The sequence below is a fragment of the Canis lupus genome, chromosome 26 (assembly GCF_048164855.1).
Source record: "Canis lupus baileyi chromosome 26, mCanLup2.hap1, whole genome shotgun sequence".
Classification (NCBI taxonomy): Eukaryota; Metazoa; Chordata; class Mammalia; order Carnivora; family Canidae; genus Canis; species Canis lupus.
In genome coordinates, this window is record NC_132863.1 from 12,602,030 (window position 1) to 12,674,118 (window position 72,089).

Below are 72,089 nucleotides of genomic sequence, written 5' to 3' on the forward strand. Positions count from 1 at the left end.
GGTAGACAAGGTGCCAGTTCTAAGCCTGGGCCTGGAAAGAATAACACATTTTCACTCTCATTTGGAATCCTGCCTCCATTATAAGAACAAAACTTGGCACAAGTTTTGAACAAAACCCCGATGGACAATGAAAAACCACATGGAGCAGAAACAAGCTATCTCAGTTGAGCCCATCCTAGACTAATCTCCAGCCAACCTAACTCCGTACACATGAGAGAGCCCAACCTGGATCACCAGAGCCATGTGCTGACCTGAAGGTGACTACAGACACATAGGTAAGCCCAGCTAAGATCAGAAAAACCACACAGCTGGCTTGTAGAGCTATGACAAATGCTTATTGTTTAAAGCAACTCTGAGTTTTGGAGGCAGGAGGGTGGTTGTTGCATAGCAATAGCTAAATGGTACCCAGATTTTCTAAAGTTGCATTGATTGCATTGTTTTAAGCTACATAGTCACTCCAATGACAATGCTTGGATCTAATTCAATCAAGGCCCACATTGAGCTGTAATGGGGAAGCAGAAGAGGGGACCTAAAAGATATACGAATTATTAGGAAGTGGAGAGAAGAAAGGTGGGGATGAATGCATTACGAGCCAACAAAATATCTGCTACCATCTCTGCAAAAGAATTCTCAGGTAGGTGATGATGGAATGAAATGAGGATGATGTGGTGGCCTCTGGGTTGAGCCTCTTACCTCCACAGCACATTCAGATTAAACGTCCTGCTTCAGCAAAATTGCAAATTACTAACTTCCCTGAAATGTCTTGAAAAATTCTTAAAATCACAATGTCAAATCCACCAAGTCAGTGTTTTAAGTACTAATGGTCTCTCACACTCTATATTAATAGATCAAATCCCATGCTTTTAGCTCAGCAAGCCTTTAAAGAAGAGAGCTGACAGCACTAAGTAGGGCACATTTTCCCAGGAGCATCTACTGTAGGCCCAAAACTCATACATCTCTTTCTCCAGGTGCTTTCTGCAGCAAAGGATTCCTCCTGCAACACATACAGTGCAATGGAACCATTTTGTAACTCTATTTGGAGGTAAGTTAGTACATCAAGTTTTGCTTAAACATGATTTTAAAATGTTATGTTCTAAAGTCTTTTTTGAAATGGAACTGGAAAGGGATGAAAATCATTGTAAAATTTAAAAAAAAAAGGAAAAAGAAAAACCATATGCAATAGAAGTGTACTAACCAACAGGTAGAAATGTTGCAAAAGAACCATCAAATATAAAGTTAGTAATGGCAGTGGGACTTCAAAGAGCAAAGAGCTATTATTAAGGGAAAGGGAATAGTGTTTCCTTTCAATCAGGGGTAAAGATAATCATGGGTTTCTGCTAACACACAACTCATGCTCTGCATTTTCTTTCTTTCTCTTTTTCTTTTAGATTTTATTTATTTATTTGAGAGGAGTGAAAACACAAGGGGGGTGAAGAGGAGCAGAGGGAGAGGGAGAAGCATGCTCCCCACTGAGCAGAGAGCCAGACTCCTGGCTCTATCCTAGGAGCCTGAGACCTTGACCTGAGCTGAAGGCAGATGCTTAACTGACTGAGCCACCCAGGTGTCCTCCATGCTCTGCATTTTCATTTTTGAACCTCCCTTCTGCTTTTGTAAGAAAAAGAGACAAGGAATGTATGTGCTAAGAGAAGTGATCTATAGTTCTTTAAAAAAGACTTTTTTAATGACATTTTAAAAATAGTATATGTGGGGCATCTGGGTGGATTCAGTTGGTTAAGTGTCTGTCTTCAGCTCAGGTCATAATTCGAAGGTCCTGAGATAGAGCCCCATGTCAGGCTCGCTGCTCAGCAGAGAGCCTGCTTTTCCCTCTCCCACCTGTCCTCCGCTTCTATTCTTTCTCTCTCTTTTTCAAACAAATAAATAATCTTTTTTTTTTTTTTTAACAAATAGTATTTGTAACCAGTGTGGTTTTTATTACTAGATAGCACATCAAAGCTTAGGGGAGGCCTCTGGCAACCAATGAAAGAAGGTAACTCCAAGAAATTTTGGTGTGAAAACTGAACAAATATATTGGAGAGGGTTTAACATTAAAACTTTCATGTACACTTAAGAAGCCATTTAGTAAAATTTAAGGAAAATTGAGTTTGATTAAAGAGCTGTGGAAAACAGGGACATGAGAATAAGGGGGTTGTAATCTTCAAAACATTCCTATAACTTGACATATTTAAAGCAATCTTAGCAGATTGTTGTGGTACATTAACTGTATTAATAGCCCCAGTTTATCACAACTGCCTCATCCATGCCCTCTATGCTTAGACATGTGATTCTCTTTGGCCAACGGGACAGTAGCAAATTTGACTCAAGTCCAGGCTTGAAAAATGCTTGTGTGTTTTCTCTTTCTGTCTTGGATTCCTGTCCCCCTTATATTTACAAGCCCAGGCCAGCCTGTCGCAGCCACGTGAAACTGGCTGAGTCAATGCAGTCTAGAGGGGTTTGCACCCATGAGAATACTATATCCATAGAATCTATGAGAAGACACATTCTTAAAAATCTTTAAAGTATCTGTCATCTGACTTCATTTCTGGTGCTAAATCTGTATTAGCTATCTTTGGGGGCAAAACAAATTACCCTAAAATGTAAAGGCTTAAAAAAATAAGCCTTTACTATCCTGTGCAGTTTTTGTGGGTCAGAAATCTCAGTGCAGCTAAACAGGGTAGTTCAGGTTTGGGGTCTCTAAAGAAGTTAAAGTGAAGATGTGGACTGAGGCCGATATCAGCTAAAAGCTTGACTTAGGCTGGAGGATCTGCTTCCAAGATGGCATACTCACAAGGCTATTGTCAAGATACTTCAATTCCATACTACTTGGAACTCTTCATAGAATGGCTTGAGCGTCCTTACCACACGACCACTGGCTGTGCATAGCCAGAATGATCCAAAAAGGTAGCTCAGAAGCTATGTTGTATTTTATGACCTAGCAGCTAAGATCACACACCATTATCTTTGTGACAGCCTGTTGGTTTTACAGGGCAGCCTATTCAATGTGCGCGGACCCCCCACAGTGGTGTGACTACCAGGACATGGGGAGCAGTGGAGGCCATCTTGGAAGCTGACTGCCACAAATAGTTTTGCAGACTTAGATCTACAAGTCAGTGCTCCAAGAACTGTATATATATTTTACAGATCAATCTCCTACATTACCTGAATTTCCTCTTGTCCCCAGCTCGCTGCTCCCAGGAAATGCTACTTCAGTGGTTTCTCCTAATGTCCGCAGCTTCATTGGCTACCACCGCTAAATGACAGAATCTCAGCCCACTCCTTTCCCTGTATTTCTCTAGCAGTCATCAGAGTTGGAAGAGGATGGCTTTATTTGTCTCATATTTAATTTGTTGTAACTTCTACTTCTGTTACCTACAGTTGCCTCTCCTACTTCACTAGTTCATGCAGCTGTTTCTGCAGGAGCCTCTCCTGGGCACCTTTTCGCTCTGATGCTACTGCTGTTGCTCTCACTGCACCTGAAACTCCACCCCCACATGCTTGCAGATGCCGTGGTGTTGAGGAGTCTTCCGGTGGGTCATCGTCTCAGAAGTACCAGCCACTCCATGAACTTGGGTGTTCACCCCTCCAGCTGGTTAGAAGGAACTCTCCTTCTCTTCACATGTATGCATGGCATGTGTCCATGCTTGCATGTGGAAGAAGATGCACAGTCCCTTAGTCAAATGTCTTTCCCCATTGTAGGCTACATCTCCCTCCTTACCATGGTACAGAGGAGTCCTCATCAGTTGGAGCTTTCATACTAACCTAACACTTCTGGTCCCCTCACCCAGCCCACTGCCATTACTGAGAACGAACAGTACCCTTCCTTATTCATGGTGATTTTGTTTTCCCTTTTGACCCCAATGCCACTCCTGCAATCTGACTTCAAGTGTTCCACCCTTTAGGTCTATATGTTTGAAACTTGATTGTGGTTCATAAATTCTTTTTTTTTTTTAAAGATTTTATTTATTTATTCATGAGAGACACACAGAGAGAGGCAGAGACATAGGCAGAGGCAGAGGGAACCTGATGCAGGACTCCATCCTAGAACCCTGGGATCATGACCTGAGCCAAAGACAGACTCAACTACTGAGCCACTCAGGTGTACCTTGGTTCATAAATTCTTATTCTCTTTCTAGTGCAAATAGATCTATTTGCTTGATAGATAGAACTTAATACTGAAAGTTTTTGTTGGAATATTTTATAAAATTGTTTAAAGCAACTGAACATTGGGGTGATTTTTTACATAAAAATAATTAAACTGACACGCAAACCTTTTAAGAATGAATTTATATTCCAATGTCTTACTTTACTGTCCTTCTTAGCATTGGATTATTTTGTGTGTATGGGACTTTTAGTTTACAGGCTTATTTCAAATGGGAGATCCTCCCCCAAAATACACTTTATTCTATCCTTTTGGGTATATCTCTCACTGTCTAGTGTTATTACAGTTGCCTCCACTTGAACCTCCACTCCCACAAGTCAGAACTAGACCTCAGATGGTAGTGCAGAGCCAGTGGTGGCTTGATCTCAAGGGTGTTTCTGTGTCATCCACTTCCCTATGCCTTTACTTGCCAGGAGCTATGGTCAGAGGCAGTAGTGAGGAGGCCCTTTTCCACCTCATTTTATGACTTTGGAAGGCCACTCCCAGCCTATGCTTCATGCAGGGGTCTCCTCAGAAGAAATATCTTGTGGAGCACCTTGCCTTTCCAGAACTCACTGCCTGCTTTCAGATCTGAGGACTGTAAGCCTAGACCTGTAGTCCCATTCACTGTAAGTAAGCATGTGTGTGAGTGTGTGTGTCATTCTGTTTCCTTTTCCTGGACTTTATTCTGTATTCAACCTCAGTTTTGTTACTTCAGTTTTTCAGTTGTAATATATAATATTCTCAATGTTATTTGTTTAGAGAATTGGGTGGTGGGGGGTGAGAGGCAGTGGTGAGGAAGCACGGAAGTCTTCACTCAGTGTACCATCTTGGCCTGGATATCATGATTTATGTTTTTGACAGATCTCCCTGGCTGCTGTTTGGAAAACAGACTAGAGTGGCTAGGTTTGGATGCCATGAATATGGTAGGAGGCTGTTTCAGGTGAGAGGGCTGGTGATTAGGGCTAGCAGATGACAATGAAGTTGAGGAGAATTAGATGAGAGATATATTTTCCTCTTTTAAAAAAAAGATTTTATTTATTTATTTGAGAGAGTAAGCAAACAAGAGAGACAGAGTGGGAGGAGGAGCAGAGGGAGAGGAGGAAGCAGACTCTCCACTTAGCAGGGAGCCTGACTCAGGGCTTGATCTGGGGAATCCAGGATTATGATCTGAGCTGAAAGCAGACACTTAATGGACTGAGCCACCCAGGTATCCCAAGAGATTTCTTTTCAATGTCAAAGCAGCAGTATTTGCTAACAGATTAGATGTGGGAAATGATGGAGAAAGAATCCAGGATGACCATATCTTAAGCATTTAGATCGGGGGTCATAACTTTACTAAGATTGGGAAGATGAACAAGTTGTTTTTGTTTGAGTGTTGTTGGGAGTCAGTGGCTATAATCAAGACTTTCATTTTGGAAATGGACATTTTCAGATGTCCACTTAGAAATCCAGTGGAGTTGTGAGATGGCAGCTGAACATACAAACCTGGAAGTCATGTCTGGGCTGGAGGCATACATTTAGAAGTCACTGTAAATCTTGACCCACATCTTAGTTCTCATCTCATCTTGACTCCCACTTAGTGGAGTGAACAATAACCACTTTATTCTGTTCATAGATATTGTGGCTCCATATTGGAAAATGAACAATGAGGACAGAACTTCTTGTTCTCTAATGTCCGGGGCCTTAGTTGGGAGTGACGTAAATGGCTAAGACTGGAACAGCTGGGCCTGGAAGATCCACTTCCAAGGTAGCTTCTCATTCTTATCTAATGCCTGGTCTCAAGGACTAACTCAACTGGGAATGTCGACCAGAATACTAACATGTGACCTCTCCAGCATGGTGGTGGTCTATTCTTTCTGTAACCATGCAGAGTTCTAGGAGTGAGCATTTCCAGTGACTGAGGTCATGGCCTTGAAAGTCACACAGCAACATTTTCACTAGTCTCTATGGACTACCCAAGTTCAAGAGCGTAGACTTTGACTCTACCTTGCATTAGATGGAGTATCAAAGAATTTAGGATCATGATCATCCTTATCTTCAGTGATATCACTTATCATCACTGATTAGAAAGTAGGCTCTGTGACACAGATTTTTGTCTTCTGTTTTTGTATACTACTTTATCCCTCATACCTAGAAATATGAGTATTTATTGGATAATTGAGGGATATAAAGCCATGAAACCAGATGAAATCACTCAGGAAGAAAGTATGAGAGGAAAGATTACTGAGCCCTGGCTGTGAGAGGAAAGATTGCCAAGCCAACATTTAGGGAGCCTGATGGAGGAAAAGGCAAAGTACTCTCCCATGAATTTCATTAACTCCTTGCAAATCAGTCAAGGGACATGCTGACCTAGAACCCATGACTCAATCTGCATCAGGCAGTATCTGGGATCTGAGACCCTGGAATTCTGTTATTATGGCCTCAAGGCCACTTTCTTCATGAGGACAGACACACCACCCAATGTGTACTCAGAGGCCCCAGGTGTGGCCAAGGGGTAGCTCTTTGTTGTTGGATTAGGATGAACAAAGTTGAGTGTATGGACTGAGGACACATAAAGCCAAGGAAAGGGTGTATAGGGACCCACAAGCTAGAGTCCTCTCAATCATCAACATTCCCCAGTACAGAACTCTGAGGAGCCAAGAGTCTGAAATCTGAACCTGGCCTTCCAGATTCCTATAGAGTCATATCTGTCAAGATAGAATGCTAAAGGGGCACCTGGGTGGCTCAGTTGTTTAAGTGTCCAACTCTTGATTTTGGTTCAGATCATGATCTCAGGATTGTAAGACTGAGCCCCATGGCAGGCTCCGCACTGGGCATTGAACCTGCTTAAGATTCTCTTTCTCTTTCTCCCTCTGTCCCTTCCCTCTACTTTCTCTCTCTCTCTCTCAAAAAAAAAAAAAAAAAAAAAAAAGGAAAAAAGAAAGAAAGAAAGAAAGAAAGAGCTAGAACACATTTAGTGTTTGTTAGCTTGATACATAACTTTTAATATTTAGACATACAAATATATAGTTCACCATTTGTACCTTTGCCCTGGGCCCTATAACTATTAGGGTCAGGCATGGCTAAATGGAAGGTCTAAGGTGTAGGGGATGGTACTGCTACTTCCAGAAGCTAGAGTATCTCAGACTCAACTCCTATCCACATAAACCCTTTCTGCAATTGCAATTAAAATTTGCTAAAATTAGATTATGTTGCCACCAGGGGAACTGTAAGAATGCCCTAATTAAATCATGATCTAAACTTCCAGGCTTCTCCCAGATATGATTAACAAAGATCAAGAATTTAGAATGCCTTTCCCATTTAATTAGGAATCTTATGAAGTAGGAGTCTTCATTTAAGCAACTAAGCGTAACTGTCAATCCCTGCACTTAAAAAGATGCATAATTTGAGTTCTAAAATTCAGACGTCCAGCATTTGTGAAAACCTAAGTCTATGTTTATACGCATCCAGAGGTGGGTCAATCACAGAGAACCCTTTGTCCACATGTATGTCTAAAACACAGTTTACTTTCAAGCAGGCTTTCAGCTCTAAGTTATTGGAATGGGTCCCTCTAGAATTGCAAATTTAAATATAGGGGGAAAAGCTTTTGCCTAGTACCTGCCTGACATGTATGAGCTCATTAATTCAATTCCTACCAAAATTAAAATAATTCTGGATTGTGGGACTTTTCAAACATACACAAACATAGACTGTGCAACAAAAGCCATGTATTCCTCACCCAGTTCAATGATTATCAACATTCTCTTCAATTTTTTGTTTGGTGGTAATCTACAATAGCTTCAAATCGGATCCTTTTCTTGACTGAAGGCAATGGGTTTCTTATTGGTTTGGACTCGTTTTTATTTTACTTCTTTATTTTTCTTACTTATTTTACTACCTGCATGAGATTCATCCTTCTTTGTATCATCCAGAACGATGGGATGCGCAGATAAATAAATGCATTCGTCCCATTTAGGGGTTTTCACGGCATACATGTTTGGCCACTTTTCTCCCTTGATTATTGCACAAATGTTTCCATTGTTAACCAGAAAGGAAAATGGATCTGAGAAGAAATTGGAAAGATGACATCAATTTAACACTGCCTTTTGGGGTTAGCACAAAATGACAGGACAGCAGGAAGCAGTTAAAAAGCTTCCCCTGACAAGAGAAACAAAATGATTCTGAGAGCTGCTCCCAATCAGGCATGGTATTGACAAGAGACCCGCTCTGATAATGACCTATGAAAGACTGCATTCTGGATGCATGCTGTAATTTGTTTTTCTAACCAGGACATCTTAGTGGGAGTTTGGGAAGACCACACAGCCCTTGTGTAAATGGCAGTCACATGGCAAAGCCCGACCACTGGCATATTTTATTTATTCAGACTGTGAGAAGCCACTTGTCTTTTCTTGTCCATGGGTCGGGGATCAGGTGTCTGGTGACATTCACCTCTTTGTTCCCACCCATCTTCATTACCGTGACAACATGGCCCCTCTGGGCTCTTCCACCTGCTTTGTCCCTACCTATTCTCCCACATCTTAAGGAGTGGTCCTTTAGCTGTGAGAGGTGAATGCAGTTCTGGGAAAGAAAAGCTCCCTTGTCTCTTAAAAGCTTCACTGATGAATATAGGGATGGTGGGCAGGAAATGGGATGGATTGTTCAAATTTCAAAGCTATAGCTGGAGTCAGTGAGCAGCAGAGGAATGAGACCATTGAGGCGAGAAAGGTTGGAAAGGAAGGAGGAATGCACGCAGGCCAAGAGGACCTCTGCCTCCTTGTGTGGGGCATACTTCACCCAGCCTGAGAACTGGGCATAGAAGAGCAAGCAGTAAGGAAACTTCAACACCATCCTCTGGACTCCAGATATGTCTGAAGCTGCCATGAGCCAGACTTAGACTTGGTTCTTCCTGGTTAAGGACAGAGCTTGTGTATCTTTTCATCTGTGGCAAGGCCCAAGGGCAATATTTGATGGAAAGGAGTCAGGGTTGGCCTGGTTTCTGGTCTCCTCAACTCTGAATGGCTGGTGGGTGTGGCCTGCGCTCTGGGCTCTATCTGGAGGTCCAGAAGCTGAGAAGCCTCTAAGAAAGTCATTCATGGGGTTCTCACAGAAGGCTTGGCAAACCTACAAAGGCCTCTAGGGAGATCTAACAGAGCCACATCCCCTTCCTCTGGCCACCAGTCACTCCTGGACATCACTCCCTCACTCCACCCAAAGGACTCCTTTCACTCTTCATCCAAAGACTTTGCATCTCAGAGGAAATGGGGAGGCACCAGTTGTACCTTCTCATACCTTCACCCCCCACTCTGGATCCTGCACTATCCTGTTTCTAGTCACATTTATGCTCATTTCTGAAGCTTTCTTGGAGGCCAAGATGACTTGCATATATGGAGGATCTGGTGTTATCAATCCAATAACTGTTCACCTAAAAAGGTAGGTAAGTATTTCTTTGCAGTTAACAGGGAAGAGCTTAATTCATTTCCCACTTGCCTTCTGAACTCTGAATAAATAAAACATTAAATAATTGCAATAATACCCATGGTTAACATCCACAAAACACCCCCAGAGTGTTCTTATACATCAAGTCAGTCTGTGCACTGGAATCTCACTAGAAATGGATTTAGTGGGCAGCCCTGGTGGCTTAGCGGTTTAGCGCCGCCTTCAGCCCAGGGTGTAATCCTGGAGATCCAGGATCGAGTCCTTCGTCAGGCTCCCTGCATGGAGCCTGCTTCTCCCTCTGCCTGTGTCTCTGCCTCTCTCTCTCTTTGTGTCTCTCATAAATAAACAAAATCTTAAAAAACAAAGAAACAAATGGATGTAGTTCACTCTGCTTGATTGTACTCTCTTGGGAGGTATACTTGCCCTAAATGCAGTCGAGGAGGCAGGAAAGGGAGATGAGAAGACTTTACATGAAGGGGTTTGTCCCAAGAGGCATTCAAATTCAGCCACAGTTCTGTGACTGGGGTGGATGACAGAGTCAATCTCTGGGAAGCCACCAGGTGACATGACTCCCATTCACACTGAATGTTGCCTCTAGCCCCATTTATGCCTTATAGGCATGGAATTTTTATAGGGGGTAACAACACTCTTAATGGGTGAATATGAAAATATTTAAAGTCTATTACAGTTGTTCTATTTTGGCAATTCTTCATTTAAGGTAAAAATATTGGGAGTCTAAACAAATGGAATAGCATGAGCTGCTTCTCTCTTGCTTTCTGATAAACCTATTGGCAAGTAAATCTGAAATTTGGGGAAGGAGTGGACCAATTTAGTAAATCTTTCAGCAATGAAGATTCGGACTGGTTACTAGTGGTAACCAAGTATGCTGTCTCAGTATGGAATGCGGGATCTGGGACACTCCAATCATTAAAGTTTTCTGTACTGTGAAACAAAAATAGACAAAAGTGGCCAAGGCTTTCCTTCAGGAGCACTAGTGAGGGAACCGTTCTTTAGAGAAGAAAGGAATGGAAGCAGGTTCAGGGGCATTGGTCATATTACCCCAAAGATCAGTAACAGTAAACAGCTGACTTACAAATGTGCATGTGAGGTGACAAAGCATTGTTGGAAAGGTCATATGAACCACCTGTTCCATTGATGATATGGTCACAATGTGCAGAACAAATTAAGCAAGCCCTCGGTAAACAGACCTTAGTACATAAGTGATATGCCCAACCGTCCAGCTGGTGGACTCGCCCTAAACTGTGCTACTTGCTGAACTTCCACAGATCAAACACTGTGGGTAAGTCTCAGGTCAGGAATTCTCAGAGATGAGAAATGGGATAGATGCTCCAGGTAGAAAAGCTGTTTGAGTCTTCCTGCTTACCTGAGACCTCATCCTTCGCCCTGCTCCAGCCAAACATCTCTCTCCAGTCCCTCCTGGCCACAAGCGATGGCTGAGCTCTTATATCAACCTACAACTTCTTCTTTCCTTTCTGACCCTCTGAGGGCTAACACAGACTCGCCTCATTTTCCTCTACCTGGAAGAAGCCCATGGACCATCTAAAATTTCCTGTTGCTGTTAATGATAATGAAACACACAAGGGGAATACTCCTTCCTATCCACCTCCACCATCTTTTCTTGCTTTGCTAGGGCCTGGCTTTCTGAGCTAAACTATATAGCAACGCTAGCGGGGAAGTATATGAGAATACAAGTGATTTAAGTGACAATATTACAACGAATGAAGTGTTTACTACTCCAAATGAAGGCTCCAATTTGAGGAGTTAAACTTAGGGGGTGAGATATGATCTGATGAGAAGATGTAGTTGTGTTTGGAGGATTGGGGCCAAGAAACAACTGGTTAGCAGAACCAACCAACTACGACATGGTGAGGACATTTGCCAAGTGGATATTTGGGAAGTTTATGCTATGAGTATGAGAAAGTGTCCTCTTCGTCTCCCCTATAAAACCTTCATGTACACTAATGCTTTTGAGGCTTATAGATTCTCTGTGGGTAACTTCAAGTGGCATTGACTCTGGGTCCAGGTTAGAAAGGGCCACAAGGTCTACATATAGGCACTTCCTACACTGATGGCATCAATGGCCTAATACGATACTCTTCTTTTTATCCATAGCCTTTGCTATGTGACTTTGCAGCTCTTCTCAGTAAAGATGTTGAATCTAATTCACCACTCCTTGCTTCTGGGTGGCCTTAGGACTGCTTCTGGCCAATAGAATACAGAAGTGATGGTGCAGAAATTCTGAGCCCAAGCCTCAAGAGACCAGGCATGGTTCTTCCTGTTTGCAGTGATTTTCTTGTGCTTGGCCACTGCCATGAAATCATGGCCAGACTAGCATGCTGGTGGATGAGAGACAATCAGAGTAAAGTCAAAGGCAGCCAACACCCATATGTGAGAGAACCCAATCAAGTACGCAGAGCTGCCAAGACAACCCACAGCTGTTCTTAGGCGCCAGAGTATAAATGTATTGCTGTGTGTTCCTGAGGTTTTGTGTTTGTTATGGATTACTTGAGCAATGGAAAGCTGCCACAAATGTATGTTAAGTATGCCGTTGTGGGGATTGGGTCAAAGGTAAGAAGAACAGAACAGAGAGTGGGGGCTATAGAAGAGGCTGGGCAGGGGGCTCAGTCAGGACCAGTGGCCAAGAGTATTAGGCTGGGAGAGGAGACCCTGCTGGCTGAATGCACAGGCCAGCACATATCTGGAGGTGGAATGGTTACAGAGATGGGGCTCAGAACTGGGATCCCAAACATGGGCAGGCACCAAGATCAGTTAATAATGATGTTCAGAACTTTGGCAGGTGACATGGTCAACTGGATTAGAGTTGAGACCGGGACACTGCTGAAAAAACTGAATCTCTGGGCTCTTGAGGTACAGATGGAGGGTTGGGGGGGTATAGGAAGACTGACCAGAGCAAGGATAACGAGCAGAGGTCAAGGTCAAGAAATTAGGGAGTCAGAAGGTATGTCTTCCAATTCCCCTGGTTTATTTCATCCACTAACGCTGACCTGTGGTTTTGCTTGGGGCCATTCCAAGCTTCATGGGTTCAGGGCATAAGCACAAGGCTGATTTTTGAGAGTTTAGATTCCAGGATCCCTGGCAATGAGCAAGGTGCTGAACAAGATGTCCATGTGGGTGAGTGGAAAGGTTCCAGGAGGCTTGTCTATACCAGGAATTCCCCACCTTTCATGTGCATCAGGGTCCCCACACTCCTGTCCTGAGCTTCAGACAAAAGTGACTGGCCTCTGAATAAGAAACTCTGTGGATAGTGAGGCTCCTAAAGGCTTATTTTGCAAAACAGAGCATCCAGCCCTAAGCAAGGGATCCGGGAATTAGCTGAGGTCAGGGCCCTGGTCAAATGAGGCCCTAGCACTGGCTCAGGAGGTGAGTCTGCGGATGGGAGGACATCTGCAAGGAAGGCAATGGAAGGGAGATAAAATGCTAGCTAAGAGCAGAGCTCACAAGCTCATAGTTGTCAGTACTTCTGGCACACCTGTGTTACTTGAATAAAGACAATTAGCCATTCGATTGCCCCCCTGTGATGTTCACATCGCTCATAATAAAGGTCAAACCTGCTTTCGACATACAACAGATAATTTCAATGCTAAAACTGATTTTAATCCCTCCCAAATCTGGAGAAGGGGTGATATCCAAAATTGTCTAAGATTCTAAGCCAAGAATAAAGAGTTTATTTTTGACTCTAGAAGAACCTGCAAATGGACTCCTCTTGGAAAGTGTCTTCAAAGGGTCTCACACGTTTGTTGCTTACAGTCAGAGTAGTTTAATGAGGAATCCTACCAGAGGTGGCTAGAATCCATCCACATCATTTGTCTCTCACATGACAAAATTGAAATACTTCTAAGAAAAATTGGTTAAAATAGAAGTCCTCAATACAGCTCTTCATGGCTCTATAAACTCCTTAGCTATTGACCAGTGACTGAGAACAGCCACAAAATGATGCTTTTTAACTGTCTGCATGGACAACTGGTTAAGCATGTGTAAACTATAAGCAAGCTCGTTCTCATAAGGGCATAGAGGAGGAAAACGTGTATGTCTAATTTGTGGCCTTTGCCATGTTGTCTTACTTACATGGCATTTCCTGTTTGCCAGGTACTGTTGTATTTTAGAAACCTTCAGTTCTTTCATCATCATCATAACCCTCGGAGAAAGACACTGTTATTATTGCCATCTTTCTTGAGCAAACTGAGGTTCAGAGAGGTTAAGTGACTTACCTGGAGTCACATGTAGCTAGAGCCCTGTTATTAACCAGTACACCATGTTGACTGTTTATTCCCTTCTTCCTAAAAGAATTCTAGAATCAAGGATGGGTATCTATAAACCAATTATCTACAGAGGATGGTAGAGTGAAAAAAAAAAAACAACAAAGCAAATTTTTCTTACCTTTAGGATAAGTGTAATAAAGCAAGGCATTCATTCCTTCTCCACCAAGTCCTCTTTTAACTGGATGTTACAACCACTGCATGCTGAGGAATCACCCTTCCATGTTTCTAGAATCTTCATCATTCTTTCCCTTCCATACCCCCCTACCCCCCTTTGGTCTTCATTTGCATTACTCACAGCCCGGCCCTAAGTACTTCTGTTTTCTGTCTGACCCAGTTTATAACTTCTCAGAGCTCAAGAAAGATGTTTCTAAAACACAAAACTGTTTTCTGGTCTATTTCAAATCTCTTTAATGTCACTGCTTTGTTCTGTGATAAAAGCCAGATAATTTAGCCTAGCAGATGATGGGATGTGCTTCATGTTCAGGTCCAGTTCATTAGCTGGCTCCATACTTGGCACACAGTAGGTGGCCCCATTCCTCCACATGTCCCATTGCTTGAGCCACGTTCAGCTGTTTGCCTGCCTGCTGTTTCTCATCTAGAATTCCCTTCACTCTTCCCTGCTCCCTCCAACCTTCACTAGATAATTCTAATGCATCCTTCAAAACCCAGCTCAATCATCACTTCTTCCACTGATCTGGTTGCCCTTTGCAGTGCTCCTGGAGTAGCTACACATTTCTCTCCTATTCTGTACAGGCCCCTGAAAATGTGAACTGTAGACAGCAGCAGCAGCAGCAGCAGCATATAGAAGCCCGTGGGATGTGCGTTTCTCCTGCCCCACTTAAGACTACTAAATCAGAATTTCTGGGCATGGACCCTGGCATTTCATTATTCTTCTGCATGCTGAGGGCAGAGGAGCACTGCCCTGGACATTTTGAAAGCACATACCATGTCGTATTGGATCCCTGACTTCCCACAGTTTCTCATACTGACTGGGATAAAGCAAAGGATCAATGAATGATCAGTGAGTGAATGAACACTGGGTTAATCCTTGAATTCATTAAACCTTTTTTTTTTTAAGATTTTATTTATTCATTCATGAGAATACACAGAGAGGGGAGAGAGAGAGAGAGAGGCAGAGACACAGGCAGAGGGAGAAGCAGGCTCCATGCAGGGAGCCCCACATGGGACTCGATCCCGGGTCTCCAGGATCACGCCCCGGGCTGTAGGCGGCGCGCTAAACCGCTAAGCCACCGGGGCTGCTCCATTAAACCTTTTTTATCTAGGAAACAGGGAGTAGTCCATCAATGCCTCCAAACATTCTTAGAATTGGAATACGTCTTTAATTTTGAATTGGTTAAGGCTCAGGTGTACTGTTTGTTCTGGCACTATTATAAGGGGCACTGAAATAATTTCAAGTTTAGAGCTGATTAAGCACAGAAATCGAGTATCCCTCAAAAGTACATTTTTTTTTAAAAGTACATTTTTATGCTTCTACTGTACAGCAGAAGGTGCTACCCTCTGCTTCAAGCCCTGAAAGACTATTTGCAGCTTTCCTTAAATTGTCTTCTTTCTTTTGACTATTTTTTGAATATAGTAGTTTAGGAAGGAAAATGCAAATTGTACAGCTATGGTAAAGACTGCTACATATCAAAATATCTCATGGCTTCTTTGGTTTCTCACAACAGTCTCTGTGCTAGCTATCTGCTGCTTGTAAAGCTTTCTTGCAGCACTTCATGCTAAAATTAAGGCTACTAGTAGGACTTTTTTGACTTTTTTTCAGGTATAATTGCACTCCTCTAAAACAAACTGATGTAAGACATAGTCTGTTAAATACGAACTGCTCACCAACGCCATAAACAAAAATGTGCCTTAATTTTTTTGTGTGTGCCTTAATTTTTAAATAATTTTCTGTACTGTTGTTCCATGAAGGGAAAAGGGACACCATTCTTGAGGTCTAACACACAGCTTTCATAGCAGTTAGACTGGTTACTACCAAAACCAGCTTAAAGAGAAATCAAAAAAAAAAATAAAAAAAAATAAAATAAAAATATTAAAAAAAAAGAGAAATCAGCTGTGGTAAACTTGTATTAAGTGCTGGTAGTTGAATAGTTAACTTTAATCACATCCAGTACACAGAACTGTTTAAAGTACAGATTTGACAAAGAAAAGAGCAGGTGTTTTAACTCTTTATCTTGAGGTTAAGGACTTTATAGATGGTAGAGTACAAAATAGCATCTGCTAGCAAAACTGCTCTCCAATGGACATTTAAGTGAACAGGCAAACAGAAAACAAGGGTCATAAGGGTAGTTAGGGTTGGCACAGTCAACTCCCCTGCCACTCTTTTTCAAAAAAGGCTTAAAAGAGGCAGCAGAGGGGAGATGCCCAAGCTAGAAATGTACCCAAAGGTTCTTCAGCGACTCATCTATGCTGCTAGTGTCTTATGCTTGGTGTGTGACAGGGTCAACCACCACCTCCAACTCTTCCTCACAAATACTTCCATCCCGCCAACAGGACAGTATCTTAACTGAGAAGCTCTTTTCACCAACACTTACAGTGGTTATAGAAACAAGTAAGGAAATTCTATTTTTGAAAAATTTCCCGTTTTAGTTTTGTTAGATGATATATTTTAAGAAGTGGAGAATAACATGAGTTGAGCAAAGGGAGCAGTTGGTCACTAAACATAAAAAGCTCATTAAAAAAGATGTTGAAATGTATTAATTAGAAATCAAAAGTGTATTCAACTTCCACGGACACATCTCAAAGGCACCCAGAGTCCGACTCTAACGAACACTTAGGGGAACCACAGATTTTTCAGGGCCACTTACTTCTTTTGGCCTCTACGTTTTATGACTTAGTTCCTCAGGAATACTTTCCTCCTTTCAATTTTTTGCCAAGTTTAAGTTCATTGCTTTTGTAGACAAGCCACAGAGTCCACAAGGAAGAAAGTATAATTTCAGTGACATGTTGCTCCTGGATGCCAACAAAGGGGGAGGATCATTTCCAATTGTTTTGGGATACTGAAAACAACCATATGTGGATTAAGTTTAAACAGCAATAGAGAAAACTGCTGACCTTCCTGGATTAAAGACCTTTGCAATTCAGGTTGTATCTGTAATTAAGCTGAGTAGAATGAATATTTTCAGTTTCTTTATTCTCTGGAATAATTCCAAAAATCCTTTGAGTAGGTATGCTGCTGTAGAAGCTGAACCCTGAGTAGATGAAGGATTAAACAAATATAAAGGGTTTCACGATAAACTCTAGTATAAAAGCAACAGAAAGCTGCAGAGAAAAAATATATGTATGTGTATTATATAATTATGTATAAATGTGTACACATGTGTATATATTACTTATATGGGCAAATAAAATGGAAAACTAGTTGAGCACATAAAAATTATATTCAAAATTCTATGACATTTATTTTTTTTCATTCAGACACTCCAGCTATTATAACACAGCAGGAACAAGCAGCACTGGTTACATCTAAAGCTAGATGTGATTCAGTATCCACACCCCTTTATACAGTCAGATCCACAGACATGTGAGCAACTATAGCATCAGACTGCCAGCAAAGCACGAGTTTCATATAGGGAATATAAATGCATCCATTCATTTCCTCTCATTAACTTCACAGTCAGGCTTTGAACAATGCGATTGATTAACATATTCATTGTTCTCTTATGCTTTTACCTCAAATTTTTACATCTTTAGGGATCAAAGATATCTGAATACTTAGCAAACAAATGTTCCTGCAAAACCATCTCTGCAAAACGTAGTGGCACCAAAAGTGCCAGAATGGATTTTTTACTGTTTCAAGGGACCTACAAAAATGCTAAGGAAAACAAATCTATGAACCAATTTTATTTTTATTTGCATTTAACATGATTATACACATTCATGTGTCTAACAAGATCTGCACTGTTACATTAAAAATACAGTACAATAACATTCAACATGAGGTACTTCATATTTATATATTTTTCCTTCATAAATAATGCTGTAAGCTACTAAATTCAAGCACTCTGCACAAATGGCTAGTGTCTTGAATTAGCCGAGCTTATTTAAACACCTTAAAAACAAAAAAGACAGTTCAGTGCAATAATTATGTAGAAATTAGACCATTTACTTAAATACTATATTAAGATATGCTTAAAGAATGTTACATTAGAACTGCTAGCCTAGTTCCCCTTTATCCCCAGTATGAACAACGACAAAGACTGCCAGATACATTGGGAAAAGCATCTACAGAGTATTCTGTTTAATAAAGATGTGTTTTTACACTAGAGTTGCCTGTCTTGTCAGAACAATGGTTTTCTAGTTTTAAAAGCTACAAAATTCGAGATTACCAAAGAAAATGAAGCAAGCACATTAGCTTTCATTCCATGTTGAAAATGCAACAGGGAGAATAGGATTCAAAATACAAAATTTCTTATTCTAAATACAATTTTCAAATTTAACTCATGGCTCTCAACACCAGCCAATTAGGTGATGAATCTGTCTTTTGTTTTTTAGGTAATAATAATTAACATAAAATCAAGCTCTTATACCCCCAGTGTACAAGATCTCCCTCGGCTTTCACCCAGCAGTTCCCTAGCCACATGGAGGGCATCTTGCTAACAGGAGTGCTGACAGTGAACGTTACTAAATGAACAATCTTTAATCTAAGGTTATCACACCCACCTCAACAATCTGATCTGATGACATTAGTGTTAAATCAGGTTTCTTCTTCTCTGGCTTAAAAATGAGTGCCTTCTAATCAGGTATATAGTCTACCAATTTGCATGGTAGCTATGAGTTACCGAAATGTTTAATCATAATTTAAAAGCAAAATCCTTTACAGAACTATTTTTAAATTGAAAACACACCTTTATTTCATAAATACTTTGCCAAAACTACTATCTGTCATCTTCCTAATAAGAAATAGTTGTTAGATAATTTTGGAAAGTTGTCCTGGGAGTACTCATCTAAAATCACCAGTAACAGCTTTTGATCACCTATGCTAACAGGCATAGGTAATGGCAAACATGATTAAAACATTTCCCATAATCCAGTGTTCTCCTCCACCAGGGAAGCTGGCCAAAAGCAAAAACCCCACGACTGGGGGGGAAAAGTGGCCCAGAAGCACAGTGAATAAGATAAGGGTAGTCACTTACTGGGGCCTTGCTAGGGCCAGCATGGGGACCATTTCTGTCTGACCTCTTATACTGGCCAGGCAGGGAGGAGACAATGCCTGAGTCGGCAAACACACTTGCATGCACATGGACGTGCATGGACGCCCACGACGTGCACACACCCACCCACCCACCCCAGGACTAACCCCTGGCTCCAGACAAGCCAGCTTGGGACTCGCAGAGCAGGAGAAGGAGGCGGCCAGGGACCACACTCTGGGTGGTGGGGGAAGCCATCTCAGGATCACACTGAGCAGAAAAGCTGCCCAGAAAGACATGGATACTTCAACTGGCAGTGAACACATTGGACACTACCAGGGTCACAGGCACTAAACCATCACAAGCCATCACTGAAGGAGAATTTTTGGATGAGCTTTTCCCTCCTTTGTTTACATTAGCCGTGTAAAAATAAGAGGGCTGGATGTGATGCTGATGCAGTGAATATCAGTTACAATCAAATGTATCGCTCCAGACTTTTTTTAAAAAACCCTGCAGGCATATATTGGCACTTTAAGATAGCCAAAGACCAAATTCTAGCAGTCTAGGAACAGGACATAATTATAACTAAGAAGATAGTATGTGGTCAAAGTAGATCAGGTAAAGTGTATTTTGGATTAAAAAGAAAAAAGAAAAATCAAAGAATAAAAGTATCTTATTACATTAACATGTAGTGCTACAAAACTAATTATTACTCCACACATCTGAAGAATTGTTTGGTCCTCTTTTCATGGGAAAAAGGGCATAAGAATTCTATACAGTATGACTTATAAAAACAAGCAAATAGTGGGGATCAGAAGCAAAGTGGGGAGAAGACTGGCTTTTTCAAATGGTGTGTTCTATCACGCCATCAAATAGACTATTTGTAGAATGGGACTTCTTTAGGTTTCCTTTCTAAGCTGTTTTAGTTTAAATTAATAGGCTTGTGATTTTCCCCAATGACAATAAAAATGTGTAATTTAGTTCCAAAAGAAGTGTCTGTACTGCAATAGTTTGTCTTCTAAACTAAAAGGATAAAAACCTGCTTGTAGTAGAAGTCCTGGCCTAAGCAAACATCCAATTTCCTATTTTACATTGATACTTTGCAGTGTTTAACATTTAACAATCTTATGAATTTTGGATTTAAGAAAAAATAATGCCCAGAGTAAAATACTTAAAATGAAACAAGAGCTAAACAAAACTATCGTCTACTTTCTAAATTATTATTTATTACGAAGCAAAGCTTCTTTCAAAATTGTACACTGAGGTTTACATGTAATTTGGGGAAGGGGGGGAGTTCTCTTTAAAAATAACTCATTATTATTTTAGAATATTTATTTCTATTGTCAAAATAAAGCCCTAAAGGAAATTCAAGGTGACCCAGAAATTCTGAGAGAGACAAAACTGGGAGGTCAATGGAGCAGTTGGAAAAGAGCACAAATTCTCCTCGGGTGTATAGATGCAACTCTAAAAACCACAAAGCCTTAAATAAGAACTTGGCTCTTTTAAGCATATAGTTAAAAGCTGAATGCTGCATTTTTGCCTATACATAATTAAAAGTTTGAAAGAAATTAAGAAACTGCCTACAGCTTCATTCATTACGAATTACCTGCGCTGATCTGCAGATGAGCTAAGTATAAGCAAGTAGGAACCAGATGCGCACCTCAGAGCTCACACTGCTTTGGGAGGTGTTTTCAAGCATAGAATATGAGTTCAGGGATCTGCCCTCCTTGCACCCCAGTGCCATTGGTACTATCTGAGGAGCACTGAAACTGGACAGTCACCTTGCCACACTGAACTTCCGTCATGCCTTCTTGTCCAAAGTAGCTGAGTTCATTTCCATCCAGTATCACGCTGGCTGTGTAGAAGGTGTCTGGTTCAATCTGCACTGGGTACTCAAACCACACGGGGAAAGTATTGCTGGAGCCATCTGAGAAGTACTTGCTCAAGTTCTGCCCCAGAACAACGCCCTGCCGCTTGAGTTCAATCTTGGCGCTATACTCTGCAGAACCACAGCTGGAGCCATACAGCCCAAAGCCAGCAATGAACACTCTCTTATCAACTGCGAACTGGATGCTGTCACAGCGGCCCCGGTAACGCCACTGGTTGCTACGATAGGCACATGATTGGAAACGGTGACAGCGCTGGGGGACGAGGCCCTTGCGGGCTTTACTTACAAACTGCAACTCGGGCTTTTTGGCTGCAGTGTACCAGAGGAAAATGTCATTGGTCTCATTGAGAGTTAAAACTCCTGACTGGGCAGCACCATTTGCAAAATCATCCAGGGCCATTGTGGGTATGCGGATTAAGTAAAGTGCCTTTCCAAGGACCTTGCGTTTATTTTCAATGCTCAAAGCTAGATCTTGTCGCTGGCATTCCACTTCAGCCCAGTTGAGAGCTGCCTCAAAAACCACAATTTCTTTGGCATTCAGAGTTTCCCTGCGGAGGATACTTTCTAGAGTCTGGAAGTCGATATCGCAGAATCCCTCAGACTTGAGAGCTAACTCAGCCTGGGCATCGATCACCTCCCAGCAACGCTGGGTCAGGTCTGGCTCCTCAAACAGGCAGCTCTGGGAGAGGAGTACACAGGCGTTCTTGGCGCTCAGGCTGGTCTCCAGGAAATTAACGCAGGCTCGGGCGAGGTGAGGGACAATGTACTTTTTGGCAGCATAAAGAGTGGCCAGCACTGTGTCAGCAGCCAAGTCAATTTCATCACAATAGATATATCTGAAAGAGAGCACACAGCATGTAAATGGAATTTTCACAAAATGAATGTGTCCAACAAGATGCAACTACTTTCAAGTTAGTTCCAAGAAAGTCATCTTATGTGACAGTTATTATAAAAATGATTGGGATTAAGGGAACATCTGAAATATGTTCATTAATTATTAATATTCCAACTCAGCAGTAAATTTGTATAACTAAAGATATTAACTTTCTGTTACCATTCTAGCCTCTATTTTATAACCTGCATTCAATGTCTTCTCAAAAAAAAAAAAAAAAAAAAAAAGATACTAGAGCTGTTTGAAAAAAAAACTATATACCAAAGTTAGTATTAGCAAAAAATAGCAAAATTTCTGTTAAATACACCATCTTATATTTAATCAAAAAATAATCTCCAGAGTACTTGGTGGCTCAGTTGGTTAAGTGTCTGCCTTTGGCTTAGGTCATGATCCAGAGGTCCTGCCTGGGATTGAGCCCTGTGTCCTGGAGCCTATGTCCTGTTGGGCTCCCTGCTCTGTGGAGAGTCTGCTTCTTCCCACTGCCACCCCCCTCCTTCCTCATGCTCTCTCTTTCAAACAAATACGTAAAATCCTTTTTTTTAAAGAATAATCTTATGTTTTAGAAGAGTGCGCTCTCTCTCTCGATATATATACACAGATATACATAGTTTTATTTTTAAATTTTCTCTGTACATTCAGAAAGAAACAAATGCCTTTAATACTATAATGTTGGCAATGATTACATCTTAATTCTTTTAACTAGGCAGGACTTGAATTTTTCCTTAACACAAAATAAAACCTGAAATTAAGCAAGATATTTTTCAAGTAGCTTTAAAGTTCAACAGATTATCAAATATGAATTTCAACAATCCGACATAGGCTTTGTATCTGGCTTTTTTTTTTCCTTCAAACTCTAAACTCTTTCTTCTCCACACATTTCTTCTACCTTCAGAATTAAAGACTATTATTTCTGGATATATTTAATTAAAAGACAAAAAAGCAAGAAAGCCTAAATATGCACTTATTTTTATGATTCTGTAAGGTATCCCTATGTCAGGATGAGAGAACATTTCTTGTGATTTGGGGGAATGGTGGCAGCCTCCCAAAATGGTATGTAAAGACAAAAATCATCTGCTTCTTTTAGACTGGTATGGTTGAGTACGAGAGTCAGTGAGAACTACATACGGGTGAAAAATACATGCTGTTAATACTTAATTTTTATATTTTTCTAGCTAATGCTAAGATGTTTAGCTACTTGCTGTGAAGTTTTCCTTTAATTTCTACATTTTAAAACAGTAAAACATATATGACAAAAAATTAGCAATGGCTTCTGCACAAGTAAAAAATCCCACAGTGATGACAATAAGAAAAACATCCACAATCACAAATGAAACTTCCATTTTTGCTCCCTAGAAGCTCTTCTCTTCTGATATGCTAAGCCATAATATACCTGGCAAGACTAACTCACAACATACCGGCAGCTCAGTGATGTTCTGACCTGAGAACCAGGATGCTGGGGAAGAATCTGAACAAGGTCAGCACGTTGTGCCTCTTACCCCGGATTGTCAAGTGAGCAGTCTTCCCCCTTTTCTTGACAACTCCCTTTCTAGGAATACTGGCTACTCAGCCATACAATGCATGGTCTGGAAAACCTGGCCCCCACTGTCCATGGCAACAGTGCAGTACTAACTATGGCCCAACAGCAAACGGCACCTTACTTCATTTCTGATTCTTACCACTGTATGTATCATTTTAAAAAGCTGTATTGAGATATATTCTAGGTAATGTATTTGTAAGAAAAAATGCCTACAGAATGACTTGAGTGAAATGTAACTTTATAATTCTTACTTGTGTTTCTTAATTATGTATCTATTCTGGCTGAAACAACAGGACACTCTACTGGACTGCAGTGCAGTCAAAATGCTGAACTAGTGTTAGCGTTCTCCTCAGCAAGAGACAATGTCAAATATACAAAGCTGATTTGACTGGAAAAAAAAAAACAAAACCCTCAGGTAAAACTGGTTTCTGTACATGTACCTCTAGAAGATTATAAAGGTCACTAAGTGTTGGTTGTTTAAAAGTGGTGGATTAGTTTACCTTTTGGTACTTCACATGCTCACTTATCTTTCATTTCCCTATTTCCCATTGTGAAGTTTCAGTCAGAAGCAATCTGATTTCAAAACTACAACATAAATAAAGAATTGAATACTTTTAAGTTCTACAATTGACTAGAGTACTTATTTCTCAGTAGAAGTAGACAATAAATATCTTGCAACATTTTAAGCATTTGTGGGATTATCGTCCAATTTGTTGACACAGAAAAATTTAACAAACACATTTATTCCAGGGAACCAAAATGCCCACAGCAGCAGATAACCTTGAACTCTTGATATACTTGGTGTGCTAGAATAAGGATTTAACAAAAATCATAAAACCTTACTTATCACACTAACACCACCAGTGCACATCAAAGAAGCTGATTATATTTTTTAAGTATATATCTTACATGTTTATATTTTTATATTACCAATTAAAATTTTCTTGTAAAAATACATATAAAACTATAGAAAACTATTCATATCTCTCAAAAATGTTTCTTCTACTATCAAATATTTCTTTATCTTTGAGAAATGGTATCTGGTTTTATGTAAGAGTACCTGTATGTATGGTATGTATGTACATACAAAGATCAGATATTTTAACACAGTAAGTTTTAAATAATTTTTTTTTAAGATTTTTTATTTATCTATTCATGAGAGACAGAGAGAGAGAGAGAGGCAGAGGGAGAAGCAGGCTCCATGCAGGGAGCCCAATGTGGGACTCGATCCTAGGACTCCAGGATCATGCCCTGGGCCAAAGGCAGACTCTCAACCTCTGAGCCGCCCAGGCATTCCTAACACAGTAAGTTTTATATCTGCTGACAAGAAACAATAATTCCTAGAAAATTCAGCAATCTCTTAACTAATGGTACTTAAATGGAGTGCAGAATTTCTGGAATTGTGAAACAAAATATAATTTATATCTTTAAAGACTTCATACACAATGCTGTCAGAGAGATTGTAATAGACAATCCTCCATGACAAAGTGATTTTTAATTTTAAGTCGTTAAAAATCAAATCACTATACGTGCCACTTGGTCTCAAATCCCATGCCAAGGTGTCATTGCAAATGCCTGCACCATTCCACATGCTTTTGTCCCAAAAGATGCACAGTAGTTTTCTCCAAAAACATTTACAAGGTAAGCAGCACCCTCTTTCTTCATCAGTCTCCCTTTCAGTTACACAGAACTTATATTTAACTGTGAAGCCAGCAGAGTACAAACACAGCATAAACAAACTCTTTCTAAGCAAATGAACGATGCTTACTTCAGCATAGCGAGAAAAGCAGCAGGTTCGACATCTGGTATACGGATTTCATCTTTGTCCTCAGCAAGTTCTCCGTAAAACATTGCATGGAACACAGAGCTCCCAACAGCTAAAACATACTGTGGAGAAAAGGAAATCTTATTTCATGCACTAAACTGAAAGCATTTTCAGTAAATCAGTCCAGAAAAACAACTCCAAGCAATCAGGTTTAGTGGACATGAAGCAACTACACCTGCTCTTTCTTCAAAGCCAAGGTCTAATGTGTATCCTGCTGTGAAAGCAGAAGATAGATGTTCATGCAAGCCAGCCTTTATGCTGCTAATTACCTCAAAGCTTTAAGGAATTAATGTGTAAGTTCCCTCATTACAAAATAAATAAAATAAAAGCTTATCTAACCAAATTTCTAGGGGAAGAGTAAACATGACTTTCCTAACCTGTCACAACAACTTCCCATGACTGGAGAGTTAAGAGGGCATATTTTTGTGTGGGATGTAAAGCAGGGTAGAAAGACACAAAGAAAAAAAATTAAGCGTGGCTAAAGACCCTTTGGAGAGGCTATGCCTTCTCTGTGATGGGCGAAACACGCACTGCCTGCCATCAGCAAGCTGCCCACCCCAACCAAGTTTCAGGCTTATGAAGAGGAGAGGGTCCCTCTTTGTAAATCTCAGGACTAAACCGGTAATGCAGCTGTTGCTTACTTTGTGTCCTGGCAACCGCTGAGTCCCACCTGGTGGCCCAACCACAAAATGTACATCTGCCATCAAATCATTATTGAACATCACTGCATTTCTATAAACAGAGGCAATTTATTAATTCACAGCAGCCAGCATTTTTAATACCCCCTCCCAACATGCAAATCCCACAAGACTCACAAGCTTAGCAAAGTTTAGTAACTTCAGGGCAGAACTACAAATACAGATTCCACTAAACAACTGTTTGTAATCATTGCAAACACATGGGAAGTAACTAAAGTTAAAAAAAAAAAGGCAAAAAGTTATCCAAACTTTTCATAAGACTAAGGACAAATAATAGGTTTCTATCTTCAAACCTTCCATGGTCCGTAGACACAAGCCTGTCACTTAAATGTTACAGCTTGCAGAAACATTTTTATCTAAGAGGAAAACAGCTGTACTGTTTTGGAAAAGATACAAGGCAGTTTTCCATTACCAATAAAGCTTCTGGGAAAAGAGGAAACACAGATTTATGTTAAAATACATTACAGGTTGTGCAAAAGCAGAAACTTCCAACACAGGAAAACTTTTAAAGTAAATATGCTGGTCTGGCACTTACCTTTCTCGAATGGTAGGATAAAGACCCTGCCAGTTTGGGGCCGGAATAAGGTTGTTATTACTGAGATTCTGCTGGTGGTACTGCTGGACAGTGGTGCTGCTGGAGTTGGCTGGTTTTTTACGAGGGAATATATCAGCAGCCATCTTCTTCTTCTTTTTAGTCTTCAAGGTAATTATTTCATAACAAACTGGGGGCAACTTGCTGCTGCTGCCGCTGTTGCTGCTGCTGGTATTTGTCTTCGAGCTTTTCTTGGACCTATTCTTTACCGTCTCTGGAAGCATCAAGAAGAAGGTGAGACATTTCATGTTCTTTTCCTTGTCATCTACCATGAGTACAGTATGTCTTTCTTTATAGCTAGATATCCCAAATTGGTGCAAACATCAAAGAAAAGAGGCTAGCATGAGCCAAGATGTTAACAGAAACCAACAAGCTGCTATTTTGCTTCTTCTCTCAGCCGGACAAGGTGACCTTTTCACTATGTTCAATAGAAACTGGCTTTAAGTTTTATCCAGTACTGGGTCTGCTAAATACATCTCCATCATGATTCCTATTGCTCTTATGTGCTCATAAAAATAACCCAGTTTCCTAGATCACCTGAAAATGCTACGCTGAGCACAGATGACAGGCAGAGAGAGACGTAGCACTTGTTTTCTGAATTAGGTTAGCAAGATGTGCTGGAGCCGTGCGAGTCTGTTCAGCCGGCTGAAGTTGTATGGTGAATGGATCGGAGGAGAGTAGGTATTACAGCCCTGCAGATGGAGTCAGACAGCCAGTGCTGGGAGCCAATAGCTGAAGTCACCAATCATGATTGGACCAAGCAAAACAGTGACACCTATTGTAACGTGCATAGCTCTGATATTAAAGGAACAGTAGTTGCATTCTGTTGTCTCCTGTATTATTGTATATTTAGGTAAGAAAAACAACCTATGAAATACATCTGCAAACAGGAGAGGAATAGTTTGTGCCCACAGATTTCTCTGCAGTAGATGTACATTTTTATTTCCCCAGTTAAACAGGCAGGATCAATTAACAAAGGGTAGGGACTGGTAACTACTCTGTATTTCTAGTAAAATCTTTATCCCAGCAGCATTTAGTTTCAGATACTTCAAACAAAATCCTCCATTCTTCCAGCTAAAAGGGATTATTAATAGCAAAACCATACTCAACAACACATTTATGACAGCTTAATGGAAAGGAATGTTGTTTTTCTTTTTCCAGTCTCTTTGAATGCAAGTTATAGTCTAGTATAAAATAAGAGAGATGAGGTCATGTGTTCATTTTACCTCCTAACATTTTCTAGTTCCTATGTTGATCTTTGACAGGAGTCCCAGATCAGAAAATACTTTTAAATTTGACTAAGATTATACCACTAGGTTTAGCTGCACGTTGAAACAGACAAATTTTAGATATGAAAATAAGATTCAAATGAAACAAATCTGTAACCTTTAATCAGTATTTAAAGGTTATAATTCACTAAAAATACATCAGATGGGCCCTGCGCAGGATCTCAAAATCCAGCCTCAACGTTATGGCTTTATTTAACTTGTAATAAATTGAAAGAATATAATCCACAACTTCTAACACAAACCCAGTAAAAAGGCTATTCAAAATGATAAATGTTCTGATGCTGCCTAATTAAAATGCAAACAGGTTCTCTCTGCTTTGAATCAGAAGAATATAAACTACTACATATGTGGTTTTCATGGATGTGAATCCCACAACAATCTCTGGCTTTGTTGAGCAAGAAAAAACAAACCCTGCTACAGGTTCCACATATATTTATTTCTAAAGAGGGACTAATGAGGAAATTTAATCCCACCCCATCTATCTGGATTACTCTCATCTGTTCCAGGTGCAGCAGCCATTTGCTAACCCCCACTCCTGGCTCAATCTTCTCGGCCACGGCCCTGCTTGTTGCACAGTATTCATCTGAATAATGAGTCCCTGACAGAGTAAGGGCTGAACGAATGCACTATGATGGTCACTGTAACTAATAATCTACTCAAGAGAACAAACCGAAACCAAACTTTTAATCCCTGAGGCCCTAAATCATGAGACTGAACCAAGGAATATCCTCTTTATTGTCATCATTATTACTCTTAAAACTGCAAAGCCAGTACAAGATAGACTGTGTATAGAAGAGAACCAATGGTCTTTACCACAAGGCTATTCATCCCCATTTTAGATGGACCCTGAGTGCTCTTATTATAATTACTGTGTTCCCAATCACAGGGCTACCCACCCCCCTACACACACACACCCTTTCAAGTCACACATCACAGAGAGAGATCTAGAGACTAGTTTTTAAAAGCATGTGGTGAAAGGTATGAAGAAACAAATCTGTTCCCATTTGACCTAACTACCCAGGATATGGTTAAAACCAAAAGATTTTTCTTCTGTTTAACTGCTACTGAGCTTCCTGACACCAACTCCTTGGAAAGCCCCCACCATAGGCAGGTCCTTCTAACCAGGATTAGACCTGGCTTTCAGGTGAGATAGTGACCAATTAAATTTATTTTTTTTTTATGATAGTCACAGAGAGAGAGAGAGAGAGAGAGAGAGAGGCAGAGACACAGGCAGAGGGAGAAGCAGGCTCCATGCAGGGAGCCCGACGTGGGATTCGATCCCGGGTCTCCAGGATCGCGCCCTGGGCCAAAGGCAGGCGCCCAACCGCTGCGCCACCCAGGGATCCCCGATAGTGACCAATTAGAATGGAAAGGGAAATAAGCTGCTTTGAGACAGACATACTAATAATTGTCAACTGGAAAGACAAAATATAACAAGCATAAAAAGCAGATACAAGATAAAAGTAGATATAAGCTCCTTAGAAGGCTTTGTGGTTTTTATTCATTTCATATGCAGTTCAACACCTTTTACCAAGAAAGGCTTGAACACTGCTCTTACACCACTAAAATAAAAAGTGTGCGCAATAGCTTAAGAAAATTATATAATATTTTAGAAAATGTTCTTTCTGACATTAAAGGTTTTAGGTATTTGGAAAATTAAGTTTTGTGGAAAAGCTTGAATATACTAATTACATGAAGCACTGCTCAATCTGAATCCCCTAGAATAATACTGCAAAGAGGGTCATTGTCACTCAAGAAATGTGGGACTGAGGAGTATGGCTGTTTTAAAGAAATGTTAATACAGAAAAATGTTCTTAAATACAAAAATTAAATGGCATTTTAACTTTTATAATCAAATTGAAAAGCATGAAAATGTTAGTAAAATCATGACATAGAAAGCTTCTTAAGAGCTTCGTTTTCCTACCACAGTTTAAAAAGTAACACCAAGTCCTTGCTCCTCAAAGTGTGGTTCATGGAGCAGCCTCAACAGCAGCAGCAGAACCTCCTGGGAGCCTGTCGGAAATCCAGAATCTCATCCAGATTCTGGATCAGAAATGCATTTTAACAGGACCCTCTAGTTAATCTGTAGGACATTCAAGTTTGAGAAAACCTCATATGAGATTAAAATAAGGAAGATTACAGGGTCTCCCAATGATCCAGTATCAACATCTGGAGCCATGTTTCGCATTCAATTATCAAGTGAATGGTGAAAAAATTTAAAATGATTTAACTTGGTTTGATCATAAAACTTAATCTTCATATCTTATTATAAAATTAGGGCCTTCTGATTAGGCCCTAAATGTCAAAATTCTAGGATTCACGTGTGTGGACAGCCAACTAAGAGGCCTCAAAATATTTTTCGACTCTCTGGAAAAGAAGCTCATGCTCAGATTATTTTATAGGACAACAGAGATCACGTTTGTGGGAAAAAATAAAGGATTAAGGAATTCCAAGTTGAAATAAATTAACCATTTAGTATTTTCAAATAATCTACTTCTCAATTTTCTTTCAAAAAATATATATTCTGGTACAGCAAAACCAGCAATCACATAATGTGGTTCAGTCCCCATTCGGCCACAAAAAATTGAAGCGTGTGTGTGTGTGTGTGTGTGTGTGTGTGTGTGTTGGAGGGGAGGGGAGTCTGATAAATCATTTAGCTTTTAAGGGCCTCAAGTTCTCAGCAATAATATGAAGAGGTTCTCTAGATGACTGTTTCTCAATCTTTACCTTCAATCCTCAGTCAGAAATGCATTATATATTTGGACTCAGTATTAGCACATATTCACGCACAAATGGAAAGATAGTTCACAGAACAAAAACGCTTAGCTTATTAGGATAGTATAGATATTTTCGATCTGATTTTTCTCTTTTCTTTTTAATGTTGGTCTTAATTCATTTTATTGCTTTCATAACCACAGTTTAAGTGATACCGGTCTAGATGATTTCTAATAGCTTTCAGAATTTAACATTCCAGGGCTCTCTTCTATCAAGAACTTGGGCTAAGGGGAAGAAAGCAATAGCTGCATCAACAAATGGAATGAACAACTTGGAGTGTGCATTTATTTTCCTTGAAAAAGGAGCCATAGTTATCATCCATCATTCAGAGCAATCCATGACCCAGACCGAACACAATAAAATGTTATAAAAATTTTTAATTGATTTGATTATACAAAATATTTATATGTCACTTTCCTCTCTGCTTTCATATCTATAGTCCACTTCTTTAAACACAAATTATGGCTTCTTTTCCCCCTGAGAAATTAAATTTGGAGTTAAAACTCCATCTATTGAATCTGCAACCCAAAAACATCACCCATTAAGCTGAAGGGTGGATAAATAAAGGATACCAGCTCCAAATGTACTTTCATATCTTGCCTCCAAAATTTCAACTAGCATTGTATCATTTATTCTTTAAGATTTTATTTATTTATTCATGAGAGAGACAAAGAGACAGAGGCAGAGGGAGAAGCAGGCTCTACGAGGGGAGCCCTATGTGGGACTCCATCCTGGGACTCCAGGACCACACCCTGAGTCAAAGGCAGATGCTCAATCGCTGAGCCACCCAGGTGTCCCAGTATCATTTATTCTTATAATTCTTATATTCTTATGCCTCCTGAATTTTTTTTTTTTGCCTCCTGAATTTTAAAGCTGTTATAAGACATGGTTAATCTGCCCTAATGAAGTAAATTGGTCAAGAAGTCCATCAATCTTTTATAAAGTATATACATGTATCTCTCACTTTTTGAAAGTCCACATTTTGAACTTTGCTTTTACGGAAGACCTACATTAGTATCTATTATGACTAGCTAAAGGAAATCCAAAGAATTTTTGCTTTTATGAAAAAAGGTAAAAAGCAAAAATAGCATTCAGCATGTTTTGCAGTGAGCCATTACAGAGGCAGCACACATCCTGAGAAAAGTGGCCCCACCAAAATTCTTCCCTGGGAACTACACTCAGCATCAAGCCATCAGAGCTTTGAACTCTGTGAACATCTGTGCTTTATCTTGATTTATTCTGTGCATCTATTAGCAAGATGTGTTCTACTCTATCAGAAAAGCCAGAGAGAAGTCATTTTTTGGTTCCAGGGACACTCAAAACTTTTTCCAAACGAATTAATGGTATTTGCTTCTTTATGCCTTTTTGGCTTACAAAGGGTTTCACAGGTATGCTGTACTTTCAGATAGAGGCAAAACCTGTACTTAAAATACAACATGCTGATCATGCACTGTGTTAGGTGGCTGGCATATGATAGTGAGCAAGATTAGGAACCAACTTTAAGAGATTAGCCAGTCATTGTGGGTTTTGGATGATTTTTACAATTGTCAGAAAGTTCAATCATCTTTATTTCCTTTCATTCAATTCCCAATAACAAGATTATCAACAGAATTTAGGCTCACTTAGATCATCTTCACCACTGGAAGGTCTGCTTGACATCCCTCTTTATTTGGTAGAATCTTATATATTCAGTTTGGGGACGTGAATGAGGTTTGGAACTTGAAAGGGGCTCTAGAAATCATTTAATGTAACTCTCTCTATAGGTAAGATGACTAGGTATCCAGAAGGGATTTGTGAATGGTTAAGCAGTGGCACAATGTCTGGACTAGAATGCAGATTTCCAGACTGGTCGCCTAATTTTGTCTGTTCCACTCATTCTAATTTCCATCCACAGTTAATTACCCCTCATTTTTACCTTCATATTTCTCATCTACTTAAAATGAAAATATGCAAAATTTACAGATATGAAAAACATGAACATATATATTCTGCACCCTGTAGGAAGAGTTCTAGGATACTTTCTGGGAAGAAATGGAAAGGAACTATAACAGGAAGAAACATAAAAAATGCCTAAGGGCCATGAGTAATCTGCTCAAAAACATAAGAGGCTCTCCAGTAAAATGAAAGTTGGGGAAACCAGGCAGTTATGGTTTATACCAACAAATCCTATGTCGACAACTAATAACGGGGGCAACTCTTGTTTAACTGCTCTAACTCTGAACTCCTTGTCTGGACTTGTATTTGGTTTACCACAAAATATCTAAACAGCTACAGAGTGAGGTTAACTGGGGTTTAAACAAGGTAGGGTAGACTGTGGAAATCAGTATCACTTCCAAAAATTACTGACAGACCATCACAGAGGAGAGTAATTTTAACTTAACCTGATAAGCCGTGATGGAATAGTGTTTTGTTTTTGCTTACTTTTCAATACTGAGCTAAAGTTATGCTTGCAATTTAGGAGGTTAAAAAAAAAAAAAAGGCAACAAAATGTTGGCAGTCCCTAAAGATAGCAACAGCTGCTGGAAAACGGACTATATGCTTTCTAAATATAAAAATAAATATGGAATCAAGCATTGGCAGCATGATATAGTGAAAAAAGCAAGAGCCAACAAGAAGTAACCTTAAGGTTATTTAGTATTAGTATTTAGTATTTAGTATCCATTAGACTCGTTTTTTTTCATCTGCCAAATACCCATTCAACCCTCAGGTTTAAAGAATGAAGGCAAGATTACCTGTTTGGGAAAGCATTTTGATAAATGTTGAAAACATTTTGCAAAAGGCAAGCTTTCACTATTAGTAACAATTGTGCCCAAAGCAGGAAACATTTGTGATACAATCTTCTGGGACAACCAAAACCCAAAGATTAATCTGGCTCCCTGCCTTTATAATCTTCCCGGCCTCACAACTACTGACATTTCATCCCATCTGCAATCTTGCTCAAGCCTCTCTCACTGGCCAAGAAGGTCCTAAATTGCTGACGATCTTACTGGGATTTTGGTGAGGTTCAACTATTAACATCTGTGTTGTACACTGTGATCAAGTCCCCACCCGATGCACAAATCTCCTGCACCTGGAACCCATACTCTAGGCTAGTTGTCCACTGGACTTCAAACCTGTGAGACCACCTGTTGGCAGGTCTCTGCTGTACTCACTTTATGAGAGAGCCCAAAACTACAAGTAGTCCATCTATGGAACACATAATGATGTCTATACTAGCAACTCAACTTGGCCCCTCTCAACAATGAACTAGTTTTAACTGTAGCACCAAGGGTGATAACTAAGACTGATGGCATACCCCAGTGCTGGCTAGAAGAATGAAGCTCATGGACAGATTCACTAAGTCATTTCCTTTTCACCACAGAGCTCCTGTTAATCTTAAATTACACCAACTTGGAAAATATGCAGAAAGGTAGAATGTGTCTATTCTTTGAAGGCAGAAACAATAATTCTTTTAAAAATTCCATATGGTATTTAATATGATATTTCATGCTTATAACTGTGTCTATATGCACACTTGGGATACCAAACAACTTCATCTAAATCCCAAGTTATTTTCTTCCTTCCTTCCTTTTCTTTCTTATTTATTTAACTCATAAAGATTTTATTTATTTATTCATGAGAGACAGAGGGGGGGGAGGGGAGAGAGAAAGAGAGAGGTAGAGACACAAGCAGAGGGAGAAACAGGCTCCATGCAGGGAACCTGACATAGGACTCAATCCTGGGTCTCCAGGATCACACCCTGGGCTGGAGGCAGTGCTAAACCACTGGGCCACCAGGGTTGCCCTCTCTATCATATTTAAATGAAGTGATCTTGAGAGGGAACAGTATATAAAATTTATCATGAGATACTCTAAAGATAGCTATTTAAAAGGATTACTATGAATTCTTTTATAGAGTTTAATATACTTTGGTAAACGATAATCAATTGCTAATTTTTATATACTCTAGATGTTCTAGTAAATTTCCTCATGTATAAAGTGCTGACTACATAATCTTATTTTAATTTTTTACAATTCTAGATTTCTAGGATTAAAGAAATTTTATGTTTGGCAGAATTACTGATTTATTTAATATAATCTCCTTTACATTTTAATATTATCTTTACTCAACATTACTTGAGTAATCAACTCAGCTAATATTTAATATTTCTGAAATTGGGTTTATCTTATAATTGATGGGAATCTCATAAGTACAACTACTAGGCCTTTTTCTTCCCTTTCTTCTTGGTATATAGAATAATAGCATATCTTACAACTGATGGCAATTTGTAGTCGGTGAATAAGGTGAATATTCAACAGAAAGAAAAGGTGCTCTTCTTTAGGTTTGTTAATATTCTCCTAACCGGGCAAGATGGCAGCTCAGAATTCTGGCTCAACTACATTAGAATAATTAAGCTTTCATCAAATAGTCATTTTTGAAACAGTATATAATCATAATTCTCAATTGAGACTGCTACTATGATAATCAATGATATGGTAGAACGTCTACATGGAAATTCCAAAATGAGAATTTCTATTAGTAAGAGTTCCAGCATTAATACAATGCATTTCTAACATTTTCTCATGGTGTACAACTATACATTTCTATAAACTTGATTAACAGAAGCCTATTAATTCTCTGGGTAATATCTGCTGAAGATACTTTATCAGTCAATCAAAGAATAACTTACAACAACACTATATATAAATTAAACCTAGAGCTAAATGACTGCTTAGGAGTTATTATTTTCAGGGCACCTGGGTGGCTCAGTCGGTTAAGCAGCAACCTTTGGCTCAGGTCATAATCCCAGGGTCCTGGGATGGACAATGGAGCCCTGCATCCAGAAAGAAACATTAGTATTGTAATACAATGATCCCATTAACATCTGACTTTGATCTGGGTACTTAAAAACAATTTATCCAAACAGAAGTAAAATCAGGCTTCAGGAAGTCTCTTCTGAGAAGGCCAGAAGGGAGACTGTACTGATCCAACAGGGGACATTAATCCTACTGGAAATGCTAGAATGGAACAACTTTGCTGTAGCCTTCTTTAGGTTGGCTGTTGGCTTCAGTTGACAGGAAGAAAATTGTATGCTAATCAAAGAAAAACATTTTTTCATAGTTTTTTTTTTAACTTTAGGCAGGTGCTATTTTTCCCCCTGATATTAGGAATAACAAAAAACATTTCCACAATCAGATTAAAATAAAAGCCAAAGCCCTTTTTCATTAAGAGTTAATGCTTTCCTCTATTTGGGAAAGCCACTCTTTTCCAATAAGCACATGGAATGGGACATGCTCAAACCACCAGATATTGTGTATTGATACTGGTTATTAGTGGGGTAAATGTCACAGACCAATTTCCCCAACATCCACAACTCTTAGTAAAAAATATCTACAGGATTAACATTTTTATCACTGTAAAGTGAACAAGATAAGGTTTTGTAAAGGCAAGGCTGGGGGAAGGTAAGAGGAAGCTTTTATTTCTTATTTTAACAAAATCACATAGAAAAAAATCAGTTACCGATTTTAGGAATTGATTGTCATCCACAAGGGTCTCCAGTAATGAAATGCCTTCCTTCACTTTTACTATGTATATGACTACAATAAAAGATAGTTATTTTAAGCAAATAGTGCAAGATCTAAAAGTAAGAAATCTCCACTGAGAAAAACTGTGCTTTGGGAAAATACAAATACATGTGAAGTTATACAAGGCATCTTCATACCCAATTTCCAACCTATCTCTTCTGGGGTAGAGACCATCAAACGAAAATGAAAAAGGCACCTAACTTTTCTAAACTAAGTCACAAAAATGTTTTCTAACAAGAAATTCAAGTAGAATTAGAAGCCTGTAACAGAGGATTATTATAGAAAGCAACTTCTGGCAAAAACTCAAAGTAAAATCTGTTTTAAAAGCAAATTTAAGAAATGGGTTCTATGCTACTTTTAATTAGCTTTAAAGTATACAATTCCCCATGACTGTTGTGAAGGACACAATATAAAGGCACATTGTCCTATAAAGGTTGGCAAAATCTTAACTATATCAACACCAAGTAACATTCAGAGACTGCTTTCATTTGCTGCAGAAAATAATTATTTGGCACTGATAAAGTACTCCCTTGTTTCCATCCCTCATGCTGTTGTAATCGGAATAAAAGTTGAGAAGGTTCTGTACTTAGTTTCACTGCATGTGCCAGAACTAAGAAAATAAGATATTTTAAACAAAAACTCAATTCTAATATATATTCAGCAAGCATTTCTTTTTTAATTAAGAGCTACCATATAAGTAGGTCAGTACTTGAACTGCCCAGAGGTATAGAATAAAATAATTTAATTGCTCATAAAATAACGCTCAAGTGAGTTTCATTTAGAGTCAAAAGTATTCATAAAAAATGTTTTTAAATTCGGGTTTCCCTAATTTCTACATCACAAAACAACAGGCAGGCAGTATTTACATGTGTACCTGAACTATAATGAGCAGATATTCAAATATATCCTCAACAAGTGGCAATTCAACTGTTACTTTGTTTTTTTAACACAACAACCATGTCACCACAGTTCAGAGTTAATGTGGACCCATACAAGATCTTCGGTAATGATCATGACTGGAACTAGACAAAAGAAAAGCAGACAGTCTCTGAAAATGGTGATCAAAATTAATAGGTGTTAGATCTCTGCATAAGCATTTTACTAGCCAGCTATAGGGATGCCATGACCCAGTTAGAGTTTAGGATAGGAGACTTAGTTGATGTCAGTATTTAAGGTAATATGCTCTCATAAAATTTAAAATATAGCATCAAAAAGGAAACAAAAAGGAGTATTTATTAGGTGGTGTATAGCCAAGTTTTAACCAACTATTCTGTGCTGTTCTTCCTGAAGAGGTACCATGTGAAACAAGAATGGGTCTCCCCTGCTCCACTAGTACATCAGGACTGCAGACCAAGCATCTACACAGGAAGAAAAGAAACTCTGTCTCGCCTTTTTCAGAGAGAGAAAGTCACATGTTTTACAACACATTCTGAATCACCACAACATGTCTGTAAGCTCTATCTTATCTTCTTCATGGACTCACCTAGCAAACCAGACTGTTCCCACACTGCAAATGAGCCTGTTGCCTCTTGCAATCTTCACTGCTCTTTCTTCCCTACAAATCTACCTACCAGATGACTATCCATGCTTCACAATGCAGTCCAAAGACAACTCAATAAGGAAGATTTCCTGGTGCTTAGAGGCTCTCCAAGCAGCCTTTTCTCACATTCCATCCTGCCTTATGTAGTCTGATTAGACTGAATTCTCTAAGGGCTACATCTCCCAGTAAGAGTTAATAGCACCACAAGCACCAACACTCACATCTGGCTTTCAATCATTGTGTAACAGGAAGGATTGAGTCCAGCATGTCCAAGCCCATTTAGAACCCTAGAGTGCATTGGTAGAGTGCAACTCTTCCTGGGTTTAAAATGGTCCGAAACTGAGGTCTATGATGTTTCTAGCTATCTTTTGAGTGCAGGTTTATGTGAGGTACAGTGGTAAAGAATCTAGATATCTGTGTCCCGAGGCTCTCCTGAACATGTCCAAGCACAAATGGAGTTTAGTAATACTGCATTCATCTTGCAGCTAGGCCAAATGACAATGCTAAAGCTCTACTTAAAGCAAGTCCCCACATGTGTTTCAAAGCAAGGCTTTGCTTCACCAGAAGTCTAAAACTCACTGTAGTACAGATATTCACATATTTAAAGTGTGGGTTAACCACAAGCAAGACCCAGTTACTAGGACAAAGCTGCCTTTATCAACTAGTCTCAATTCGTTGTCTGGCATATTTATTTATAGCACCAGTAGAGAATTTTAATAATTTAATGAACTGGAAAGGATAATAAATTCTCAGCAATTCACATGAAAGGAAGAAAGCAGTCATATGAATAATCTAAAAAAATAGGTAATTAAAGAGACTTTTACTTTGAAATGTGTTTCATTTGTACTTAACACTGAATGGATAAATTTCCACTACATTAGACACACCCAATCCTCAAACAAAGTAATAAAACAGGCTTGTGTGTACAGGGCTCCTATGTGAATAGTCTGGAAACTCACGCCTACATGGCAAACAAACCACAGTGCCAGGGATGGGCAACGTCCCATTAAAATTACCGCAGAAAATGAGCATAAGTAGAAAAGTGCACTTTTTACACATGTGCATTTCCATGTCATGATTTATTAAGAAACAAAAGTGTTTGATTTTTTCCCAAAAATAAAGAATTCTCAACTTCTATCAATATATTCTAAGACTAAAGGAAGAATAAATGAAGATAGTAATATCAATAGAGGAATAAATAGCTGAGTATCTTCTCCACAGCTGCCAAGTCTCTTGCATGTTAATAAAGGAAAATTTTTATCACCAGTAATGATTTTAAAAATCATTAGTAGGGATGATTTATTAACAAACCGTTAAAATGCAATGGTTTGAATTGTGGGCAAAACATAAAAAATAACTTGGATTTCCAAATAACTTAAAATGGCTATCAAAAATGTATTTTTTGAGCAGGTGGGATAAGGTAAATATATTATTTTGTGCCTGTTGTTTAAAGAATGAATGATTTTACGGTATTATTTTAAGCAGTTTTGAAATGCACTGATTAAGAAAGTATGTGAAGTAGGTAGAAGTGACTGAAGCCCTCTGAAACCTCTTAGTTAACATCTGGTAGTGGTGATACATAACCAAGAGCCCTCATGAGAGGAGCCATCTGCTCCAAATAGAAAAGGGAAGGTTTTCTTTGGAAGCTCCAAAAGAACTGGTACCATTGCCTGGCTGTGTGACTCTTCACTATTGATGCTGCTGGTTCCTAAGCCACCAGAGGTGACGATCACTCCCATGGTTCCTGAACAGCCAAAGGGAACAAGCACTGAAGGACCCGTCAAATCACCTATCTTTCCCCATTCCTCCCTGCCCACACCTGGGGAATAGGAGAATTTAGGAACTGTGGTAAAACAGCTTCAATAATGCAAATTAGCTCCTGTGCCTTCCTTGGCCATAATCAAGGTACTGTTTCATGGGGGAATCTCTGGGAGATGCAGCAGTAAAAACTGTTGATTTAATTAAACCTTGACGCTTGAGCACACATCTCTTAATATTTTGTGTGATGAAATGCACAAAGCAGTTCTAGTGAAATGCAGATACAATGGTTGCCTTGAGAAAAAAATACTCATGTAATTGTTTTAGAGGTGAACAACTCTTTTTTTTTTTCATGGAATATCAACCGTACTTGAGAAAATTTGCCAAATATGCTTTTTCACTTAAATATCTAGCAGACATCTTCTCAAAAACGAATGAAGTGTCACTTCAAATAAAGGCAAGCAAAAATTAAAATTTTGGAAATTTTGATTACATCACTATGTTTGATAGCTTCCCAACATTTAAAGACTGTTCTTGATGAGATTGGTGACATTAAATGAATGTAATATTTTAATATTGTGTAATTAAACATAACATTTGAAAGATTTTCATAACTCACTGAACCAATGTCTTCTAATAACAATGCACTCACATTACAAAATCGTGCACAGGAAAAAAAATGGTCCATTTTAAGTGCAAGACAGACCAATGGATTTCAGTATGACAAGAGTACAAGTTCACTGATGTTTTCACATGGCAATTAAACTTTAAAAAACTACCAAAGTTTGACAAGGTATTAAAGAATATTCTCAATAATCTGAAAAGGCTATTAAAATATCCTTCCTACCTACCTGGGAGAAGAGATTTTCATCATATGATTCGACCCAAAACATTTATTTATTTTTAAACATGTAAGTAAATAAAGTTTTTCTTTGCTTTCATTTCTACTCCTTAATAAATAACAATAGATATAACCTCTATAAACAAAAGTTCTCAGGGTTTCTCAAAATAAGAGTATAAGAATCCTGAGAACAAAAACTATGGGAACCACTGACACTCGACTTGCATAAGGAATTTGGATTTTACTGTAAGCATGATTGGTGGCCAGCCCTTAAGAGTGTTTTAATAAAAGTTCTTTTAAGGTGTTTATACCTATCAGTCTTTTGGTTTTACTCTTCTAGAAATCAACAACTCTGAGAGTAAAATTCTCAACTATTCACCCCCCAAAATTTTTTTGCACATTAGGTAGACAAAATAAAGAATACAAGAAAAACATGACAATTTCTGCCACAAAAATTAACAGCAAAGAACTAATATTGTTTGTTCTATGACCCTGTTTGGCACCTTATCTTTGCTCCAACCTCACAAAATTCACAGGACATGAGATGCAAGATTTATCAGTTCATACCTTCTTGGAAGACTTTAAAATAAAAGTTTAAATGGATTTTTAGTAAAAAAAAATGTCCTTAGAAACTTCACATAAGTTTTAACAGTAAGAAAGACATTGATAGGACATCTTCCTGATGGTATGCTTTTCCAGGTTTCCTTAGGAGAATTAGAAGTAGCAGCCTCTGCTGTCCCCCCAAGGTAAGCATTGCTGTCAACGTGAAGAGAAGTTGCTGTTCATTTTCTTTCATTTAAAGACAGACACATTTGTTTGGTTAAATGTGTCTGGTTAAAACTTGCTTCTCTCACACTAATTTAATATCTACCTTTGTATTATTTATATATAGTACAGTGTTTGGTTTTATATAATGCCAATAATCTTTGTAACATACTAAGTAGTAAAAGATACTTTGTTGGAAATAAAGTTCAAGTTAGGACTTTGCTGAAGTCCAAGGGAAATATTTCATCTACCAGCAGTAATTTTTCATTTAAAAATAGCCTTTACTGGTGTGTCTGTCTGGCTGAGTTGGTGGAACATGGAACTTGATGTTAGGGTTGTGAGTTTGAGCCTCACTTTGGGTGTAGAGATTACTTAAAAATAAAATCTTAAAAAAAAAAAACACTTTCTTAGCTTCACTCATAAAAGGATTTCAGAGGTTGTGTATGTTGGTAGAATTGTAATCCTCATAATTACTTTATACCCAATAATTATGTTATTATACAAAGACAGTAATATCAAAATACAAGTTGTCCCAAACTTGAGCATCTGGTTTTCCTATAACTCAAGCCAGACACCATTATATACTGACATCCCGAACCGGCACCCAACCTCGTACAGAGTATATCACTGCCTGGTGATGATTCTGAGTACCTGCCAGCAGCTGTATGCTACCAAGAATTCAGGATCAAATTCTGCATTTTGAGGAGTCTTTTGTGGCACTGACAAGAGAAAGTAGATAAAATAACTCAGAATTGCAAGTAAGCATGGGCTGATCCCATAGGTCCCACAAAAATACTGTTGAATAGTAGTATTAAGTTAGCTAGAAAATCCACTAATTCAACTTAACAAAATTCTACATTTCTTGACAGATATGCTGAGACCCCCTAGGGGAGAGGTGTTGGGGGGGGGGGCGAGCAGGCAGAGAGCAGGGACCAGTGACTGCCCAGTCTCTCCAACAGAAGCGTGCCAGCTTCCAGCACTTACCCACCCTGGCTCCTAAGGCCCCAAGGAACGGAGAAAGAAGAAACCATGGCAAAGGAGGGAGTGCTCAGGGATGCACCTCTGCCAGAAAGGGTGTCCTACGTGGAGGGGAGGAGAGGCGCGGGTTGGGGGGAGGGCTACACAAGAGGAAGCAACAGCTAATAACAGCCTGAACTTACATCTTGAGCAGGAGGTGCTTCTGGGTAGCTTCTCACCATTTTTAATGATGACAATAAGATTATTTGGGGAAGAGAAGCCTGCTATAATGCTAATTAAAAATTATACCATTTTCCAGACTTTCTAGGAATGTAGATCATTCCCCAAAAAGCCCTCCAATAATACATCTAAGTGTAGTTTAATTATTACAACTAGTCTTTTTACTACATTTTCCATGAACAGAGATGTGAAAATAGGTGGGAGCCTTGGTAATCCCTTGTCTATCCAGAGACCTAAAGTATAATGACTGAAGACCAAAATTAGTTCTTCACCAGAGTAGGTATGTTTGCTGGTGCTGGGTAGGCAATATCACCACTTCCAAAAAAACTGGATGGATATAAAAAGATGGGAATTTAAAAAAAAAAACAAAAACAAAAACAAAAACTTTACAAATAAAACAATTACTATGTATGTCCCAAACCAAATGTAGAACCATAAAAATAAGGGATATTTTCCAGGTGGGCTATCAATTAATAGCTTAAACTAAGGGTTACTTTGCGATTCAGCAACAGCAAGTCAGGTCAAGGCTTTCCATTCAGACTTGGCCAATAAAACAACTGTTTGGGGTTAAATAAAATAAATGATTACCAACGACATTTGAAAAGAATGAATCTTCACAATAACAAAACCCAGATGTAATGCTAATCTGAATTTCAAAGGCAGAGCAAACTTATCAGGCAGGTGCATTCAAAACAGTGGTCCTTCAGAAATTTTATTTCTCACGTCTATGGTAATCATGGTTAAACCATTTACATCCTCTAACTGAATATAGGGATTGCTCTTGTTCATATACTACTATAGAAAAATTCAGTAGGTAAAAAATAAGGAACTAGATGTGCCTAGAGGAAAAGAAAACAAACTGAAGAAAAGTTTCACAAATTCTGTGTTTAGGTAACAGCTATTGGATTTATGCATTTCTAGGAATACATACACTTTGGTTTATTGTCTATTCTTTAGTTGCTTATATGATCTCTAAAAAATCTTTTTTCTTGCACATGAAATCACTTATTTGCATGGCAACTACAATGAGACAAACCATACAGATCTCTATCAAAAGAGAAGGATGTCTGATACTTTTGAAATACTCTCCAATTTTAATGACATAAAAGGAGACTCTAGAAACACCGTAAGCAAAACTCTAAAATGACTGCTCTAAGGACTGCTGTAAGAATTACTGTAAGGGTGACTGCAACTGACTGCAGTCTGGGAAGCTGAAGGTAAAGGACTGAGAATGCTTTGATTTTGTGGATTTAGTACCATGTTTAATCAATGTGCTTCTCTGTGGCTCTCAGTGATTTCAAAATCACTTTGTAAAGGAACTATTTCAACCTCAGAGGAAAAAAGTTTAAAGGGGATATAAGAGATGGAGAGATGCCTTGAAAAGCAAGAAAGCACAAGAAGAAAACAAATGGTTATATTCCATTTTAAGGGACTGGTTAAAAAAAAAAAAAAAAAAAAAAAACAAATATAGTAACAGTGTATCACTGATATTTACCAGGGAGCTCAGACATGTATTTTGAAAAGTTACCAAAGTGAGGCTACTATTCCCCCTTGGTTTAAAGCTGAAATCCAAAAAGCAGATCTAGAATGTAATTCACACCATTCAAATGTGAATTAAGGCAGTTGGCTACGTTTTCCTGACAGTTAAGCGACTTGTCCCTACACATTGGCACAACTGAGCACTTCACAGCCTCCGCCTTAATCCTCATAACCAGTCTGTGAGTTATTATATCCACTCTAAATCATACATGTTCTGGAACTTCTCCCTTGTGGTAGAATGCTCTATCATTAATGTTGGACCCACTGATGTCAAAGACTATGCTACTTTATAAGAAATTCATTGAAAAAAAAAAGAGAGAGAGAAGGCTGACTGCATTCATTCATTCAAAAAACATTTACTGGACACTTTCTATGTACCAGGCACAAATATACGTGGGACACGTTAATGAAGAGACATAAAATATATTTGCCCACACAGAACTTACAGCCTAGCAGGGGTGGGGAAAAAGACAAGTAACCATCAATCAATCAGTCAGCATTTTAGAAGATAAGATATCTATCACATAAAAAGAAAATGCAGAGCACTGCAAAAGGGATACAAGACATACCTTGCAGTTAAAAATAGGGCAGACCTCACTGACCAGGTGATATTTTAGTGAAGACTGGAAGGAGGTGAGGAAATTGGCCATGACTACATCTGCGGAGAAGATTCTACAGGCAGAGGGAAAACCCAACACAAAGACTTGAAAGTGGGAATGTGCCTAATTTATTTCAGGATCAACAAGAAGGTAAAGATGACTGCAATGGAGAGCAGGAGAGGAATGGAAGTGGAAACAGGGCAGAGTTACTGGTAGCCAGATTGTATTGGGCTTCATGAATCATTATGAGAAACTGGACTTTTATTTCTAAGACAGAAAGCCATAGGATGGTTTTAATGTAACCTGACTTGTTTTATTTTATTTTATTATTTATTTATTTTTTTTCTGACTTCTGTTTTAAAAAGATCTATCTGGTTGTTATGCTGACAATATATTAAAAGGAAGCTAGGGAAGGAGACCAGAGGGGCGACTGTAATAATGCAGTCAAGAGGTGCTGGAAACTAGGGACAGGATGTGAGTAGTAACAGAGGTGGGGAAAGGGTTAAGCTCCTGAATTTCTATGGACAACAGGATTCTGGGTACATTTTGAAGCTACAGGAACAGGATTTGCTGACAGCTTTGATGTGGAGAGAAAAGAGTAAGGAATAATTCCAAGGGTTTTAGCTTGAATACCCTGAGAGAAATGGAACTTCCACCCACCAAAATGGGGCAGGATGCAGGAAGAGCAGGTTTATAGAAAACTATAAAAATAAATCACTTTTAATCCTGTTAAAATTGAGTTATCTTTTACGTATTCAAGCTTTAAGAAGTCAAAAAAGTAGTTGATATGTTCTTCAGAAGTTTCAGGGCACTCACTACTCCAGCTGGAAATATACATCTGGGAGTCTTACAGAGCTACATGGTATTTTATTAAAGCCTTATAACTGTTTGAGACAAGAGTCCTACAGGAACTGAGCCCTGAAGCATTCCAAATTAATAGGTTGGTGAGAAAAAAACAGTGCAAATTTTAAAAAATGACTGAAAAAGTGAAATCAGTGATGCAGAAGTACAGGAGGAAAAGCAGCATATGGTGTTCTCACAACCAAGTGACTTATGTCAAAAAAGAGGGAATGACGACCAATTATATCAATGTTGCCAATACGTAAAGATGGGAAATGACTGCAGATTTAGCAACTTGGAGTATCTTCTTTTTCTAAAAAAAAGTCCTAGTGACTGTATCCCACCTCACCCCAGAAGATAATTATGGATTGAATATGATGTTGTATTTCAATGTGCATGTGAACTGAATGTTTTCCTAAAGAATTATCCAAAAGAAAGGATTTATTCCAATTTAACATTTGGGATTTGAATCAGCTGATCTGTTAAGAAATACGGTTAAGAAAGTGATAAACTATAAATGCTAACAGTAATTTGTTAAATATTTAATTCCCATCCCTTAACAAAACAGCCTCAAGGTAAATTGGAAATTAAAAATATAGATTTTGTCCTGATTAGGAATTATGATAAACCAAAAACCCATATCACACTACTGTTTTTCCTATTAGAATAAAGAACACAAGTTTGCACATTATGACCATTACTATTTGATAACGTTCTAGAAACATTTTGTAATGTTCTAGAACGTTAACATTAGTGCAGCATGCCATTAAACCAAAATAAAAGGTATATTAGAAAAAAAGTAGAAACAAGTGTTATTGGGAACTGATTTAATATAACCGGGAAACCCAAGAGAACAAACTGCTCTTGGAGTAAAAGCCAGCTATTAAATAAATACACAAAAATCAACAACTATCTTATACTAGCAGTAACCAGTTTGAAGAACCCATCACAACAGCAACAGCAACAACAAAATACCAAAGAAGAACCCTAACAAGAAATATTAGGGCTTAAACAAAAAACAAAATGAAAAACAAACAAAACCTCTTCCAGGAGAGTTAGAAATCTGGATAACCTGTATTGTCCCTTAAAAGACACTTACTCCATGTAAATGACAGTCCTTGCCAAAGAACAAGAATGCACATAACTGTAGTGGAAAACTGTAACAAAAGCAGGAAAGTGGAAAGCAGCTACGTAGCCCACCTAAAAGAGTGAATGAAATGCTCCAGGTTACTCACAAACTGAGGGAGTAAAAGGAGGTGAAAGGGTAGCAGGTTAAAATAAGGTTAGTAAAGGCTGTTTAGGAAGTCCTACCCCTGGATGCCCTTCCAACTGGCCATCAGGCCCAGAGCTCAGCAAGACTGGAGACTAATTGATAAGAGAGTAGATAAAACAATTAAGTCTTCAGGCTGTGAGAGCACAGGAACCTTCCCCAAAGTGGCTCTATAGAAAGAGGATGCTGAGACTCCTGCCAGATGCCTCGGGGAACCCTGGCAGCTAGATCCTTTCAACAGCTCAGGATGCTGAAGTCCATACTCTCTGACCAGCCCAAGAGGAAAGACCCTACAAAAGGCTCCAATAAACGACTGGGAAGAAACAGTAAACAGTGAAAAAAGGCTGGGGGAGAGGGAGACTCAGGAGATTGGGGGTGGTAGGGGAGAAAGGGGCAAGGGGCCATTTATTTTACAGTAAGCCTTTTAGTACTCTTAAACTATGTACATGTATTAGTTTAAAAATAGTAAGATAAAAAAAAAGATAGTAAGATAATGTTTATCTGAAAGGACAGATGAACATAATTCTGATTTTCCAAAGAAAATTGTGACTTGCTCTACCAGATATTTCTACCTAATCTAAATCTACAATTTAAAAGAGTTGGCGTTAAGTTTAGAGATCAACACATAGATTAGACCTAAAGCAGAAGCAAACCCAAAACTAGTCAAGATCTTAACATGTAATAAAGAAAAGATCAAAACCAATGAGGAAAAGATGGACACTTTAACAAATGGTGTTGGCAGAATTGACTTGCTGGTGAAGAAGAGATGGTCTAAGACAATTCACATCCAAACATTAGTACATACTTAATTGTAAAAATCTAATATATTTTCAAAATTTGTTACATTAAGGTAAATGTAACATAATGAGGTAAATGTAACATAAAACTTTTAAACATAAATGTTTACAAAGAAAAATCATAAAGGAAAAAACAAAGCTTGACTACATAAAAGTAAACCTATTTTGCTGTTTGGAAAACACCATTAAGTAAAAGTAACAAGCTATATGTGTGTGTGGGGGGGGGGGGGTGAAACTGCAAATATGATAAAGGTATTAATACTCTTTATACAGAACTATTCAAAATCATTTAAAAAAATCATCAATTAAGAATAAAGGGAGCAAAGTACCCAAACAAACTCCTTTCAGGAGTTAAAACAAGAAGCAAATCACGAATTCCACTAGTTACCAAAGACTAGAAGTTAAAATAAGATCACATTTTTATAGAAAATTAGGAGGGATTAAACACTGGAATGCTGACACAGTGAGGAAATCATTAAGTGCATAAGGGAATCAATGTGTCTTGGCATAAGCAGTTTGGCAACGTGCCTCAGGAACCATAAAAGGTTCACCTCTGCCCCAGGAATTCTGCTATAAACCTAGCCTAAGCAAGTCTAAGACACCAAGACTTTCAGGCATAGGCATTTATTCCAGCACTGCCTGTGAGTCTGCTCTTCCTTGAGCCTACCTCCTTTGCCCGACTCTGTTGAAGGCTGTCTTCATTCGGTTCATTACATCTTTCCAAAACTCTATTGTTGCAGATACCATTACTATTATTATTACCCTGATTCCACGGATAAAGCAAACACAATCAAAGAACTAGTAGAATTTGGAACCAGCGTTTAGTGCCAAATTTTCAACCACTAAAAATGAAAATATATCAAACAACAGAAAACTACTTAAACCTTGGTATATCAATCATTAAAAAATCTTACATTCCGTGGCGCCTGGGTGGCTCAGCTGGTTAAACATCTGCCTTTAGTTCAGGTCAGGATCTCTGGGTCCTGGGATCAAGACCCACATTAGGCTCTCTGCTCAGCAGGGAGTCAGTCAGCTTCTCCCTCCCTAGCAACCTCTATGCCTCTCCCCTCCCCCTTAAAATAAAAAGCAAAATTAAAAAAAAAAATCTTACAAAGATTTAAAAGTGTAGAAAACGTCTATGGTATATTAAATGAAAGCACGGTATTTAAAACTACAAATGAAACTAAAATTGCTAATTCTGTTTAAAAATATTCAGATAAATAAAAAGGGACAAGCGGAAGCACACCATCTCATGAATAGTTTATTTCTGATGATGTGATTGTGATTTCTTTGATCATTCCCTAAATATCTACAACAAGGGAGGATCTTTTATTTTAAAATGTTTAGAAACCATAGAAACAACAGATCCTTTCAAATGTATGTTTGAAGGCTTCGTTTTGAAACATGATGGAAAAAAGATTAGGTGAGAGGTTACTATCTTAGCAGCAGAGCACTGCTGTCGAACTACAACATCCATCAACTGAGAGGGATTTCCATCTATATTTTCTCAGAGTAAAATGGAAAAAAATCCTTTCAGAATTTGCTTGATAGTCCAGCTAATGCATACTTAATTAGCACCCAAGATAGGTGATAGCTGCAAGAGAAAAACCTCTTCAACTCCCAATGCATGCTTAGAATCCCTGGTCTACTAAAAACATTTTGGAATTGATGGACTGAATTCTGATTATTATTTACACAATAAAGTTTGAAAAGTTTCGAAAAGGAAAAAAAGCCTAAGACATGGAAACAATATACTTCTGTACTTTGTTCAGAACTGTTTTAACAGTTCCTTGCAATGCAAACTGGATTTAGATGGCTATAGAATTCCTGTTCTGAGCATAACAATGAACATTTAAAAAAATTATCTTTGTGTGCCAGGAAAGGGAAAGAGTGGGTGAATCTGTAGACAAACTATGCCTTAAAGTAGAACACTACAAGCGTTTAACTTTTTGTAAAGAATCAAATCAAGGCAAAGCACCTTCTAGGAACAAAACAATTTTAAGGGATCCCTGGGTGGCTCAGCGGTTCAGGGTGTGATCCTGGAGACCCGGGATCGAGTCCCACGTCGGGCTCCAAGCCTGGAGCCTGCTTCTCCCTCTGCCTCTCTCTCTCTCTCTCAAATAAATAAATAAAATTCAAAAAAAAATTAAAGACTGATAATGACTTTGGCGGGGGGTGCCCACAAACTGCCACAAGATTATTGCATGGCTGTAAGATTCTGTTTCACTTAGAAAACTTCTGAAATACAAGAGGTCTTAGGACTTTGAAGAATATATACAATTCTTAAGTTTGTGTGCCCCCCCAAAGGAAAACGGTTTCAAAAAATATCGTTTCCACCACAGTTTTAAACTTTGTTAAACAAGTTCTCGGTGCAACGACTGGAAGAATGATTAGTCCTCATAGCTGCTGGCAGTATCACCCCATACAACAGCATTAATAATTCTGTAATTACTTAGAAAGAAAAACTGGAACTAGTATGAGATCACCCTTACCTGAGCTGAGGCCAAGAACTGAAAAGGGTGATTCAAATTCTTCAGAAGAGTCCCACTCGGAATCCCAAAGGTAGGAGGACCCGCCCACTTCCCCTGGAGTAACCGTTGCCATGGGAACCCGCAGTAACCCTTCCGAGCCGGTACAGACTGGGGGAGGGGGAATCCTCCCAGAGGCTGGGGGATGGTTAAAAGAAGGGGATGGGGAGAGGGAAAAGATAAGGGGGGGGGGGGGGGTTGAGGCTAAAAGACCACGAAAACTGCTCCGCGGGGACAGGGGTTAGAGGAGGGCTGAGTAACCCCAAAGGAAACCCAAAACCATGAGTGAGAACAATAACCTGGACGCTAGAGTCACATTATAGTTAAGTTCAAATTCGAACCATTAGCCGCTTCCCTCCTTCGCGGGTGGGAAACAGACTACCCTTTGTCAGCTCCCGTCTACGGAAAACGAAGCTGGACTTTTATCTCCATCGGAAACTGAATGCTACTTGGTAAAACTGAAATCTTGACTTTCTTACGTTAAGTCACCGGTCCCCAAACTCTGCTGCAAACTGGAAACACCCAGGGATCTTTCCAGCGTGTCTAACTGGCCTGGGGCGCTATTTAAGCTTAGAGTTTTAAGACTCTCCGGTTTGGTTCTCTTCCGCAGCCGATTTTGGGAACTACTGTGGTCCGTGATTTGCTGAGGTGCTAGAGTATTTTTAAAAAAAAAAAAAAAAAAAAAGAAAGAAAGAAAAGAAAAGAAAAAAAAGGAAATAAAGCACCATTATCTTCCTTTGTCTTTTTAAGCTGGCTCTCTCCAAGCACACGCAGGACAATAGGTTTCTTGACAAATAGGAATCCCCGGCGTGTTCTCACAATGCTCTCTCTGAGATAAAAAGACCAGGCTGCATGACCTTTTTCTTCCCGAGACAGCAAACATCCTTCCCGCCCTAGCACCAAACTTACACACCTATTTTAAGCGCGAAGGGACCGTGAATGGTGCTCGGAACTCGGAAGGACGAGCTGCAGCACCAGAAGCAAAGACAACCCCGGCAAGCCCGTCCTCACTCGACGGGACTGGGAGGGCGGCCGTGGGTCCCCGGAGCCCCAGCCCCAGCCCGCGCCCCAGCCCGCGCCCCGCGCCCGCTGGCAGCGCCCCAGTAAAGTTACTCGGGCAAGTTTGCTGCCGCCCGCACGCGCCTCCCCGGCTCAGGCCCGCGGCGCCCAGGCCCCCGGCCGCGCCCCCTCCCGGACCTCGCCGCCTCCGCCGCCCCGCACCCGGCCGGCCGCCCGCCGCTCTCCTTCGCCCCGCCCCGGCGCCCCTCGGCCGCAGCGGCCCTGCCCTCCCGCCCCGGCGCCCGGACCCCGTCGGGAAGCCCGCCCCAGGCAGAGCCCCCGGGCGGCCCCGAGCCGCGTCCCGGCCCCGCCGCGCTCGGCACCCTCGGCCCGCGGCCCGGAGCGCGCCCCTGGCCGGCGGGTCGCTGCTGCGCACGCGCGGAGGCGCCCGCCAGCTCACCCGCGGCGCCCTCGCTCACCGTCCGCGCCCTTCGTCACCTCCGGCGCCGCCGCAGCCTGCGCCGCCCGCCGCTCGCCGCCCGCGCCCGCGCCCGCGCCCGCCGCCCGGGTCCGGCGCCCACTCCGCAGGCCCCGGCCCGGGCACTCGGGGATGCAGCGCCCGGCGGGCTCGGCGGGCACCCGCACGCAGGGCACGCTCCGCGGGGCCGCGCCCAGCAGGCCGCGCGCCCGGGGCCGGAGGGGGCGGGGCCGGAGGGGGCGGGGCCAGCAGGCCGCGCGCCCGAAGGCCGCCTAGGACACGGGCATGCGCAGTGCGCGTCCCGTCCTAGAGTCCGGCTGCGGGCTGGTCCCTGACCCTAGACCCGGGAGCGCGAGGAAGGCGGGAGACAGGGCTAGGGTTCCCCGTCCCTGAGCGGCGACCCCACCCTTGTTCCACAGACTGCAGGCTCTTCCTCTCGTTCCTTCAATTACTGTGTTCGACATTTATTGAGCACCTACTTTAGCAGAGCCTTTGTGCAGGATCCAGGGCGTTCTCCAGTGAGGGGAAACCCCTGGCTTGAGATTCCTCTCCCGCGCTGAGGGCATCCTTCTCCTGGAACAGATAAGGGGAGTGCCCCGCCGGCTTACGCAGTTTGGGGAAGGAGAGTTGCTGCGGGGTTGGGTTGATGCCAAAAACCTCATTGAGGACCCTGGAAGAGTAAGAACTGGCGTCAGAAGTTCACCTGGGGAGGAAGGTCAACGGGAAGGAATAAGCTGCAAAAACCAAAAAGTATGCACACGCGAACTCTACTGGGACAAGTTCAACTTGAGTGTATATTGTTCATAGTGAAGGGCAAAAACGATGGCTGGAAGGGTAGTTGAATGAAGCTCATCTGGAAATTATTTTTAATGCTTAACCTCAACATTTTACCCTTTTTCAGTTCATAATTAAAAAGCGTTACAGACAGGGTGGGGGTTGGGCTGGGCGGTGTTGGTAGGCTCTGATTAAATGCAGAATTTAGAAATACAAAGACTAGAGACGTACAATATTTGTTTTCCGGCAGGAAGTGGTAGAGTCTTAAACTCCAGTGTTGGCATCAGGAATGGAAAGCATGGAAAAGTTTTCAAGGATTGTGGAGGATAGGAGAATTCTTTAGCTTTTGTCACTGCGCTTTTGAGTGTGCGGAGCTGTTTATAGTAACAGATTCCAACTTCATAGGATTAGATGATCATCTATGGTAAGCATTTATCAGTGCATAAACTAGACCTCTAAAATACAAAGCTACGGGGGTCCCTGGGTGGCTCAGCGGTTTAGCGCTTGCCTTCAGCTCAGGGCGCGATCCTGGAGTCCCTGGATCGAGTCCCATGTCGGGCTCCCGGTATGGAGCCTGCTTTTCCCTCTGCCTCTCTCTATGTCTATCATGAATAAGTAAATAAGATCTCTTTAAAAAAATAAATAATTAAAATAAAATACAGAGCTAAATGTCTCTTTTAACAGCCCTGATAGAATTTACTTACTTCTACTCAATTGAGAAACTTAAATTTGAGACATTATATGTGTGTCTATATGTGTATGTATATATATGTATATGTATATATGTAAAGACAAATGGCCTTTGGAAAACAAAAAACCCCAAATGTTGTATAACAGACTGTCTGATACTGTGCAAATGACTAATATCTCTGAGTCTTACTGTGCTCATCTGTAATATGGATTCATGATAGTTAATTTTAATGTGTCAATTTGGCTATGGCAAAGCCCTCAAGATATTTCATCAAGCATATTCTAGATATTTCCATGAAGGTATCTTTTCAAGGTAAGATTAACATTTAAATCTGTGGACTTCGAGTGAGGCAGATTGCCTTCCATAATGTGGGTAGGCCTCATATAATCAGTTGAAGGCCCTCATAGAAAAAGACTGATTTCCCCAGAGTAAGAAGTAATTCATTCTGCCTCTGGACTTGAGGTACAATTCTTTGCATCTCCAGTGTACCGGCCCACCCTCCAGATTTTGGACTCTCCAGCTTCCAAAATCACGTGAGTCAATTCTTTAAAATGAATCTCTAAGTTTCTCTCTCTTTTGATAGGTAGGTAGGTAGATTGACAGATGTTGGTTCTTTTTTTCTGGAGGACACTGATTGATATACCTTGCAAGTTGATGAAGGTTACATAAGTTGATTACCATCTGAATTTGAAAAACAGATTCTAATTTGTAAGTTGTGAGGTTATGAAAAATTAAAAGTAGGTAAACAGGCAGCGTACATTAGGGTGTGAATGAATGGCAACTACTATTACTTGTGGATGAATAGCAGAGGCAAAACCAAAAGAGGAGAAAAGGTAAAATACTGGTACTTTAAAAATATTTTCTCAGTTCAGTGGGTAATCATATTAGATTTAATAAAAATATTTAAGTGGTAACAGAAAATTTTGGTCTTCCTAACTTGGACATACTATAAAAGCGATACATATGAATATTTTAATTATTTGCAAATAAATTCCAAATGAACTATTAAGTAAAATAGGCTTTAGCTCTACTTTTATTTTATGTTATTTAAGAGAAAGAGCCTGGGCTTGTGCACACACGGAAGTGGGTAGGGGAAGTAGTAGAGAAATCTTAAGCAGACTCCATGCTCAGTTTAGAACCCAACTGGGGCTCCATCTCATGACCCTGAGATCATGACTGAGCCGAAATCAAGAGTCAGATGCTTCACTGACTTGTGCCACGCAGGTACCCTTTAGCTGTATTTTAAAACACCAAACATGCAAAGCAGAGATACGAATTCACATTTGAATATTTTATTCCAATTTAAGCATCAATGCAATTCACTTTACTTGCTACCTGAAAGGGGAAATGTAAGAAGAAGTTACTTTTGAGATAATTCCCGATCTCAGAAAGTGCATGATACAGCACTCTCTATTTATTGAATTCCTTCTGGGGCAGGCCCATAGCTTTTGGGAACATGCAAAAAATGGACAAAATGTTCCATTAAATCTACAAATATTCCACTTACTATGTACCAGGCAAGATTCTTGCCCTCAGGGAATTTGTCAAAGAGCCTAAAAAAAAAAAAAAAGAATAATGATACTTGTAATTTAAGGTATGGTGTGACAAGCTCCTTTGGAGGGATGTGGATGTTCAGGAACTTGATGGGGGAGACTCCCTCTCCTCAAACTGCCTCCATTGTGGCATCCAGCTTTGCACAGTTTGGTGTGAGACAAAGGGTTAGAGCAGCAAGCATATTTTAAAACTGTTTGGAGCAAAGTTGATAAACATCAAATAAAAGAACATTCCACTGACTCACTTGCTTCAGAGTTTATAGGATAAAGTCAGAGATGGCTGGGTAGGAAAGACCTTTACCATTCATTCAGATGTAAAAGCTCCTTTTCTCTTTGTTTTCTCTTTATTGTCAGGGCTGTTGTTTTGTTTAAAGGAGAATTTAACTTTAGAGTTAAGAAAAGACCCAAAACAGCAGAGATAAATTTTCCCTGACCTAATGGAGATTTATGAGGAAAATACTTAAAAACTAAAATGAAAATAGCAAAAGGTAAGGGTTTGGGTTTATAAAAAGACAAGGAATGATTGAGTTGGAAACCATTACACAGGAGGACAAAGATGACCATCATGTTTGTCCTGTAACCAGTGCTGTCATAATGTGACCTCCTTTTTCCTTTTGGCTGAGAACGAAATATTCCACCATGTGTGAGAGTAAACCAACTCCAGGATTTACAAAAGCAAGTGATTTGGGGAAAATACCAAGCATTTTAGTAACCATTAAGTACTCAGGATATTTTATTTTGAGAATTTGTGAATATATTCATTTCAGGAGCTTTGCCATGGTGAATGTGAAGTAAATTAATCTGGGATTAAAGAAAACCCTATACTAGAAAAGGAAGAGTTTTAATAAAAATTGGGAGGAATGGCCTCCAGCCATGAATGTTAATTATCATCTGATGAATAATAATGATGATAATAGGAGATGTGAAATAAGTTAAAATACATCCTGGGCCAGAATTTTTTTTTTTTTTTTTAAATTACAGACCCTGGAATGTTGCCTTGAAAATTTAACCAGTGTGTAGCATTAAATGTTTTAAAATTAGACTTAAAACACAATGAGCTCTGCACTATTCATATGTAGCACTCCATGATTTTTTTAGTAATGCTATTCAAATGAATTCAGTTTGCTCAGTAACGTAAGTAGAATGCTGATCACCCGGTAGAGAGAATGGCAATATAAATGTTTCTTCCTATAAGCATATTTGATCATGAAAAATCAAAATTTAATAACATGGCACAATATTGGTTATTCTTTACAGGATTTACCTTTATTTTTGAATATTAAACTTTCTATCAGGATGGCATTTAAAATATTGGGTATAATCATAAAAACTAAATGCATATAAATTATTTTGCATTAAGCAATGATAAAACTGGTGCAACAAATCCAGTGTTGGGTTACAGAGGGTTTTTCCTTTGAAAATGGAACTCATGGGGAGCCCTGGTGGCTCAGAGGTTTAGCACCGTCTTCAGCCCAGGGTCTTGGAGACCCCGGATCGAGTCCCACGGTGGGCTCCCTGCATGGAGCCTGCTTCTCCCTCTGCCTGTGTCTCTGCCTCTCTCTCTCTCTCTCTCTCTGTGTCTCTCATGAATAAATAAATAAAATCTTTAAAAAAAAAATGGAACTCCTACAGAGCATTATATCCAGTTTTATAGAATGTAAACACATACTTCATTAAGCAAGGTTTTGTAAAGTCATACGAATATGAAAATAATTATTTCTGTACCTTATATTCTATTTTACTGGGACAGCCTTGGTCTCAGTACTAGGTGAGATTTCTTGGATAGTGGCACTTCTGTGTTTGTGTTCTGGATATTTTACTTTGTGTTTATTTAGCAAAGGTCCTGGTAGAGAAATCACCTCTGACAGTGGGGTCATAAAACCTTTCTATGATGCCTACACGTATTTGATATGTTTAACTCTTGTGTCCAATATCCCATTGCAAGTATAAAACTAATCCACATTCATGACAAATGTTTCCCATGTTGTTTTCTATTCCAGTGATTACTGACCATCTGTACCTAATATATTGGCTATATCTAATATTTCTCAGTGACAACACACTCTAAGACTTAGTGGCTTTAAAACAACAACCTTTGTTTTTTCCGTCATAGGGTCTGCTATGCTGTTCTATGTCTGGGCCAGGCTTGGCTAATCTTGTTTGAGCTCTCTCAAGCATCCACATTTAGCTGGTGGGTGGCCAGAGGCTGGTTGGTCTAGGATGGTCTCAACTAGATCAACTCAGTTCTGCTCTTTGGGGTCTCATATCTTATGTAGTACAGATTTGTTCTCAGAGCAGTGGTGGCCCTTCAGAGATGGTGTAAAAATACACAATCATATTTTCAAGCCTCTGATCAGATCAAGTTGACACTTTTACTGGCCAAAGGAAGCCACATGGGCAAACCCAGAGTCAGTGCAGAAGGGCACTACCAGAGTGTGGATACAGATCTTACTGCCTTCAGTCTGCCATGTCTAGTGTTTTATTTAATTAGTCCTATCATGTTTTATTCTGTTCATTTCCACTTGTTCTTACACTGTAATGGTTTTTTAATCTATCTTGGCTGCAGTGTTGAAAATTTCTACCTGTTGTCAATGAAATCTTTCTTTCTCTAAGTTTAATTAGTATCTGTCCTTTTGAACCTTTCTTTGTGGTTTAGCCATTTTTACACTCTTAAAGCCTTTTTAAAAATTTTAATTGTATGGATAAACAATGAAAATAAATATGATCTTTGATCAACTAAATGATCAATAAACAGCTGCAATGTGCTTAAAAAACTTCATGCATTATCTTGGGTTTAAAAAAGGTTTTAAATGCTATATATTTTGTCAAAATTCTAAATCTGATTTCAGAAAGATTAAACAAGTAAATAAATGTTCATGTGCATATAATATTGATAAATATTTCCTGCTGCTTCAATGTCCACTTAACATTATAATTCACATGTGCATTGTTCACTACATTTCTTTACAATAGATAGCTCAGTTTATCATGTAAAACCATTCCCCAGTTCATTGTATAAAACCATTTCTGGTTAAATTTTGAGGAAGATACACTGATTAGTTATATATGGAGAGATTTATAAACCCACACGTGAAATAAAAGCCATTGTATTTTATCAATTGGGTATATGACTAAGCTATGTTTTAAGAAATAGAACAAGGGACACCTGGGTGGCTCAGCGGTTGAGCGCCTGCCTTTGGCTCGAGGTGTGATCCCGGATTCCCGAGTTCAACTCCCACATCAGGCTCCATGCATGCAGCCTGCTTCTCTGTCTGCCTGTGTCTCTGACTCTCTCTCTCTCTCTCTCTCTCTCATGAATAAATAAGTAAAATCTTTAAAAAAAAAAAAAAGAAAAGAAATAGAACAAGTACATTTCCATCTGTGGGGTTACATTTGGTGGAGATTCAGAGTCTTATGGAAATCTTCTTTCTTTTTCCCTATAAACAGGCATTATAAATTGTTTGTTACTAGATTATAACCTTATAAGAGTAAATTACAGTTCATAGAGCTTTGAATTACCATGCAACATTTTGTGCTTACATGAGTAAATGACAAAAAATAGACTAAGGAAACACCACATACTTATGCTGTTTGCCCTTTTTAAAAGGGTTATTACTGTGTAACTCCCCATAAAGCTGGAGAACATATTCTTTCTGATAAAGTAACTTGGACTAGGGGAGCCCTACAGATTCTAATTCTCCCAAGGTTAGCTTTGTGGATTTGGAATATTCTGGAATCTAATGTGACAGGTAAAGCTGTATCTCACCAGACCCACTTGCTCTGATTTTCCTTAGAACCAAACCTCCAAACAAGATTCAAGTGCAAGTAGTTTATTTGGAGGTGATCCAAGGAAGCACTGGTGGCGAAGTGGGAAAGTAAAACAATGAAGGGGAGGCAGCCAAGTTACAGGCTGGAGTTTAGTCATGCAGGGAAAACTCGGGGAGCCAACACAGAGCACATGCCTCAGGGATATTCCAGTCAAGGGTCCAGGGAACTGGGTTCATTATCCACTAATTCCCATTCATCAAGGGACAAGAGAGCTGGAATCATTACCCATCCATCTAGTCTTTCAGAGATTGAGGACTGCTACCAGGGAAACTATTCCCTGAACTTTGATTTAGCCCTTGCTCATAAACTGAAGATGTTTCTGTAGCTAGAAAAAAGTCAAAGAATATCAGTTGCTGGCATTTGTAAGCCAGGCATCTTGCACCAGTAAGTGTAAGGAAATAAGAGCAGGGCAGAACCAGTTTGCACCAGGTACAAAGGGACACAAAGTGGCATCATGCGGTCCCTTCCCAGGCAGACCTGAATATTATCTTCATTTCCTTCAGTGATTGCCTCTTTTTCCATGTTTTCTTGTTCTCTGTGATGCTCTCAGAATTCAATACTCTCAATAAAGTTGTGTTCTAAAAATACACATACTAGGAGCACCTGGGTGGCTCAGTCCCAGTTGAGCATCTGACTCTTGGTTTCAGCTCAGGTCTCAGAATTATCAGATGGAGCCCTGTCCCTGCCTCCACACTCAGCAAGGAGTCTGTGGGAGATTCTCTCTCCCACCCTCTCAAATAAGTAAATCAATAATTTTTTAAAAAAAGAACTACAAATCAGACAGTGACCCACTGTGGCGCACAGGACAGACAACATGAGTTTGCCAAACCACCAGGCTGTTTGCACACCCTTGATGCCAGGCACCATGTATCCGAGACTTCTTCTAGAAAGTTTGGAAGAGGGGATCCCTGGGTGGCTCAGCAGTTTAGCGCCTGCCTTTGGCCCAGGGTGTGATCCTGGAGTCCCGGAATCAAGTCACACATCGGGCTCCCTGCATGGAGCCTGCTTGTCTCTCTCTCTCTCTGTCTCTCTGTCTCCTGTCTCTCTCTCTCTATCATGAATAAATAAAAAATCTTTAAAAAAAATAGAAAGTTTGGAAGAACTTGTATAAAGGTGTTGGCATCTTGGAGAAACCTGAAGACTAAACTGTTAGCAGATATCTATCTGGAGAACACTGGAGGAAAATTTACTCCCCACTTCCCTCCTTGGAGATATTTGGCAGTGGCTGGAGACATCTTTGGTTTTGTTACCACTTAGAGGGGAGGGGACTGTTGGCATCAGGTGGTTAGAGGTGAGGGATGCTGCTAAACATCTTACAATGTACAGAACAACATCCTTCCACCGCACAAGGAATTAGCCATACTAAAAGTTCAGTGGTGACACTGTTCAGACACTCTGGTCTAGAGAGACAGCATCAGTGAGAAAGGAAGAAGCTATAGGTCATGCCTTCCAATGTCCTCTTCTAATCTTTACTCCCAGGTTTTACTCTGACAAAGTTTCCATTGATTTCCAAAGGTATTGCTAAGCATGTTGGGAGGCATTGAAGGGAAGCTCATTTTGTTTCATGAAATTTTACTAAATTGAATAAGGGAGTAGCAATCTGACCTTTTAAAATGTTTTCAGATGCTGAGTGCAGGATTGAAATGCTAAATCCAGAGAACCAACTATTAGTGATTAGTAGTGCTATGGCAAAAAGGGCAGTTTTCTTTTGACAAACCAAGTCATGAAGGACGGAAAGATACTGACACTCAGTGATTAATTTCTGGAAATGTAGTTGAACGAATCAAATTATGTATCATTTGATGCCATTAAATTTGAGTTCCCACATTATATGTGGACCTTTCGCTTTTCAAACATCCTCAGTGTGTGAAATTGAACGTGCCATTTACAAGCTATCATGTAATTTTCTGTTTTCTGAAACAAAAGCAACAATCTGGGTACATTAAAGACCATTATATAATTGAGAAACCTGCTTTTTAAAACTTGATCCAAAACACTTAAAATTACTATCATTTGTCAAAGGGAATTATTTTTTAACAGTGAAAAATCATTTGAAAATTAAAATTAAAATCCCCTTTTGCTTTGTTCCAACAAGAATACCATCCATGTGTACGCATTTTTACAGTTTACACAGTTTCTTTTCATGCCCACCAACTCACTTGATTTTCAAATCAACCTTATGAACAGAACAGATGCCATTTTCCCCATTTGTAAATGAGGACTCTACAACTCAGAGATGGTAATTTACTGACTGAGCTAGGAAGACAGAGTATCCACTATTTATTAAAAAAAAGACCCCCCCAAAAAAATAAAAAAGGCCCAAATTTTAATCATTAATTTGAACTGATGTTTAATATTGAGATTTAAAATTTTTATTAAAGCAGCACACATAAAAAAGCATACAAATCACTAGTATGAAACTCAGTGAATTTTCCCAACTTAAAAACGTCTGTGTAACCATCACTCAAACCCTCATCCCAAAAGCCTATTTCATGCATCTTATAGACACTACTACCCATTTCCCCCACAATAACACTATCCTTTGTTCTGACAGCATTCATTTATTTTGCCCATTTTGAACTTTATAGACCTAGAATCATGGGTATGTATCTTTTATGTCTTCTTTTTCTCAATATTAAGTTTGTGAGCTCCATCCAGTTTATTAAGTGTGGTTATAGGTTGTTAATTCTCATCATTGTATCATATCCTGTGTGTGAATATTTCAAAGTTTAGTCATCCATATGATCATTGATGAGCATTTGGTCATTTCTATTGTTTTCCTATTATAAATAGTGATGCTATGAACTTCCTTATACATGTCTTTTGATGAACATAGATAAATGTTTTTGTTGGACTTACACTTATATGTAGAATTGCTGGGTCAGAGGATTTACATACACTCAACTCTAGTACACATCACCCAACAGTGGTTGTACAAATTATACTCCCCCCAGCGTAGTTTGAGAATTCTTGTCATTTTTTATTCTTGCCAAAATTCACATAATTTGTCTTTTTCATCAAATTCATTCTTTTAGGTGCAGTATCACATCATGGAGATACTAAATTTTAATTTTAATTTTAATAGTTGAAACCTGAACCTCTTGGTATCACTAGCCTGTAGGTTTAAACATTGATTTTAACCCTGAAATTTGCTTTGTTGTCACTTGTCCCCAACTACATAAATACAAGGCATTAATATCCACTTCAGAGCCACGCAATTAATTTCAATTGTCCATTCAGCCCACAGGGACTGTCTTCTGGATTTTTGTTTCTGACCATTTATTAGTGTTTGGTACCCATGAGGTGTGTGGCAAGTGGTTTAATCAGTCCCATGGATGCCAAGCCCCTTAAGAGGGATTAAAATCCCAAGAGGGATTTTGCCCAGTACTTTAGATGCTACCAAAATCCAGAGCAACTGAAGAGCATATGCTATGTTCCATTCCGTTTTCCCTCCGCAAGAGGGAGGAACTATTATAGTTCCACTATAAAAGTCTTTGTTATCTGAGCTTCATAGCATTATCTCTGCCTCTGCTTCCAGCCCCTTGCATTGATCCAACTGGCCAAATCCCATCCAAATTCCACATTCCAACCAATGTCTCATGTCCTGCCTCTCTCTCTCTCTCTCTCTCTCTCTCTCTCTCTTTCTTTCTAGGGTCATTATACTTGATAGCCAGAGAGAGCTTGGAAAAAACATCCCCCACTGACCTCCACCCATCCCTTCATCCTTCCTATTTCTGACCCAGAAATTTACATATATAGTTTCCATCTAATGAGTGCCCTCATGTAACAACAGTTCACCAGTCACAACTGGTCTTCAGATAACAATTTAGTTTAGGTTGGGATAATGTACAAAAAAAAAAAGTGTTTTCTCTTGGGGCACCTGGGTGGTGCATTCGGTTAAGAATACTATTCTTGGGGATCCCTGGGTGGCGCAGCGGTTTGGCGCCTGCCTTTGGCCCAGGGCGCGATCCTGGAGACCCAGGATCGAATCCCACGTCGGGCTCCCGGTGCATGGAGCCTGCTTCTCCCTCTGCCTATGTCTCTGCCTCTCTCTCTCTCTCTGTGACTATCATAAATTAAAAAAAAAAAAAAAAAAAAAATCCTATTCTTGCTTTCAGCTCAGGTCATGATCTCAGGATTGTGAGATTGAGCCTTGCAATAGGCTTTGCTTTCAGTGTGGAATCTGCTTGAGATTCTATCTCCCTCTCTCTCTCTGCCCCTCCCATTTATGTTCTTTCTCCCTAAAATAAATCAATAAATCTTAAATTATTTTTTCTCATTAAAAATTTTTTTTCTCCTAAGAAGGAAACTTTGGAAGTCAGAAAATCACAAGCCATTCATGACAGTAGTGTCTCTACACTCTGATAAGTTACAGAACTCCTCAGAGTGAATGACACATAGTAAATGAAGAAAAATCTGTACTCTTTAGTTAGATATGTGCAACCTTCAATACCTAGGTCCCTAATGTCTTATAGTGTTACCAATGTCTGTAAAGAGTGACAATATTTTGTTCATTATCTTATCTAGTTTTAATTTTTATTTTATTAACTGGGTGAATTATCACAATAATGCTTTCTACAACACGACTTCCAAATTCAGTGGCTTAAAACAGTAAGCACGTTGTTAGTTAATGAGTCTGAGGATTGCAATTTAGTCTGGGCTGAGCTGGGTAGTTTAGCCTTGGCTGGGTTCACTCATGTGCCTAAGTTGTTAGCTGAATATATAGCCATGTTTTGGATGACTGATATGACTGTTCTCTGCTCTAGGTGTTTTCCTCCTTCCTCTGGGACCAACAGGCTAGCCTGGGCAGGTGCTTTCCATGGAGATGGCAAACAGAAAGAGCAAGAAAGCCAAATTGTGCATGGACTTTTCAAACCTTGGCTAGTAGTATTATGTTTGCTGACATCCCATTGACCAAAGCAAATCATGTAGTAAGAGCTAGCATCTGTGTGCAAGATACTGCAGAGTTTGGTAGCCAAACACTTGGGTACAGGAAAGAGTGAGGGACTAAGCTATGTTTGCAGTCTGTCACACAAAGTATACGTAGACGAATCACTTAATCTTTCTTTTTTAAAAAAATTTTGTTTATTTATTCATGAGAGACACAGAGAGAGAGAGGCAGAGACATAGGCAGAGGGAGAAGAAAGCTCCCTGTGGGGAGTCTGATGTGGGACATGATCCCAGCTCCCTGGGATCACAACCTGAGCCAAAAGCAGCTGCTCAGCCACTGAGCCACCCAGGTGCCCTCATTTAATCTTTCTAAGCCTCAGTTCTGTTGTCAATAAATTGGAGATGATCATAACCTACAAACCTCCCCTCAGATATTTCTAACTTAAAATATGATAAATAGCTTACAAACACTTATATGCTTCAAAAACTATTCAGTGATGTATACATGAGAGATGCCATAATTATTGTGTACAGTTTTCTCTTTTTTATGTTTACATGGTGGCTTTAGTAATTGGCATAAGTTGACCCTAAGCAGAATTCTGAGGTGGGTTAATGTGGCTTTCAGTGCCTCTGGCCCTGACAAAAGAAGTGGCCTCATTTTTATTAAGCCTTCTTGGGGCTTCCATTATAAAAGTCTGACCATTTTTAGGAAGCACCAAATGAGTGGATGAATATATGAATGAACAAAAGATGTTTTAAAGGAAATGACTAGTCTTGAAAAAGCTTTGTCCTTTTTTACATTCAGTTGAAATGAGTTGAGTGCCTTCCCTGTGCACACCTCCCTTGTCAGTAACAAGTGTCAGGGATGCAAAGAAAAATGGAAACAGCTACCCCCCTTGGAGGAGTTCACAATCTTGGGGTGAGAAACACTTCCAAACAAGTTTTATTACAATGTGAGGGATACTCTATTGGAGGTACATGCCAGATGAAATGAGGTCTTTTAGAGAAAGGAGGGTCAGTTTCAGAGAAGGCTCTTTGGAGCTGAGAGGAATGAGTGGGAGTTACCTCAGACAGAAGGTATGCATTCCAGGCCAAGGAAACAGCCTATGTAAAGAAAGTCTGAAAGAGGTAACATGCTTGGACATTTATAACAGGATCATAGGTGGAATGGGGAATGAAGTTAGACAGGTAGGCAGGTGTTAGAGCATCCCTGAAGGGCCTTTTCTGTTATCCCAAGCATTCTCATTTTGTAGGGAAAGGAGGGCACTTGAAGAATTTAAAGGAGAGTGGTAGGTTCAGAACTTAGTATTAGAAAGATCACAGTGGTGGGGAGGACAATGGGGGTGATATTGCAAGAGTCCAAGTAAGAGATGACCTAATCCTGATCCTGGGCCACAGAGGGAGGGTTGAAGAGAGAAGGAAGGATATGATAGAAAGTCACGAATGTTAATGGGAAATTGTGATGGACTTGATGGATGAAAAGGATTTACCCACCCACAGTAGGAGCATGAAGAGTATTCAGTCAGACTCTGTGTGAATGAATAAGTCAATGATTGGCATTTACTGAGCACTTACTTTGGGTGGGTGCAGGAACTGGTCACTGTGGTGCATCTATAAAGATGAGGAAGATACAGACCTCTGACAATTAGTGAACAGGTAGCTGTAGTAAGTCACAGAATTAAAAACAACAACAACAAAACTTCTATCAAGGAACATTTGATGTACTATGATACTCTCAAGATAGGGATGAATGATACTGATTAGTCAGCTTTTCTTTCAAGGAGCTGGTGGGGTATCATTCTAAGCTTGAATTGTTCATGTCTCTATTCTTTGCCTTAATAGACTCTATTCCTTTAATGGAAAACCAGCTAAGTACCTTTCATTCTCTCTTTCTAATGTTTGAAAATGAGTAATACTCAAAAGTTGAGTTCTTTTAGAATCTTTACCAAAAGCAGCTGAGCTAGCACAGCCCTATCTTTGCTAGGTGACGGTTGTTTTGAAAGACATGTAAGTAAGTAAATTTACTTACTTATCTAAGACATATATTTTGAGAATTTTATTGTTAGCCAAGTCAATTCTGAAGCAAACCATTTACAGTTAGAGTAGAATATAACCCTTCTCAGAGGACGTTGAAATTTGCCCACAAAATACTGAGAGTGACTTCAGACAGATTATATACTTTTCTTAGAGTAAAGTGGACTGGAATTAGTGGGGATGGTAAATGAAAGGACTAGGTTTCTCAGCTACAAAGCAGATCACACTGGCACCAAGTCAGATAAGTACTTCCATTAGGACTGTGGAAAATTCAGTGGAAATCTATGTAACCCCTAAATGGTGCATTAACTCACAGTGTTTCAGCATTAGGTTATCTATTTGGACAGGTAGTCCAAAAGAACTTAACAGAACAATATTAAAAAAAAAATCATTCCCTGAAATAAAATGTCTGAAAAGAGTGATAAAATTATTTGCTGCCCCTTTCAAGTATAATGGATATGCTAATCAGAATCCATAATAAGTTTTCATTTCTTTGTTCTAGTAATATAAATTTATAAGGAATTCAAGATTGATTTACTTTTTTGAGCAAAAGGTAGGCAGGCAATATAAAGAAGGTGAGCTAGAGACTATGAAATTTGCCCCTTTGTAAAGGAACCTGCTACTTTTCAGCCCCTTTCTATAGTTGCCATGTGGGAATGAGAGGTCTCATGCTATCAGGCCTTCTGAGGATTCAGAAAAAAAATTGGAAATTTGAACACTTCCAGTATTAAAGTTTTGTCAATTATTTAAAAACTACTGTGTTCATACCAAGCCTCATAGATAGCAAGGACATCATTTCACAACAGAATAAACTATTAACTTATTGCTTAATTTTGCAGTTGTTATTATATTAACGTTTATAATTTAATGTTTTGATATTGAAATAAGTTTGAGGGGCACCTGGCTGGCTCAGTCTATGGAGCACATGACTCTTGATCTCAGGGTTCTGAGTTCAAGGCCCACATTGGGTGTGGAGATTACTTTAGAATATATATTTTTTAAAGACGGAAGTTTAATTTCTTGCTTTATTTTAACTTGTGCTTATTTTTTCCACATGTGTATTCATTCTCAGTGTTATGTTTATATTTCTGATATACAACCCTTCGTTTAACCAATATTTGTTAATCCCTGCCCTGTTTTCTGGGAATTTCAATGTTAGAAGCGTCTCTTACATGCAAAGATGTCCATACAAAGACCACTACAACATCTAAACATCTCTAGCCAAAAGCCAATAATAAGAGCAATAAACAGACTATAAAACTTATATTCTATCTGTGCAGCCTGTTTTCTGGTCTTTTGAAGACAGAAGTAACATTGTTATACAACAGTTAGTCTTTGGAGAACTACAGAAAAAGCCTATTTGAATATGGCTATCTCTAAATTATCTGACAAAAAATTTATACTTCCTAATGTAAAATAGAAATTTGTCATAATCTCTTATTTTGCTTCAGTACAGATTTAATTCAGTTCAATAATCCAGTTAAAAAAAAAAAAGCAAAGGAGTATTTTACTTACTGGAGCAAAGATTAGGAAGATTAAAAATAGCTACTTTTGATTTGGAGTCTGACTATAGGTTCTCTGTCGCTCTAAGAGGAAGGATTTTTTTCTTCACAGATTTTATTTATTTATTCATGAGAGACACAGAGAGAGAGGTAGAGACACAGCCAGAGGGAGAAAGCAAGCTCCCTGCAGGGAGCCCAATGTGGGACTCCCGGGAACGCTATCTGAGCCAAAGGCAGACGCTCAACCACTGAGCCACAAGGTGCCCCAAGGAAGGGTAAATTGATGTAACTTTCAGAAACTCAGTTCAGTAATATGTTACCAAATTAAAAAATGTAAACACCTACCCTTACTTTGTTTTAGAAATTCTACCCTCAGGAAGCACATTGTTGACTCTTCCTAATTGTAAAGCAAAGGCAACAATTTATGTTTTTCTTTTAAAGATTTTATTTATTTGAGAGAGAGAAAGAGCATGAGCAGGGGTGGGGGAAGCATGAGCCAAGGGCAGGGGAAGCAGGGAGGGCAGACGGAGAGGGAGAAGCAGACTCCCCAGTGAGCAGGAAGCCAGACATGGGGCTCAATGTGGGGCTCCATCCCAGGACTCTGGGATCATGATCTGAGCTGAAGGCAGATGCTTAACGGACTGAATCACCCAGGCACCCCAACAATTTATATTTTTTTTAATAGGAAATAATTGTATGAATGTTGAAACGGCCACTCAGTGGAATATTTTACATTCACTAAATGTGAAATGGTGTATATTTTTATGTGTTGACATGGAAATAATAGATGTGAAGCAAAAATTAGGGTCCAAAACATTTCCATTATGTTTTTTAAAAATATTTTATTTATTTATTCATGAGAGACACACAGAGAAAGAAGCAGAGACATGGGCAGAGGGAGAAGCAGGCTCCATGCAGGGAGCCTGATGTGGGACTGGATCCTGGGATAACACCCTGAGCCGAAGGCAAACGTTCAACCGCTGAGCCACCCAGGTGTGCCTATGGTACCATTTTTGTTAAAAGTACATGTATAATATAAAATTGAGATAGAGAAGAACAGAGAAAGAATGAATAAATGAGGGAGATACAGGCAGTCCTTGCCTTGCATGGTGGTGTGGAACTGTACAACCAACAGTGCAAGCTGTTACTATCTGTTACATGTGTCTACAAAAATTAAAAAATAGGAAAGTTAATAATTCACCAATATAAAACATTAGAAGCATTCGATTTTATTTTATTATTTTATTTTATTTCTTAACAAAAAAATTATCAAGAGTAGCTTAAATAGTGCTTGCCTTCTTCTTATTATATAACTTATGGAGCAAACAAACATTGCCATGCTTTGGTGAATTATCATATTCCTGTTCTAAATTTTTAAAGAATTTTTTATTTATTTGAGAGAGAGAAAGAGATCACACATGCATGAACGGGGGTGGGGAGAGGAACAGAGGAAGAAGGAGAAGGAGAAGCAGGCTCCTCCACAGGAACCTGATGCGAGGCTTGATCCCAAATCCTCAAGATCATGACCTGAGCAGAAGGCAGTTGCTTAACTGACTGAGCCACCCAGTTACCCCTGTCATACTCCTTTTTAAGTCATCTTCTAGCACTTTCTCCTTTATACTGTTCAGTGCTGAAATATCTCTGAGAGGTTTTTTAATGGAAATATTTTTGCTGACATCACTTCCTCTGGTACATCTTCCATCTTTTCATCACAACTACACTCCTTATTTATGTCTGTACTTTTGTGTTCACTAAATTCCTCTCCAATAGCAGCAGTGTCAATGTGCTGAATATCAGCTATTTCTTTTAGAACTCTATTTATATTTTGTTTGAATTTCACCTTTGATGTTAACACTTTTTGGGATTTTTTTGGCTGAACTTTATGTTGGCCAATTTCCTCTTTCAATTACTGATTTTTCTAAAATGTCACATTGATTTATTCCTAGGGAAAAAGGAGGTAACATAGCTACAAGTTTTGCTGTCTGTGTCAATAGACTAACAATATGCAATGGACAATCACTGACAGACTTCCAAAGAAATAATGCTGTTGGTTACCAATCATGATTGATATGTATCTGGTATTTGTGAAGTGACTGGTGGACCAAACAACTAGAAACAAAGCTTGTACTTTATACAATTACTCACAGTTAGTATGGCTTTAGAGACTGAAATTTGAACCATTTTGTTGGCCATTGAGTTATAATTGAACCATGGTAACAGAGTTTTACCTATTAGCACCTGCAAATCAATGACTGCTTTAAAAAAACATGAAAAAGGGGCACTTTGGTGGCTCAGTCGGTGAAGTGTCTGCCTTCAACTCCGGTCTTAATCCTGGGGTCCTGAGATGGAGCCTGTATCGAGCTCCCTGCTCTAGGGGGAGCCTGCTTCTCCCTATCCCACTGCCTGTTACTTCCCCTGCTTGTACTCTCTCTGTGTCAGATAAATAATATCTTAAGGAAAAAAAAAGCATGGAAGAGCATGCGACAAAATGTACAAATGAGTAGTGGTCTCTGGATCTTCTATCTGCAGATTTTTTTTTTATTCAAAAAAGTCCTATATGTATTCTAAATTTTCCTGCAATTAATAGATATTATTTGTAAAACACAAAAGTAAACATTATTGAGAAAAAATGTAATTTTTTTACTCCTATAGAACCCAATTATGTTTTGATGTTAATCAAAATTAATTTGATTCAGATAACTTGAGGATAGTTCAGTTAATAAACAGTTTTGAAATTATTCTTTTAAATTTCTTCCCTCTGAAATTGGTTTTCATTTGAATGAATAAATTTGATTAATTTAGGGGCACCTGGGTGGTTCAGCGGCTGACTGTCTGCCTTCAGCTCAGGGCATGATACTGGTCCGGGGATCGAGTCCCACATCGGGCTCCCTGCGAGGAGCCTGACTATGTCTCTGCCTCTCTCTGTGTATCTCATGAATAAATAAATAAAATCTTTTTTAAAAATTTGACTAATTTGAGAAAATACTCTATTACAATATTTAGTATTTCTTTCCAAGGATATTGATATGTCTCTCCATTTATACTTGTCTCTTTTTTACCATTTAGCATGTTTATAGTGTTTTTCATAAAGGTCCTTCATATATTGTGTCTATTTGTACTTAGATGTATTTTTCCAAATGTACTGTGAATGGAAGTTTTTTTTTTCTCACTAGATTTTTGAAATAGCATAGCTATTAATTTTGTATTTTTAATCATTTATTTTGTCATCGTATTGAACTCTCGTCAATAAAATTTAGAAGTAGGATAGACATATATTTTTTATGTCAGTCAACAATCATGATCTGCTATATGATAGGTGAACTTCCAGTGTTGCATTTATAAGGTTCATATTTCAATTATGTGCAGAATCCTGTTGTTCTTTTTCACTTAAGTATTCTTCTCTCCTGCATCATTAACTTTTCTCTCCTTACTGGATAATTCCCTTAATCATTCAAACATCCTGTAATTTCATCCATTAAAAATAAGGTAAAATAAACCCTTTGACATCATATGTTCCCCCCATTTACCATCTGATTTCTTGTATCCTCTTTAAAGCAAAATTCATGGAAGGAATAGTCTCTACTTGCTGACTCTCCTTGTGCAGAAAAGAATTAATGTAGCAGGTCTGCTTTTAAAAGGCCTGCTTAAAGGGAACTTGAATTTTGGGAGAGTTCTAGCATCAGTAATTACAAGAATGGCTGACTCAGGAATCATAAAGATAAAATGTAATATATCAGATATATTTTAAGTTAACGAGAAAAAATTTAGATATTCCTTTAAAATTTAAAAATCTGTGTTGTGATATGATCAAATTTAATTTACTATATATATGTATATAAAAGTGGCTGACTGTGTCTAAACTGTTTGCATAAACAATGTGGCTTATGCTCAACAGCTGCTTTTACTCTGGGGGTCAGGAATTTTGGTACATGTCAGGCAGAGTCTGCTTACATGACCAGCTTCCAGTAAAAACCTTGAGTTTTGTGTCTCTCATGAACTTCTCTGGTTAGCACAGCTTAACTCATGTTGTCACAACTTGGAGTATTAAGCATGTTCTTTGTAACTCCACTGGGAGAGGACCCTTGGAAGCTTGTGCCTGGTTTCTCCCAGACATCACCTCTTGCACCTTTTCCCTTTGCTGATCGATTCTGTTTTGTATCTTCACTGTGGTAACTCAAAGATGTGAGTACAACTCTATGCTGAGTTCTGTGAGTTCTCCCAGCAAATTGTCAAACCTGGGGAGATCTTGAATACTCTCTGTCACTATCTTCACTTCTTATTTTCTTTTGAACCCTCTCCATTAAGGTTTTCCTTCCAGTGTCTCTGTGGGATCCACTGGTTGTACAGTCCAGAGGTCATTTCTACCTCTCAGCAGCTTTTGGATCAAGCCATTATTTTCTTCCTTTTGAAACTTTCTTTCCTTGGTTTCTAGGACTGTCCACAGGCTTGGTTCTCCTCCCACTTCATTGGCTTGTCCTTTTCATTCTCCTTTGCTAGCTAGATATTGTTCTGCTTCCTACATTTTAGAATAAAGGGGACTTTGAAAATACCAGTGTTGTTGGCATGATGGAAAGGGGAGTATCTAACTCAGATGATTCAAGGGACAAAGCAGAAGTTTGAGGCAGTGTAAAGAAAGAGTAGACAATTTTTCTGCAAAATTTTACTATAGGGATCCCTGGGTGGCGCAGCGGTTTAGCGCTTGCCTTTGGCCCAGGGCGCGATCCTGGAGATCCGGGATCAAATCCCTCGTCAGGCTCCCGGTGCATGGAGCCTGCTTCTCCCTCTGCTTGTGTCTCTGCCTCTCTCTCTCTCACTGTGTGACTATCATAAATAAATAAAAATTTAAAAAATAAAAATTAAAAAAAATTTTACTATAAAAGGGAATAAAACTGAAGTGCTACCTGAAGGGAGAGAAGGGGGCTAAGAACGAGGTTTTAAAGTGGGAGAAACAATGCATTTGAATGCTGAAAAGAATGATTCAATAGAAGGGGGAAAAGGATACATGGTATAAAATGAAAATAATGAGCACCCTGTGAACAAGCAGAGTGTTTACCTTGAACAGGAGCAGGAGAAAGGTCATCCATAATTAATACGAATGCAGGATATGTGGGCTCCTTTGCCTCTAGATTTGTTGATAAGATAGGAACTCAAAAGAGTGCTTCAGGGTCCTTCAACTTTGTTACTCAAAGAAGTGAGTTTATGTGTTGGAGATTAAGGAGCAAGGAGGTATAATGGAAGAATAAGCTCTAGAACTTGATGATGGATAAAACGTGGGGAGTGAGGGTTGCATAGATTCCCATTGACTTTCCTTGCTCTTCATAGATATTTTTTTCCAAACTTATACATATTCATATATATATTTTTTTTCTTTTAAAGATTTTTTTTATTTATTAGAGACAGGGGGGAGAGAGAGAGAGAGAGAGAGAGAGAGGCAGAGACACAGGCAGAGGGAGAAACAGGCTCCATGCAGGGAGTCTGACATGGGACTCCATCCCGGGTCTCCAGGATCATGCCCTGGGCTGAAGGCGGAGCTAAACCACTGAGTCACCCAGGCTGCCCTTTTTTCCAAACTTGATGTCAGTGGGATCTGCTTTGTTTCCAATCA

At 39.3% G+C, this 72,089-nt stretch overlaps 1 protein-coding gene across 6 annotated transcripts; it reads right to left on the reverse strand.

Annotated features, from left to right (window-relative positions):
• Positions 1–17,702: 17,702 nt before the first annotated feature.
• Positions 17,703–51,349, reverse strand: BTBD3 (BTB domain containing 3). 6 transcript variants are annotated; one of them, XM_072800063.1, is made up of 5 exons: positions 51,214–51,349; positions 26,377–26,647; positions 25,785–25,875; positions 25,087–25,205; positions 17,703–21,725 (listed from the first exon to the last, which is right to left on the reverse strand). In XM_072800063.1, the coding sequence occupies exons 2-5, from the start codon at positions 26,517–26,519 to the stop codon at positions 20,693–20,695; spliced, it is 1,386 nt and encodes a 461-aa protein (XP_072656164.1). In that variant the 5' UTR covers positions 26,520–26,647; positions 51,214–51,349; the 3' UTR covers positions 17,703–20,692. The 6 variants fall into 6 exon arrangements, with proteins under 6 accessions (XP_072656164.1, XP_072656162.1, XP_072656160.1 ...); XM_072800061.1 differs by lacking the exon at positions 51,214–51,349 and adding an exon at positions 50,649–50,796; XM_072800059.1 differs by lacking the exon at positions 51,214–51,349 and adding an exon at positions 50,215–50,382.
• Between the last annotated feature and the right edge of the window lie 20,740 nt (positions 51,350–72,089).

What these genes read in the sequence shown, in the direction of transcription:
- BTBD3 (XM_072800058.1), bottom strand. Translation starts at nt 49,811, where the DNA reads ATGGCAACGGTTACTCCAGGGGAAGTGGGCGGGTCCTCCTACCTTTGG. An exon ending in AGTTCTTGGCCTCAGCTCAG is followed by an intron (nt 26,648 to 49,699) that starts GTAAGGGTGATC and finishes TGATGCTTCCAG; the next exon opens with AGACGGTAAAGAATAGGTCC. An exon ending in AGCGGTTGCCAGGACACAAA is followed by an intron (nt 25,206 to 25,784) that starts GTAAGCAACAGC and finishes TTTTCTCCACAG; the next exon opens with TATGTTTTAGCTGTTGGGAG.